The sequence below is a fragment of the Coregonus lavaretus genome (assembly GCF_964263955.1).
Source record: "Coregonus lavaretus genome assembly, contig: HAP1_SCAFFOLD_336, whole genome shotgun sequence".
Classification (NCBI taxonomy): Eukaryota; Metazoa; Chordata; class Actinopteri; order Salmoniformes; family Salmonidae; genus Coregonus; species Coregonus lavaretus.
The window spans coordinates 415,343-487,224 of NW_028162029.1; the positions used below are offsets into that span (position 1 = coordinate 415,343).

General features: G+C 44.4%; 4 protein-coding genes across 4 annotated transcripts in view; 1 reads left to right on the forward strand and 3 right to left on the reverse strand.

Moving 5' to 3' along the window:
- Positions 1-6,386: 6,386 nt before the first annotated feature.
- Positions 6,387-13,224, reverse strand: LOC311119725 (uncharacterized protein). Its single transcript, XM_084194387.1, has 6 exons — positions 12,890-13,224; positions 9,870-9,971; positions 8,863-9,588; positions 8,514-8,650; positions 8,155-8,264; positions 6,387-6,570 (listed from the first exon to the last, which is right to left on the reverse strand). Exons 1-6 carry the CDS (start codon positions 13,035-13,037, stop codon positions 6,438-6,440), a joined length of 1,356 nt encoding a protein of 451 aa, XP_084050513.1. The 5' UTR covers positions 13,038-13,224; the 3' UTR covers positions 6,387-6,437.
- A 17,082-nt stretch (positions 13,225-30,306) lies between these two features.
- Positions 30,307-39,204, reverse strand: LOC311119723 (uncharacterized protein). Its single transcript, XM_084194385.1, has 6 exons — positions 38,963-39,204; positions 34,334-34,435; positions 33,307-34,050; positions 32,947-33,083; positions 32,641-32,750; positions 30,307-31,163 (listed from the first exon to the last, which is right to left on the reverse strand). Exons 1-6 carry the CDS (start codon positions 39,108-39,110, stop codon positions 31,031-31,033), a joined length of 1,374 nt encoding a protein of 457 aa, XP_084050511.1. The 5' UTR covers positions 39,111-39,204; the 3' UTR covers positions 30,307-31,030.
- Positions 39,205-49,468: 10,264 nt separating this feature from the next.
- Positions 49,469-57,862, reverse strand: LOC311119727 (uncharacterized protein). The gene is made up of 6 exons (XM_084194389.1): positions 57,605-57,862; positions 53,368-53,469; positions 52,779-53,084; positions 52,430-52,566; positions 52,145-52,254; positions 49,469-50,268 (listed from the first exon to the last, which is right to left on the reverse strand). Exons 1-6 carry the CDS (start codon positions 57,750-57,752, stop codon positions 50,136-50,138), a joined length of 936 nt encoding a protein of 311 aa, XP_084050515.1. The 5' UTR covers positions 57,753-57,862; the 3' UTR covers positions 49,469-50,135.
- Positions 57,863-66,962: 9,100 nt separating this feature from the next.
- Positions 66,963-71,882, forward strand: part of LOC311119726 (uncharacterized protein) — a gene marked incomplete at its 5' end in the record, with an annotated part of 6,916 nt that continues 1,996 nt past the window's right edge. The window contains 5 exons of the mRNA XM_084194388.1: positions 66,963-67,044; positions 69,602-69,703; positions 69,986-70,645; positions 70,869-71,005; positions 71,217-71,326. Coding sequence (XP_084050514.1) covers positions 66,963-67,044; positions 69,602-69,703; positions 69,986-70,645; positions 70,869-71,005; positions 71,217-71,326 — 1,091 coding nt within the window. The remainder of the gene's footprint in view (positions 67,045-69,601; positions 69,704-69,985; positions 70,646-70,868; positions 71,006-71,216; positions 71,327-71,882) is intronic.

A 71,882-nucleotide genomic window follows, 5' to 3' on the forward strand; every position in this document is an offset into this window, starting at 1 on the left:
GGTATTACGTGATCCTTGGAAATAACTTGGCTGGGGAGCGTGTGTGGCCTATCGTGTCTCCATCTTTAGTGGTTTCCACTAAGCCGTCAATTGTAGGGATTCCTGATGAGAGTGCGCAGAATTTCCCAGAGGTGTTTTCTGCGTGTGCAGTGACGCGTTCTATGATCCATGACGACCTGGTCACGGAGCTGGCTAACGAGAATACCATAAAGAAGTCTGTTACTGTTTTCCCTGTTATCCCGTTATCTGTATCCCGCTCCGATTTAATCGAGGCGCAACGGACTGACCCTACATTAGAAGAGTTGCGGGACCAAATTGTGCCTGTGGAACAGTTGGGAGATGTCGCACAGGGCTATTTTCTCCAAGAGGAGGTCCTGATGAGAAAGTGGATGTCTCATGGTAGTTGTTTTCTGGGGGAGGCGATTAGTCAGGTTGTGGTACCAGTTAAGCTTCGTGAGTTGGTGCTGACAACTTCTCACAACGACGTTGCTGGGCATATGGGTGTGAGAAAAACCTACAATCGCATATTACGACATTTTTTTTGGCCAAGATTAAAGAGAGATGTTTCTGATTTCATCAAAACTTGTCACACCTGTCAATTAACTGGTAAACCTAATCAAGCTATTAAGCCGGTACCACTGTTCCCTATTCCTGTACTCAGTAAACCTTTTGAGTATCTGATTATTGACTGTGTTGGTCCTCTGCCTCGTTCCAGAAAGGGTAGTAATTATTTGTTGACTGTGATGTGTCAGACCACTAGGTTTCCTGCTGCCTATCCTCTCCGGTCTATCACGACTAAGTCTGTGTTAAAAGCTTTGACTCAGTTTTTCTCACTGTTTGGAATCCCTAAGGTCATTCAAAGTGATCAAGGATCTAATTTCACCTCTAATCTCTTTGGACAGGTTCTCCAACAACTCCATATTAAACACAACTTGTCTAGCGCTTATCATGCCCAAAGTCAAGGAGCACTGGAACGTTTCCATCAAACGCTTAAGTCTTTGTTGAGAGCTTATTGTACTGAGATGGATAAGGATTGGGAGGAGGGGTTGCCTTGGTTACTGTTAGCTGCTAGGGAGGTTTCACAGGAGAGCACAGGTTTTAGCCCAAATGACCTAGTGTTTGGACATAAGGTGCGTGGGCTTTTATCTGTTCTCCAGGATGACTGGAAGTCTCCCGAGCCTCCTCAGTCCCTGTTATCATATGTGTGTGATTTTCGGCGACGCTTGTATGCCGCTGGTGAAATGGCTAAAGAGAAGCTATCATCTTCACAGGACAGGATGAAGAGCATATATGATCGGCGAGCTGAGCCTCGTCACTTTAGTCCAGGTGATCAGGTTCTGGCTCTGCTGCCAATTGTTGGTTCTCCTTTTCAAGCCAAGTTTCAAGGTCCATATACAGTGGTGCGCCAGTACACTGAGCAAAATTATCTAGTTGCCACTCCAGAACGGAGGAAAGCACACCAACTGTGCCATATAAATTTGTTAAAACCCTATTATGCACGTTCCTCTGAGACTGAACAGGGGGAGTCTACAGAGGACGGTAAGGCTGTTCTTTTGGCTGATACTGTTTATTCCCTGGATTCTGGTCATGCTAGGTCTGTGCAGGAGCAGGAAGATGTTTCTGGTCCCGACGATTGCATACTGCAGGGTAGATTGAAGAATTCAGAGACACTGGAGATTTTAGATAGTCTTCTTACTCATCTACCTGTTGATGGGCGGAAAGAGATGGTGGGTCTGATTCGGAGATTTCCAGGGTTGTTTTCTGATACACCAACACGTACAAACTTAATAGAACATGATATTGACATTGGAGATGCTGACCCCATTCGTCAACGGTTCTATAGAGTTTCTTCAGAGAAACTGCGTTGTCTGGATGCTGAGGTCAGGTACATGCTGGAGAGTAAAATAGCAGAGCCTTCTTTCTCCAGTTGGGCTTCTCCCTGTATCTTGGTCAGTAAATCGGATGGAACAAACAGATTTTGTACGGACTACCGTAAGGTAAACGATGTCACTAAGCCGGATTCATTTCCTCTTCCTCGGATGGAGGACTGCGTTGATCAAGTCGGCGCAGCTAAGTTTGTGAGCAAATTTGACCTGTTAAAGGGCTATTGGCAGGTGCCACTGACGAGTAGGGCACGTGAAATCTCTGCCTTTATTACACCTTTTGGTCTGTACTCGTATTCGGTTATGAGTTTCGGGCTGCGTAATGCGCCTGCAACTTTTCAGCGACTTATGAACAGGGTTGTCTCTGGTCTGGCCGGGTGCGCTGTTTATCTGGACGATGTAGTGATATATGCAGATACTTGGGAGGAACATCTGTCCCGTATTCAAGCCTTGTTCGAACGTCTGGCTGCGGGTCGTCTCACGATAAATTTGGCTAAATGTGAGTTTGCTCAGGCGACTGTTACATACCTTGGAAAGGTGGTTGGGCAGGGTGAAGTGCGTCCTGTTCGGGCTAAAGTGGTAGCTATTGATGCTTTTCCACTACCAACTACTAAAAAGGAACTGATGCGTTTCTTGGGAATGATTGGGAATTATCGTGGTTTTTGTAGGAACTTCTCTACTGTGGTCGCTCCCTTGACAGATTTGCTGAAAGCTAAGGCTGTGTACGTATGGTCTTCTCATTGTCAACAGGCTTTCGAAGATGCAAAGAGGTTGCTTACTTCAACTCCGGTACTGGCTGCTCCTCGTGTGGATTTGTCATTTACCTTGCAGGTGGATGCTAGTCATGTGGGGGCGGGTGCAGTGTTGCTGCAAGCAGATGTGGCTGGGGTTGAGAGGCCTGTTAGTTTCTTTTCCAAAAAGTTTAACCATTATCAGTTGAACTATTCGGTCATTGAAAAAGAAGCATTAGCACTTATATGGGCGCTACAACACTTTGAAGTGTATGTTGGATCGGGTGTAGTACCTATTGTGGTCTACACCGACCATAACCCTCTCACATTTTTGAGGTCCATGAGGTGTCCTAATCAGAGGATAATGAGATGGTGTTTATTTTTACAATCTTTCCATCTAGATGTGCGGCACATCCGGGGGACTGATAACGTGATTGCTGATGCGCTCTCTCGTGCGCCCTGTTCATGAATATTGATGTGACCGACCAGTGTTTGATTTTGTCATGTTCTATCTTTCCTGTTTGTCCCCTCCTAGTCTTGTGTTTTTCTTTCCTCTTAAAGGTTGCTTCCTGTGTAAAGGTTGCTGAGGTCTGGAGAGGAGGATGATGGGTGGGGCAAGTGGAGGGGTGAACATGTACAAATTGTCGGTTTGGGATGCAGGGGCTGGTACGTTGGTCCGGGGTCCTTGTTGGTCCCCGGTCTTATGGGGGGGGGTGTGACGACCCTCCCACTCTGTCTGCCGTATTCTCTCTTTGCTCTTGTTTCCTTATTAGTATGCCGGTGGGCGGAGTTGGGAGGGTCGTCAGCTACATGGGAAACACCTGGGCCGGGTGTGTCCCAGGATAAATGGACCTCTTCCACATTCATTAAGGAGACTCTCTCCAGGCAGATACTTTGATTTTGGTTGTGATATTTTTGTGGCCTTTTTGGGTTGTTTGCTTTGGCACTTTTCAACACTTTTCTATATTACATTTATGCAAGCAAACACTCACTTACACTACTGATTACTGATTACACACCCCATTGTTATTTCAGTTAGTTTACTTTAATTAATAAATATATACTTTGAGTACTCCTTGTCTCCACGTGTCTCCCTTTTGTTACGAACTTGAGCCGGTTCGTGACAATACACACTCTCAGTCACATCGTTATGCTAGCTGTTACCATGGAGGCAACTAGTGGGGTTGGAGGGAAACACACTCTCAGTCATATCGTTAGGCTAGCTGTTACCATGGAGGCAACTAGTGGGGGTAGAGGGATACACACTCTCAGTCATATCGTTAGGTTAGCTGTTACCATGGATACACACTCTCAGTCATATCGTTAGGCTAGCTGTTACCATGGAGGCAACTAGTGGGGGTAGAGGGATACATACTCTCAGTCATATCGTTAGGCTAGCTGTTACCATGGAGGCAACTAGTGGGGGTAGAGGGAAACACACTCTCAGTCATAAATTTTTTTAAAAGGTTTTAGAAGCAATTCTAATAAATGGCCAATGGCTGAAGATACTCCAAACTTTTAGCATTTGTATAATCCATCAGATATGTTCTGAATTACAGAACATACAATTTTTTCTGGCACGGACAAATAATGAATGGAGTTCAGGGATTTTGGTGTGAATTCAGGTATTACATTTATTGTACAATTTCAAATAAAAATCATGTCAGAATGCACTCATATATATATTTTGTTATTGTATCAGGTATTTTGTTTTTGTTTTTTTAAATAAAGAAAATGATATTTCAGTCACCTCTGTTGTTTCATGAATTACTGTGTTGTCTTGTTCTCTTGCATAATTCAACAAGTGTGTCAGTGAGGGGGGTTGGTTTATCTGGCCCGGGTTACCACGTTGGGAGGAGTTTGAACCGGGTGAAAAGTGATTGCATTCCTTTTGGAGCCGGGCTGCCTCCCAGGCATGAATCAGGTGCCGATGGCAAAGTCGGCTCAAAACAAAAGTGACGTAAATAAGCACATGGAGAAATGAGTAGCATTCTGTGTTTTCACATGCAATTGAAGTGATTGCTTTTGATAAAAAGGCTTTAAATGCCTTCCAAAGTAAATCTAGTGTGAAAATTCAAACGTTTATTTAATGGAAAAAGAGATGTTGTATGTTTCTTGACGATGCATGATGCTGCTTTGTTGACAACATGACCGTGGGGCGCAGATTACTGTTTGATTTGAGAAGGGTACTCCTCCCTCCCCACTTTAGCCCAATGACGTGACGGCCCATTGTCCAGTTCAACCCGGGCCAGCGTAATAGAACTCCCTCAATAGCAGGAAACCCTCGGATTAAAAATCAACAAGCCTGGCTCTAGGTTATATCTCTAAACACACTTTACATTGTTTGTTTGTTTTGATGAGACATAATATCACTATAATCCGAGTGTTCATTGTCAGAAGTTGCTTTCATTTCAGCGCATCTAGTTTGTAAACATTTCAACCGTATTAAACGCTAACTTTTTTCAATTCCACAAGAGATTAACACAATTCAGGGCCTCACCTGTTTAGATAAAATATATATATATATATATATATATATATATAATAATCATTTATTTTATTTTGTCACGAACGTTGAGAGACGGGTCAGACCAAGGTGCAGCGTGGTATGCGAACATGTTTATTAAACTCAATAAACAAAACAAGAAACAACGTAACGTGAAGTCCTCAGGCTATACACATACAAGCCTAGACACAGAACAAGATCCCACAACTAAGGTAGGCAAACAGGCTACTTAAGTATGATCCCCAATCAGAGACAACGAGCGACAGCTGTCTCTGATTGGGAATCACACCCGGCCAAACATAGAAATACAATACCTAGAACATAAACATAGAATTTCTAGCATAGATTTTCAGTTTGCAAACAATGTAAAAAAAAAATATTTACAAAAAATTAAGTTAATAAAGCCGCATACAAACGTGTTCTCTTTCTTGAGTAAGGCAGCGCCTAAATGCAGGTGTTTCAGCCTCGCTCAGTGCTTTCTGGGGTGGTGGGGCAGCCAGCGGAATATACAGAGCGTACGCTTTGGTAATGTTCTCTAGTTGCGCCGTGATTGGCTCAGTGTTCTGTCACTCTATATCACCGCAGAATTTGTTTTTATTGTTAATTTAACTAGGCAAGTCAGTTAAGAACTAATTCTTATTTACAATGACGGCCTACACCGGCCAAACCAGGACGACGCTGGGCCAATTGTGCGCCGCCCTATGGGACTCCCAATCACAGCCGGATTATGATACAGCATGGAATCGAACCAGCGGGTCTGTAGTGACGCCTCTAGCACTGAGATGCAGTGCCTTAAACCGCTGTGCCACTCGGGAGAATGTACAGGGAGAGTTAGGCAGTTCAAGCCCCCTTGGGTTCTGCCATAGAGTTACATTAGAAGTGCCCATCCAAGAAGGCTCAAGGTCATTGGCCACAGATAAAATGATGTCAAATCACGTTATATCTACCGTAGCTTTGATTGGACTGATCATGTTACTTTCAAAATCTTAGCTAACAAGCTAAACAAGCAGTCATCATCATGAATAACTTTGACAATCTACTGGCAAATCCTTTTCAATCCCTGTCAGATGAAGATAAACTATAGTTAAAGGTATTGGTGTTCATCACCATTGGACATACACATTACACAACAAGTCAGAAATCACAAATTCAACATTCAGCGGTTTGGAAGGAATCACTGGCTAACTGCAAGTGATGCAAATCAATCACTATTTTGTTTTGCCTGCCTGCTATTCGGTGGAAAGGGTGTTTGGTACAAGTCTGGGTTTAAGGATTTAAAACATCTGTCTGAAATGGTCTCTAGCAGTACAGAGAATCCTATTTCTCACAGATCCATCTGTATTGATAGGAACAGTCATAGTCCAACCATTCTCCTGAGTCTGATGACTGGGAGTAGAAATACGCACAGTTCTCGTACACACCAACATTAGGATCTCCACTGTACCAGTACCTGTAGAAGAAACAACACATAGAATCAGGCTGTCCACTGTTCCAGTACCTGTAGAAGAAACAACACATAGAATCAGGCTGTCCACTGTTCCAATACCTGTAGAAGAAACAACACATAGAATCAGGCTGTCCACTGTTCCAATACCTGTAGAAGAAACAACACATAGAATCAGGCTGTCCACTGTACCAGTACCTGTAGAAGAAACAACACATAGAATCAGGCTGTCCACTGTTCCAGTACCTGTAGAAGAAACAACACATAGAATCAGGCTGTCCACTGTTCCAATACCTGTAGAAGAAACAACACATAGAATCAGGCTGTCCACTGTTCCAATACCTGTAGAAGAAACAACACATAGAATCAGGCTGTCCACTGTACCAGTACCTGTAGAAGAAACAACACATAGAATCAGGCTGTCCACTGTTCCAGTACCTGTAGAAGAAACAACACATAGAATCAGGCTGTCCACTGTTCCAACACCTGTAGAAGAAACAACACATAGAATCAGGCTGTCCACTGTTCCAGTACCTGTAGAAGAAACAACACATAGAATCAGGCTCTCCACTGTTCCAATACCTGTAGAAGAAACAAGACATAGAATCAGGCTGTCCACTGTTCCTGTACCTGTAGAAGAAACAACACATAGAATCAGGCTGTCCACTGTTCCAATACCTGTAGAGGAAACAACACATAGAATCAGGCTGTCCACTGTTCCAATACCTGTAGAAGAAACAACACATAGAATCAGGATGTCCACTGTTCCAATACCTGTAGAAGAAACAACACATAGAATCAGGCTGTCCACTGTTCCAATACCTTTAGAGGAAACAACACATAGAATCAGGCTGTCCACTGTTCCAATACCTGTAGAAGAAACAACACATAGAAAAGGCTGTCCACTGTTCCAATACCTGTAGAAGAAACAACACATAGAATCAGGCTGTCCACTGTTCCAATACCTGTAGAAGAAACAACACATAGAATCAGGCTGTCCACTGTTCCAATACCTGTAGAAGAAACAACACATAGAATCAGGCTGTCCACTGTTCCAATACCTGTAGAAGAAACAACACATAGAATCAAGCTGTCCACTGTTCCAGTACCTGTAGAAGAAACAACACATAGAATCAGGCTGTCCACTGTTCCAATACCTGTAGAAGAAACATATAGAATCAGGCTGTCCACTGTTCCAATACCTGTAGAAGAAACAACACATAGAATCAGGCTGTCCACTGTTCCTGTACCTGTAGAAGAAACAACACATAGAATCAGGCTCTCCACTGTTCCAATACCTGTAGAAGAAACAACACATATAATCAGGCTGTCCACTGTTCCAGTACCTGTAGAAGAAACAACACATAGAATCAAGCTGTCCACTGTTCCAGTACCTGTAGAAGAAACAACACATAGAATCAGGCTGTCCACTGTTCCAGTACCTGTAGAAGAAACAACACATAGAATCAGGCTGTCCACTGTTCCAGTACCTGTAGTAGAAACAACACATAGAATCAGGCTGTCCATTCTCAGAGCCTACTACTCCAGACAGTGATTTCATGGTAACACAGAACTCATTAAATGTCTTACGTTATGGTCAGTGGTGTGTCGTCCACCCATTTCCAGGTCCCCTCAGTAACAGAGTCAGTCAGACCAATCCAGACATAGTCCTTTACTCCACATAACCAAATGACAAATGTCTGTAGTTGTGGGAGAGAGACAACATTATTAATACTTAGCCATTACCTCTCTCTCTCTCTCTCTCTCTCTCTCTCTCTCTGTATCGCTCTCTTCCACACACACACACACACACACACACACACACACACACACACACACACACACACACACACACACACACACACACACACACACACACACACACACACACACACACACACACACACACACACACACACACACACACACACACACACACACACACACACCTGTTTGTCTTGGCTGTTGATGATCACCAGGTCTGCTCCGTTATCTCTGCAGTACTGTCTGCTCTTCTCCCAGGTGTTCTTCCTAGTAGAGATGTAGTAACAACGGCTACCAAAGTTCTTCCATCCTTGAGGACACTCTTTAAGTTGAAAATGTCTCGCTTTAGTCATCTTAATATCACGTTGAATTAAGTCTCAATCAAACACTTGAGGAAGACAGGGCACTAACTAATGGTCGGTTTGGAAGTCATAGATTTTTCCTTTAATGTAAGTTGAATTGCCTGTTTGTAAGTGGCATGTGAACTGATACAAAGACTGTCAAACAGAACAGTCATTAGACAATTTTACTCACCTTTCTCAACCAAAGATTGTTTCAGACGTTCTGTCTCTTTCTGTAGCTGGTCTCTCTCTTTGGTCAGGGTGTTGTATCTGGTCTGTATCTGGTCTCTCTCTTTAGTCAGAGTATTGTAACTGGTCTGTATCTGGTCTCTCTCTGTAGTCAGGGTGTTGTATCTGGTCTGTAGCTGGTTTCTCTCTTTGGTCAGGGTGTTGTAGCTGGTCTGTAACTGGTCTCTCTCTTTGGTCAGGGTGTTGTAACTGGTCTGTAGCTGGTCTCTCTCTTTGGTCAGGGTGTTGTAGCTGGTCTGTAACTGGTCTCTCTCTTTGGTCAGGGTGTTGTTTCTGGTCTGTAGCTGGTCTCTCTCTGTAGTCAGGGTGTTGTTTCTGGTCTGTAGCTGGTCTCTCTCTTTGGTCAGGGTGTTGTAACTGGTCTGTAGCTGGTCTCTCTCTTTGGTCAGGGTGTTGTAGCTGGTCTGTAACTGGTCTCTCTCTTTGGTCAGGGTGTTGTTTCTGGTCTGTATTTGGTCTCTCTCTGTAGTCAGGGTGTTGTTTCTGGTCTGTAGCTGGTCTCTCTCTTTGGTCAGGGTGTTGTATCTGGTCTGTAGCTGGTCTCTCTCTTTGGTCAGGGTGTTGTTGCTGGTCTGTAGCTGGTCTCTCTCTTCAGTCAGGTTGTTGCCGCTGGTCTGTAACTGGTCTCTCTCTTTGGTCAGGGTGTTGGATCTGGTTAATTGGTTTCGCTCTGTGAAATAATACCATCAACGACCAAGGTAACAGTTGAAAAGTTAATCTATCATTACCAGGGTTGGGTTCAATTGCATTTCAATTCCAGTCTATTCAGGAAGTACACTGGATTTCCAAGTCCAATTCTCTTCAATATTTTTCAATGAGGACAATGTGGAATTGGAATTGGAATTTGGTGTACTTTCTGAATTGAATTGAATGGAGTTGAAATGGAATTGATCCCTGATCATTACACCACTGATGATTAAGAAAGTTTGATTGAGAACATATCAAACTCACGGTAGAGCAACAGGCCTATGATCCCAGCCAATAGGAGAACACACAGCAGACCCAGACTCACTGCAGCAGCTCCAGAGTATCTCTTCCACCACTGATAAAACACTGAAGCACAAATTATTACCATAAGAACTTGCTCTTTATCAGCGTTGTATTTGAGTCTACTTTTGTGTCCATTTGCTCTTTGAAGCACCGAGGAAAAAACACAAACTTGACATGGGACAGAACACCAGAACTGAGTTCCAGCACCTCACACTTTATACTGCTTGAGTTCCAGAACCTCTTATAGAACACTGGCTTAAACATATTGCAGAGTTCAGGCACCCAAAATGAGTACTGGCACAGTACACAGATTCAACCACAAAGACCAGGGTGGTGTTATCAGCGTTGTATTTGAGTCTACTTTTGTGTCCATTTGCTCTTTGAAGCACCGAGGAAAAAACACAAAGACGCAGTGCAAACATGTAAGACATTTTTGCAAATGTATTGAAAATGAAATATCTAATTTACATATGTATTCACACCCCTGAGTCAATACATGTTAGAATCACCTTTGGCAGCGATTACAGCTGTGAGTCTCTGGGTAAGTCTCTAAGAGCTTTTACACACCTGGATTGTACAATATCTGCCCATTTATTCTTTTCATCTGTCAAATGTGGTTAGATTTTGTCCATTTTGAATTCCAGTGTTGTAGTACTCATCCGGTCTCGAGACAACACAGTGTCTCGTGCTTGGCTCGATGTTGGATACATTTGTACTTTTGGTCTTGACTCTGTCTTGGACAGTGAGGACTCGTACGTTTCTTCCTGAGACCAGCATAAAACCGCGTCGCCAGGGCAAATATATACACTCCTTTCTTGATACATTAATATCTTAACAGCCTTATCTATTACAGACATGTTTGCGCAAACCTATAGGCCTTCAGTTTGTGACAGGTTCGTGATTGTTAAAGGACAGCAACCGTAACCACTCATGTAAGAGACTTTTTGTAAAACACAAAGGGCCAGTGGTGTAGTGGAGGGGATACGCCCACTTTTGTTTCAGTGGTATACTCACTTTTAATCCCTACTGATGCGTATCATGGAGGTATGCGACTTATCAATTATGTAGTACAATAGAGAAATCATTCACAAAGTAGACAACACAATCGTAAAGCACGTGAAATATATTCACACAGGGTGGCTTTCCTTCACTGGGGTGGGCCGTTTGGGAACTTTTGGGCACCAAAAAAATATTGCTATCTGGTTGTAAATCACAGCTGGCCTGGTACATTGTTTGCTGACTACATTCAAGATGCACCGTTTCAGTTTCAATGACTCAATATTCTGGACAAAAACGAATAAATATAACTAAGGCTGGGTATGTCAATACAATCAAACTAGCAAGGGCAATGATCAAAAGTCAGTCATAACGTCGCTAATAGGCTAGCGTATCTATTTATGTAGCAAGCACAGACTGGAATGTGTTCCGGGATTCATCCAATGGCATTGAGGAGTATACCACCTCAGTCACCGGCTTCATCAATAAGTGCATTGACGACGTCGTCCCCACAGTGACCGTACATACATATCCCAACCAGAAGCAAAATGATTACAGGCAACATCCGCATCGAGCTAAAGGCTAGAGCTAGGGCAGGCTCATGTGGCAAATGGCTTGTTTGTATAAAGGTCTACTGTAGCTCTGATCGGCTATAGCGCACCGGTCTGTGTAGACTCCGGTCCTGGAACAGACAGATGTTTTTATTCGGTTTTATTTACTGCAGTGTCTATTAATTGTCCAAACGCATGGCCGCTTTCCCACTCTACGTAATTCCCAAACATTCTAATAACTTTTTTTTAAGTGTCATGTTCTTCCTATTTGAACAGATTTTAATAAGAAGTCATGTTGCTAAGATGCTGTCAGTTCCACGTTAAATGCAACAATGTTTAACACACATAAGTTATTTTCAAAGAGATGGCTAACAACAGCAAGCGCGCCGCAATACAAAACACAGTTCTACACACCAGATGGTCATTTGAAACTTAACCTCTTGTTGAAAGTTATTCTTGGGAGAAGCTAACAAATTAGCAACAACATCCTCTTTGATAACACCTGCTGCAGCCGCTGCACACTAGCCGACAAGAAAAGCTAGCTAGCTACAACGTGCGAAAACTACTGCTCGCTATTGTGCCTAACTGTGACGAGTACTGAGGATGCGAAGAGGCAGGACGCAGGAATCAACAATGTAAAGGTTTGCTTTAACACTGAGCAAGAGAACAACAACGAGCGAGTACAAGACACGACACTAACAATCACACACAACACAACACTGAACAGCCCAGGGCTATATAGGGGTGGTGATGAGATGGTGAGGTGCCCAGGGCTATATAGGGGTGGTGATGAGATGGTGAGGTGCCCAGGGCTATATAGGGGTGGTGATGAGATGGTGAGGTGCCCAGGGCTATATAGGGGTGGTGAGGAGATGATGAGGTGCCCAGGGCTATATAGGGGTGGTGATGGGATGATGAGGTGCCCAGGGCTATATAGGGGTGGTGATGAGATGATGAGGTGCTGGTGCGCTGGAGGTGATTAGGGTGCGTTGGGTTTCCATTCCTGTGTTTGCCGAGGTGGTGCGCTCAGACCGGTGGCTCAGTAGACCGGCGAATCAGAGCGCCAGGAGGGGAGCAACGGGAGGAGACGTGACAGATGATACTACTATGTATGCTGTGGCCCCGACTGGTGATCTGGCTGTGTCAAAACTACAGTCAGATTTTATAGCTATGCAGGAATCCCTTGCTGATTTTAAAACGTGTGCTTAATACGAGCAAAATGGAGGAGACGTGACACTAACGTTACTTTCTGAAAGAACTGTACATGGAGGTAGGGGTCAAGTAACTAGGCAACAGGATAGATAATAGACAGTAGCAACAGTGAGTGTGTGTGTGTGTGTGTATGTATGTGTGTGTGTGTGTGTGTATGTGTCTGTGTGTGTTGGGGTATACGTATGTGTCAGTATCAAGCACTATACCAGGATACACTGTTACCTGATGGTTGATCACCAACTCCATCCTTCCTGCAGGGCTTGATGGGTGTTTCGTTGGTGTATATACAATCATCAATATCCATGGTCTTTATTTCATTAGGGGTTTTGCCTTTAAATCCATCTCTGTTTTGATAGTTTGCCTCTGACATCTTTACAGACTTGTGCTCAAATGCAGTAACTTCTACTGTTGTAACTTCTACTGTTGTAACTTCTACTGTTGTAACTTCTACGGTTGTAACTTCTACTGTTGTAACTTCTACAGTTGTAACTTCTACTGTTGTAACTTCTACGGTTGTAACTTCTACGGTTGTAACGTCTGCTGTTATCTCAGTTGTAGGTTTGTGTCTGCTCACTTCACCGCTGGATCCTCTGTGTGACTCAGCATAATGTAAGAGACAGTTTTAACTGTCAACCTCATTAAAGGGGAAACTGTCTAACCAATAGTATGACACTAACTACCACCACGTGACTCCAACCTTATTTTCTTTGTTTTCCACAGTGTAGATTAGTTTACATATTTAGTTTCTATTAGTTTAGTTTACCACAGTGTAGATTAGTTTGCATATTTCATTTCTATTAGTTTAGTTTACCACAGTGTAGATTAGTTTTACCATGAGATTAAAGCATTGAAGTGACAATATGACCCGTTTCAGGAAGCTAAGCGTATGTAGCACATCACCTCTTCACATGAGAGGCATTTGAACGTAATAGTTTTTTATTTTATCAAAGTTTTTTTTTGCAGAAATTGAACTTTAACAAACGTAATAGCAAACTTGTAAAACCTGTAAATACGATTAGGCTCTATGATATAGATATATCTATTATACATGTATGTATAAAAAATGTATGCACTCACTAACTGTAAGCCGCTCTGGATAAGAGCGTCTGTTAAATGACTAAAATGTAAATGTAAATATTATATACGGCTCTATGCCGAAGGTAGAATGTGGTCCCGGTTCCAGGGAGATGACCGGATAGAAAATCCAATATGGCTGCCAACGCAATGCCGTATATGGCAATGTATGTGTGACGTCAGCAGCTCTACTCTCATTGGTCCAAACAATTTGTTTACTTTTTATTTACATTTAGCTTGCAACACAGCCGTCAAGATGTCATGGATTAGATCAATGGATCATCAGAAATGAGTGGATAGATAGATAGATAGATAGATAGATAGATAGATAGATAGATAGATAGATAGATAGATAGATAGATAGATAGATAGATAGATAGATAGATAGATAGATAGATAGATAGATAGATAGATAGATAGATAGATAGATAGATAGATAGATAGATTGGATAGTTAGTTTGAACAAATATTTCACGTTTAAAAAAAATGTGAATGCGATGCAGCTGGCGATTGTTTAGATAACGCTAGACTAGCTAGCTACAAATACCTAACGTTAGCTACAAATAGCTAGCTAGATGGGTGATGCATATTTAAGGTGTTAAACAGAGCAAATAGTGTTAGAAAGTGTTATATTATATTTACCTGCATGTATACCTAACTACCTGCATGTATCTAGATTGCATTCGGAAAGTATTCAGACCCCCTTGACTTTTTCCACATTTTGTTAATTTACAGCCTTATTCTAAAAGTGATTAAATAAATAAAAATCCTCATCAATCTACACACAATACCCCATAATGACAAAGCAAAAATAGGTTTTTGGAAATGTTTGCAAATGTATTAAGAATTAAAAACAGAAATACCTTATTTACATAAGTATTATCTATATTGCAGAGATAAGCAGTGTCTTGCAGAGTCCAGATCAGATCTGCAGCGCGTTGACAGACCCCCCCCCCAAAAAAAAAAAAAATCAAATTTCAAATACAAAAACAACACTCCATAACAGGACATTTCCTTAATCCCAATCAGAGGTCAAGATTGAGCTGCCAGCATATTGCTTACACCTATCCAACACTTTCAGATCTACACAACAAGTTTCTAACAGCTACGGGTTTATTTGGGTTGCAGGGATTAGTGCCAACGGACCAAGACCCTGGGCTCTGAGTCCAGGTCCAGATCAACACTGCATTTATATGGTCTAATGGCCAACACCACAATAACAAGAGACTCTATCTGCGCTATTATGTGTAGTAGGGCTGCCTATACTAGGGTTAGTAGGGATCAGGCTTTCCTGACCTGTCAGGCATGAAGGGCATTGGTCACCAACTCTGTTCCTGGAGAGACACAGTGTGTGCAGGCTTCTGTCCCAGCTAACACTATGAGGACTAATACACTGGAGGGTTTGTAAGTGTTGGGCTTGACCCCACTGCTTACCCCACGACACTATCTGGTTGAATAGTGTCTACTCACCTGTTGCAGGTAGGCATGCTATATAATGACTCTACAACATAGCTCCAGGTATCAGACCAGGTATGGGAGGTAGACTATAGGTCTACTTTGTATAGCCAGGGTTGGATGATGACCACTTAGTATCCACAGGGTAGGTCAGAAGTTACCTTGGAGGGGCGTGGAGAGGAGGGGCGTGGAGAGGAGGGGCGTGGAGAGGAGGGGCGTGGTGAGGAGGAGCGTGGAGAGGAGGGGCGTGGAGAGGAGGAGCGTGGAGAGGAGGGGCGTGGAGAGGAGGGGCGTGGAGAGGAGGGGCGTGGAGAGGAGGGGCGTGGTGAGGAGGAGCGTGGAGAGGAGAGGCGTGGAGAGGAGGTGCATGGAGAGGAGGGGTGTGGAGAGGAGGGGTGTGGAGAGGAGGAGCGTGGAGAGGAGAGGCTTGGAGACGAGGGGCGTGGAGAGGAGGAGCGTGGAGAGGAGGGGCGTGGAGAGGAGGGGCATGGAGAGGAGGGGCGTGGAGAGGAGGGCCTGTGGAGAGAAGGGGCGTGGAGAGAAAGATGTACGTTAAGTACCATGTCACCAATCTGAAATGGTGGCAGCATCTCACACTATGCTGTGAGATATCCACCATTCAAAGCACATTGCACAACATGGCCTGGTAGTAGCCTTCACACTGGGAGATTTCATAAGCCGATTGTTTACACTGTGTTAGCTGTAAAAACATTGGGAGAGGATACAGCCCATTCTCCTAACGTTGTTGACCCTGTCATACTATGATAGGAAAGGAGCCTTGTCCGCTAGATACGGCGTGTGAATGACAATCTAGGAATGTTAGCGGGATGCTCTGGCTTGTTTCATGGCTATATCTATTAGACATGACTAGGGCTTTGTCCACATTTTTTATTAGATATTACAAGTTCAAATTCACATGGCAGAATACAATTGAATTGCATGACAAAAATAAAACTACAAATCTAACATAAATGATCCACTTTTCACATCTCAGAAAACATTTTAGGAAATGTTTTTTTTTGCTCATCTTTATCAAGGGTTCCAATCCTTTTGGACCTGACTTCAAGTGCTTTGTTTCTGGATTGGTCAAAAGCTTTTGATACTGTTGATCATGCTATTATATTGAATAAGTTGTGCTCGATAGGTCTGAGCTCTGACGCCTGTTCATGTTTATCTTAGTGACAGAACTCAGGCCATCGTGATTGATGGGGTTGAAGTCTGACTTTCTTGAAGTACATAAAGGTGTACCACAGGGGTCGATTTTGCAACCTGTTCTCTTCACTAGTTATATAAACACTATTGGTCAATCTGTTTAATTTGTTTTTACCTCATCTATATGTGTTACGAGTACTGAGGATACGAAGAACAAAATTCTAAATACTTTTCATCTTGAAGTTCTTGTGCCGTTTGGGCAATTTAATTTATTGATTAGGGATTTATTTGTGTACGAATGTAACTTTTTCTGGGTGATTTGTGACGTCTTATTTGTCCTTACCATGACTATTTTTGTATTCTAATATATACAGTGCCCTCCACTAATATTGGCACCCTTGGTAAATATGAGCAAAACGGGCTGTGAATATTTGTTCTTTATTGTTCATCCTCTTGGTCTTTCATTCTAAATATTCACAAAAATCTAACCTTTAATTAAAGTAAAATGATTGAAATACACCGCGTGAGTAAACGACACAACGCTAAACAATTACACACAACAATGACTGAACAGCCCAGGGGCTATATAGGGGTGGTGATGAGATGATGAGGTGCCCAGGGCTATATAGGGGTGGTGATGAGATGATGAGGTGCCCAGGGCTATATAGGGGTGGTGATGAGATGATGAGGTGCCCAGGGGCTATATAGGGGTGGTGATGAGATACTGAACAGCCCAGGGCTATATAGGGGTGGTGATGGGATACTGAACAGCCCAGGGCTATATAGGGGTGGTGATGAGATACTGAACAGCCCAGGGCTATATAGGGGTGGTGATGAGATGATGAGGTGCCCAGGGCTTTATAGGGGTGGTGATGAGATACTGAACAGCCCAGGGCTATATAGGGGTGGTGATGAGATGATGAGGTGCCCAGGGCTTTATAGGGGTGGTGATGAGATACTGAACAGCCCAGGGCTATATAGGGGTGGTGATGAGATACTGAACAGGCCAGGGCTATATAGGGGTGGTGATGAGATGATGAGGTGCCCAGGGCTATATAGGGGTGGTGATGAGATGATGAGGTGCCCAGGGCTATATAGGGGTGGTGATGAGATGATGAGGTGCCCAGGGCTATATAGGGGTGGTGATGAGATGATGAGGTGCCCAGGGCTATATAGGGGTGGTGATGAGATGGTGAGGTGCCCAGGGCTATATAGGGGTGGTGATGAGATGATGAGGTGCCCAGGGCTATATAGGGGTGGTGATGAGAAACTGAACAGGCCAGGGCTATATAGGGGTGGTGATGAGATGATGAGGTGCCCAGGGCTATATAGGGGTGGTGATGAGATGATGAGGTGCCCAGGGGCTATATAGGGGTGGTGATGAGATGGTGAGGTGCCCAGGGCTATATAGGGGTGTTGATGAGATGATGAGGTGCCCAGGGCTATATAGGGGTGGTGATGAGATGGTGAGGTGCCCAGGTCTATATAGGGGTGGTGATGAGATGATGAGGTGCCCAGGGGCTATATAGGGGTGGTGATGAGATGATGAGCTGCAGGTGCGCTGGAGGTGGTTAGGGTGCGTTGGGTTTCCATTCCTGTGTTTGCCGAGGTGGTGCGGCTCAGACCGGTGGCTCAGTATGACCTGCGAATCAGAGCGCCAGGAGGGGAGCAACGGGAGGAGACGTGACAGAGGATACTACTATATATGCTGTGGCCCCGACTGGTGATCTGGCTGTGTCAAAACTACAGTCAGATTTTATAGCTATGCAGGAATCCCTTGCTGATTTTAAAACGTGTGCTTTAATACGAGCAAAATGGAATACATGTTGTTTTTAGACTGTCCTAAGAATGTTTCAGATGAACTACATGTTGACTCATTAGACGGTTCTCCAATTGAACTTGTTCCCGCATCTAAATACTTAGGCATTTGGATTGATATGGACCATGACTTCCTGTTTCACTGTGGTATAAATATGAGGTGACACACAGGCCAAGTTCCCATCGTCATCCATCACTATGGGAAAGACCCGAGAATACAGTACTGATGTGCGACAAAAGGTTGTTGAGTGCACAAATCAGGAAATGGCTATAAAAAAAATAGCTCAACGGTTGAACATTTTCATTTCCACTATCAGGGCAATAATTAAGACGTTTAAAGCAGCTGGAGATGTTAACAATCAGCCTGGAAGAGGACGTGTGTCTATATTGACCCCACGCACAGTGAGGAGGATGGGTTGAGTCGCCAAAAAAATCTCCAAGGATCACAGCTGGAGAATTGCAGTCGTTAGTTGGGTCTTGGGGTCAGAAAATTTCCAAAACTATGATCAGACGCCACCTACATAACCACAAGTTGTTTGGGAGGGTTGCCATAAAAAAGCCTTTGCTCTCATCAAACAACAAACTCAAGCGCCTACAGTTTGTCAAAACATTACTGGAACTTTCAATGGGACCGGGTTCTATGGTCAGACGAGACCAAAATAGAGCTTTTTGGAAACAAACACCAGAGGTGGGTTTGGCATAGACAGAAAGACAGACATGCAGAAAAGTACCTCATCCCCACTGTGAAGTATGGGGGTGGATATTTGTTGTTGTGGGGCTGTTTTTCTTCCAAAGGCCCTGGACAACTTGTTAGGATACATGGTATTATGGACTCCATCAAGTACCAGCAGATATTAGATCAAAACCTGACTGCTTCTGCTAGGAACCTTAAACTGGGCCGTGGTTGGATCTTCCACCAGGACAATGATCCAAAGCACACCTCAAAATCAACACAAAAACGGTTCACTGACCACAGAATCAAGGGTTTTGCCATGGCCCTCCCAGTCCCTTTGACCTAAACCCCATAGAAAACCTGTGGGATGAGCTGAAGAGGAGAGTCCACAAGCGTGGACCTCTGAATCTGAAGGATCTGGAGAGATTCTGTACGGAGGAACGGTCTCAGATCCCTTGCCATGTGTTCCCCAACCTCACTACGCATTAATAGGAGAAGACTCAGAGCTGTTATCTTGGCAAAGGGAGGTTGCACAAAGTATTGAATGAAGGGGTGCCGATAATTGTGGCTTCACATTTATTTGAGAAAAAAATTATTTGTTTTATGATAAGAATAAACATTTTCTTTTTCAATTTTATTTGAATATTTAGAAGGAAAGACCAAGAGGATACACAATAAATACATTTTTTGTTCACACCCCGTTTTGCTCATATTTACCAAAGGGTGCCAATATTAGTGGAGGGAGCTGTATACATGTTTAATGTGTGTTTTATATTGTATTATACAGGGCACATTTGGAAAAGAGACCTAGGTTTCAATATGTCTTCCCTGTCAAAATAAAGGTTCATAAATAAACTCCAGCTCCAGTTATTTTTTTGTGTCCCCGGGGGGGTTTTGATAAACCTTATAGAGATGAGGAAATCATACCCCTGTCTTTTCTGGAACACCGTTATCAGGTCGCTCTTCCTCTCGCATGTAGTCCAGAAAAGATTGCAGGCATTCTGCACCCGGATAGATGGTTTATGGGGAAAATCATTTAGCAGAAGAGGGTTTGTGGAACGAGGAGGCAGTCGTCTAACATACATGACACTGCTTAGTGAACCACAAGATATCCTGTCCTTTTTATCAATGTGATCTAATATATTCTATTTGACAACATTCTTAGTTAGATTAAGTCAAATTAGATTTTACCCTATATTGTCACTATATCTCTCAAATAGCACATTAAATTGTACTTGCCAGGCTACTGTGGAATTGTAATGGTCATAATGACATTGACCAATAGACTGCCAGCGTGACAAATGGAACCTCCGTTGTTTCTGGCTCTCATTTTATCTGTCCGGAACTCGGGTTTCTTGTAGACAGAAGTAAATATAATTAAGAAACATCCAGTAGAATAAGAATCATCATGAACACAGTCTGATTGGTTCTACAGGGCATTACAGCTGTAGAACTCTGGAACAATTCTGGAATACTGGAGATAAGGTGGCTGACAGTTTCGCTGTAACGGTTTTGACTTCAAAGTTATTGTTTGTTATGGATGCCAGGTAGGTTGTGCCTACCAGAGAAAATATTGATTTCTCCTTTTTTGTTTGTGAGGGAGTGAGTCCCGTCTGGTCCGTCAAGTCTACACCAATACAAAGGACTCACGTAAAAGTCAGTATGGAAATAAAACTTTTCATTAACCCTTAAAACATTGCAAATAACATCAAATAACTTCGGTTGTAAAAGAAATGATCACACACATAATAACGTCACAACACAGTGATCTCTGGTTCCTCGAGAAAAGTCCCGTCCAGCCCGGTAAACGAGTTCAAATCAACTCAAGTGACATCAGTCGGGCAAAGTTTGTCCGTTCATAAAGTGTAGCTTAAACTCAGTCTCAATCACACAATCAAAATCTCAAAGTCTTTTACCACTCAACAATAAAGGTTACCAGAACTCCCAGTAGTCTTCACCCCCAACTGAACACCATCCATCACCTATATGACTCCATTATTGAACTGCAACTCATAACAACATCCACAACAATAGTTCCCTAAATGTATATTGCATTTATGTTAGATTTGTAGTTTTATCATGCAATTCAATTGTATTCTGCCATGTGAATGAATTAAATTATTTGAACTTGTAATATCTAATAAAAAATGTGGACAAAGCCCTAGTCATGTCTAATAGATATAGCCATGAAACAAGCCAGAGCATCCCGCTAACATTCCTAGATTGTCATTCACACGCCGTATCCAGCGGACAAGGCTCCTTTGCTATCATAGTATGACAGGGTCAACAACGTTAGGAGAATGGGCTGTATCCTCTCCCAATGTTTTTACAGCTAACACAGTGTAAACAATCGGCTTATGAAATCTCCCAGCGTGAAGGCTACTACCAGGCCATGTTGTGCAATGTGCTTTGAATGGTGGATATCTCACAGCATAGTGTGAGATGCTGCCACCATTTCAGATTGGTGACATGGTACTTAACGTACATCTTTCTCTCCACGCCCCTCCTCTCCACGCCCCTCCTCTCCACGCCCCTCCTCTCCACGCCCCTCCTCTCCACGCCCCTCCTCTCCACACCCCTCCTCTCCACCGGCCCTCCTCTCCACGCCCCTCCACTCCACGCTCCTCCTCTCCACGCCCCTTCTCTCCACACCCCTCCTCTCCACGCCCCTCCTCTCCACGCCCCTCCTCTCCACGCCCCTCCTCTCCACGCCCCTTCTCTCCACGCTCCTCCTCACCACGCCCCTCCTCTCCACGCCCCTCCAAGGTAACTTCTGACCTTATCTGTGGATACTAGGTGGTCATCATCCAACCCTGGCTATAATATGTAGACCTATAGTCTACCTACCATACCTGGTCTGATACCTGGAGCTATGTTGTAGAGTCATTATATGGCATGCCTACCTGCAACAGGATAGTAGACACTATTCAACCAGATAGAGTCGTGGGGTAAGCAGTGGGGTCAAGCCCAACACTTACAAACCCTCCAGTGTATTAGTCCTCATAGTGTTAGCTGGGACAGAAGCCTGCACACCCTGTGTCTCTCCAGGAACAGAGTTGGTGACCAACGCCCTACATGCCTGACAGGTCAGGAAAGCCTGATCCCTACTAACCCTAGTATAGGCAGCCCTACTATACTTAATAGCACAGATAGAGTCTCTTGTTATTGTGGTGTTGGCCATTAGACCATATAAATGCAGTGTTGATCTGGACCTGGACTCAGAGCCCAGGGTCTTGGTCCGTTGGCACTAATCCCTGCAACCCAAATAAACCCGTAGCTGTTAGAAACTTGTTGTGTAGATCTGAAAGTGTTGGATAGGTGTAAGCAATATGCTGGTAGCTCAATCATGACCTCTGATTGGGATTAAGAAAATGTCCTGTTATGGAGTGTTGTTTTTGTATTTGAAATTGGATTTGGTACACACATATTTTTTTATTTTTTTTGGGGGGACATATTCAACCAGATAGAGTCGTGGGGTCTCAAAACGCGCTGCAGATCTGATCTGGACTCTGCAAGACACTGCTTATCTCTGCAATATAGATAATACGTATGTAAATAAGGTATTTCTGTTTTTAATTCTTAATACATTTGCAAAGATTTCCAAAAACCTATTTTTGCTTTGTCATTATGGGGTATTGTGTGTAGATTGATGAGGATTTTTATTTATTTAATCAATTTTAGAATAAGGCTGTAACTTAACAAAATGTGGAAAAAGTCAAGGGGTCTGAATACTTTCCGAAATGCACTATAGATACATGCAGGTAGTTAGGTATACATGCAGGTAAATATAATATAACACTTTCTAACACTATTTGCTCTGTTTAACACCTTAAATATGCATCACCCATCTAGCTAGCTATTTGTAGCTAACGTTAGCTATTTGTAGCTAGCTAGTCTAGCGTTATCTAAACAATCGCCAGCTGCATCGCATTCACATTTTTTTTTAAACGTGAAATATTTGTTCAAACTAACTATCCTATCTATCTATCTATCTATCTATCTATCTATCTATCTATCTATCTATCTATCTATCTATCTATCTATCTATCTATCTATCTATCTATCTATCTATCTATCTATCTATCTATCTATCTATCTATCTATCTATCCATCTACTCATTTCTGATGATCCATTGATCTAATCCATGACGTCTTGACGGTTGTGTTGCAAGCTAAATGCTAAAAAAAAAGTAAACAAATTGTTTGGACCAATGAGAGTAGAGCTACTGACGTCACACACACATGGCCATATACGGCATTGCGTTGGCAGCCATATTGGATTTTCTATCCGGTGAACTCCCTGGAACCGGGACCACGTTTTACCTTCGGCATAGAGCCGTATATAATATTTACATTTACATTTTAGTCATTTAGCAGACGCTCTTATCCAGAGCGGCTTACAGTTAGTGAGTGCATACATTTTTTATACATACATATATAATATATATATCTATATCATAGAGCCTAATCGTATTTACAGTTTTTACAAGTTTGTTATTACGTTTGTTAAAGTTCAATTTCTGCAAAAAAAAACGTTGATAAAATAAAAAAACTATTACGTTCAAATGCCTCTCATGTGAAGAGGTGAAGTGCGACATACGCTTAGCTTCCTGAAACGGGTCACATTGTCACTTCAATGCTTTAATCTCATGGTAAAACTAATCTACACTGTGGAAAACAAAGAAAATAAGGTTGGAGTCACGTGGTGCTGGTTAGTGTCATACTATTGGTTAGACAGTTTCCCCTTTAATGAGGTTGACAGTTAAAACTGTCTCTTACATCAGGCTGAGTCACACAGAGGCTCCAGCGGTGAAGTGAGGAGACACAAACCTACAACTGAGATAACAGCAGACGTTACAACAGTAGAAGTTACAACAGTAGAAGTTACAACCGTAGAAGTTACAACTGTAGAAGTTACAACTGTAGAAGTTACAACAGTAGAAGTTACAAGAGTAGAAGTTACGACAGTAGAAGTTACAACAGTAGAAGTTGCTCCTCCTCTCCACGCCCCTCCTCTCCACAGCCCCTCCTCTTCAAGCCCCTCCTTTCCAAGCTCCTCCTCTACACAGCCCCTCCTCTCCACAGCCCCTCCTCTCCACAGCCCTTCCTCTCCACAGCCCCTCCTCTCCACGCCCCTCCTCTCCACGCCCCTCCTCTCCAAGCCCCTCCTCTCCCAGCCCCTCCTCTCCAAGCCCCTCCTCTCCACGCCCCTTCTCTCCACCAGCCCCTCCTCTCCACGCCCCTCCTCTCCACGCCCCTCCTCTCCACGTTCCTCCTCTCCCAGCCCTTCCTCTCCACGCCCCTCCTCTCCACTGGCCCTCCTCTCCACGCCCCTCCTCTCCCAGCGCCTCCTCTCCAAGCCCCTCCTCTCCACGGCCCTCCTCTCCACCAGCCCCTCCTCTCCACGCCCCTCCTCTCCAAGCCCCTCCTCTCCACGGCCCTCCTCTCCACCAGCCCCTCCTCTCCAGCGGCCCTCCTCTCCACACGCCCCCTCTCCACCAGCCCCTCCTCTCCACGGCCCTCCTCTCCACCAGCCCCTCCTCTCCACGCCCCTCCTCTCCACTGGCCCTCCTCTCCACGCCCCTCCTCTCCACAGCCCCTCCTCTCCACGCCCCTCCTCTCCACGCCCCTCCTCTCCACGCCCCTCCTCTCCAAGCCCCTCCTCTCCACGCCCCTCCTCTCCACGCCCCTCCTCTCCACGCCCCTCCTCTCCACGCCCCTCCTCTCCACGCCCCTCCTCTCCAAGCCCCTCCTCTCCACGCCCCTCCTCTCCACGCCCCTCCTCTCCACGCCCCTCCTCTCCACGCCCTTCCTCTCCACCAGCCCTCCTATCCACGCCCCTCCTCTCCACGGCACTCCTCACAACACGCATCAACTCTCCTTGGCTCCTGAACTATTTCATATAGAAATATTATTAGATACTGTCGTAACTTGACAAGGAATGCCCACACGCATTTCAATATTACTTTCCTTTACTTTCAACCTAAGAAATAAAATGTGTACAGCCATGTACAAACGGTACAAATACAGCAAAGCGATACAGCCCACTCAACATGTGGTAGTGTCGCATTGTACAGATCCGACTCCGGGTGATGACATCATAAATAGGGAAAGGTCACGGTCAATGCCAATAATGACCATAGACACATGAATAGTAATCATACTATACTGCAGGTAAGTACAACACATATTAAATGTCATTATTTAAATACTGTCCACACTATAACAGATACATACGTAATTGATCAGATACATCATGCAACATGTTTACAATAAAACATTTCAGGTTTTAATGAAGTTATTAACCTCTTAAGGATCAGACACTTTCTTTCAATTTTCGCCTAAAATGACATACCCAAATCTAACTGCCTGTAGCTCAGGACCTGAAGCAAGGATATGCATAGACTTTGTGGAAATGTGAAATTAATTTAGGAGAATATAACACATTAGATCTGGTAAAAGATAATACAAACAAAAAAACATGCGTTTTCTATATATGTTTTATTCCATCATTTTTGAAATGCAAGAGAAAGGCCACAATATAATATTGCAGTTTAGACGCAATTTAGATTGTGGCCACTAGATGGCAGCAGTGTGTGTGCAAAGTTTCAGATTGATCCAGTGAAGCATTGCAATACTGGACTATTTTGTATGAAGTCTGCCCAAATGTGCCGAATTGGTCAATTAATACATTTTCAAGTACATAACTATAGACAACATACAAAAATGATATGGTAATACACAATGTAAGTTTACACACTCCAAGGAATGTCATACATGATGGATCATTAGCTTATACACTAACTTTCATACATCTAGATGGCCTGGCAGGGTGGGTGTGGAGCCAGAGACAACAGGGGTTCAAACTGTAGAACCCAGTTCCTACATTTGAATATAAAAATTGATTTGATCAAACAAAACTATGCTACATTTTATCTCTGGGACCCTTAGGATGACAAATCAGAGCAAGATTACTGAATGTAAGTACCTTATTTACCTTCAGTGGTGAATGTATCAAACCAGTTGCCGTGATAAGTTTTTTGTTGTTGTGCACTCTCCTCAAACAACAGCATGGTCTTTTTTCACTGTAATAGCTACTGTAAATTGGACAGTGCAGTTAGGTTAACAATAATTTAAGCTTTCTGCCCATATAAGACATGTCTATGTCCTGGAAAGTTTGCTGTTACTTACAACAATCATGCTAATCACTTTAGTGCACGTTAGCTCAACCGTCCCGTATACGGGACACCGATCCCATAGAGGTGAACGCTAACACACTCTGAAGAATCAGTCTTAATTTACGATGACGTTGCAAGTGAAGATATTGCCCTCCCCTTAAATCCAAGGTAACTTCTGACCTGCTCTGTGGATACTAAGTGGTCATCATCCAACCCTGGCTATAATATGTAGACCTATAGTCTACCTCCCATACCTGGTCTGATACCTGGAGCTATGTTGTAGAGTCATTATATAGCATGCCTACCTGCAACAGGTGAGTAGACACTATTCAACCAGATAGAGTCGTGGGGTAAGCAGTGGGGTCAAGCCCAACACTTACAAACCCTCCAGTGTATTAGTCCTCATAGTGTTAGCTGGGACAGAAGCCTGCACACCCTGTGTCTCTCCAGGAACAGAGTTGGTGACCAATGCCCTTCATGCCTGACAGGTCAGGAAAGCCTGATCCCTACTAACCCTAGTATAGGCAGCCCTACTATACTTAATAGCACAGATAGAGTCTCTTGTTATTGTGGTGTTGGTCATTAGACCATATAAATGCAGTGTTGATCTGGGCCTGAGCTCCAGAGTTCCTGTTTAACACCTTAAATATGCATCACCAATCTAGCTAGCTATTTGTAGCTAATGCTAGCTATTTGTAGCTAATGCTAGATATTTGTAGCTAATGCTAGCTATTTGTAGCTAATGCTAGCTATGTGTAGCTAATGCTAGCTATTTGTAGCTAGCTAATTAGCATTAGCTAAACAGTCGCCAGCTGAGCGTTTTGTGAATAGAACTCTTGTGCATCGCATTCAGATTAGTTTTTTTATTTGAAAAAAACTTTACATGTATTTTCAAACTAACTAGCCAATCTAACTGTATCCATTTCTGATGATCAATTGATCTCATCTATGACGCCTTGATGGCTGTGTTGCAAGCTAAAAAAAAAAAAGCTAACAAATCGTTTGGACCAATGAGAGGAGAGCTACTGAGTTCGAACGTTACAAACACATGTCCATATATGGCATTGCGTTGGCAGCCATATTGGCTTTTCTATCCAGTGATGTCCCTGGAACCGGGACCACATTATACCTCGAAGTTTAGCATAGAGCCCACGGAAAAAGACAGGAACCTTCCCGCTAGCCATGATTGGCTAAGATAATGGATGGGCCGGACATGCCGAGAGATGAGTTCGGATTGGTCTGCCATGTAGCATGCTTCTGTCAATAACATGAGCTGCTCAGTACACTTAGATAATCCTTGCTACCGCTGCTTTTTTGAAAGATATAACGTTAGCCATTGGAGAACTGCTAAAGTGTTGCTACTGCTCTCACCAACATGGCTGCCCTGAATTTAGCAGGTGCTATCGACAAAGATCAGTGGGGAAAAAGTTATGACGGACTACTTTCTGTACACGGTCAGTGTGAACCGGAGTGACTTGACACAACTCGGGTCAAACAAGCTATACAAACAAAACGAAGGTTTACGTGTGTAACCACGGTTACGTTAGCTATTGGATTACTCCAATATAGTATCCTTCCGCTTGGCAGGATACATTCCGAGGAAGGATTTCAGATTAGTCCCATGTTCCCGGGTAATGATGAGCAATGTTCCCTCAAAAAAAAATTATGTCACTGAGCAAATTTCAGGTCTGCTGACCGCAAACTTCAACGTTGTGAAAATTCTGTGCAACTTCGGGCGCTCATTTCATGTAAGAATGCACTCATACAGTGGGGCAAAAAAGTATTTAGTCAGCCACCAATTGTGCAAGTTCTCCCACTTAAAAAGATGAGAGAGGCCTGTAATTTTCATCATAGGTACACGTCAACTATGACAGACAAAAATGAGAAAAAAAATCCAGAAAATCACATTGTAGGATTTTTAATGAATTTATTTGCAAATTATGGTGGAAAATAAGTATTTGGTCAATAACAAAAGTTTCTCAATACTTTGTTATACACCCTTTGTTGGCAATGACACAGGTCAAACGTTTTCTGTAAGTCTTCACAAGGTTTTCACACACTGTTGCTGGTATTTTGGCCCATTCCTCCATGCAGATCTCCTCTAGAGCAGTGATGTTTTGGGGCTGTCGCTGGGCAACACAGACTTTCAACTCCCTCCAAAGATTTTCTATGGGGTTGAGATCTGGAGACTGGCTAGGCCACTCCAGGACCTTGAAATGCTTCTTACGAAGCCACTCCTTCGTTGCCCGGGCGGTGTGTTTGGGATCTTTGTCATGCTGAAAGACCCAGCCACGTTTCATCTTCAATGCCCTTGCTGATGGAAGGAGGTTTTCACCCAAAATCTCACGATACATGGCCCCATTCATTCTTTCCTTTACACGGATCAGTCGTCCTGGTCCCTTTGCAGAAAAACAGCCCCAAAGCATGATGTTTCCACCCCCATGCTTCACAGTAGGTATGGTGTTCTTTGGATGCAACTCAGCATTCTTTGTCCTCCAAACACAACGAGTTGAGCTTTTACCAAAAAGTTATATTTTGGTTTCATCTGACCATATGACATTCTCCCAATCCTCTTCTGGATCATCCAAATGCACTCTAGCAAACTTCAGACGGGCCTGGACATGTACTGGGGGACACGTCTGGCACTGAAGGATTTCAGTCCCTGGTGGTGTAGTGTGTTACTGATGGTAGCCTTTGTTACTTTGATCCCAGCTCTCTGCAGGTCATTCACTAGGTCCCCCCGTGTGGTTCTGGGATTTTTGCTCACCGTTCTTGTGATAATTTTGACCCCACAGGGTGAGATCTTGCGTGGAGCCCCAGATCGAGGGAGATTATCAGTGGTCTTGTATGTCTTCCATTTTCTAATAATTGCTCCCACAGTTGATTTCTTCAAACCAAGCTGCTTACCTATTGCAGATTCAGTCTTCCCAGCCTGGTGCAGGTCTACAATTTTGTTTCTGGTGTCCTTTGACAGCTCTTTGGTCTTGGACATAGTGGAGTTTGGAGTGTGACTGTTTGAGGTTGTGGACAGGTGTCTTTTATACTGATAACAAGTTCAAACAGGTGCCATTAATACAGGTAACGAGTGGAGGACAGAGGAGCCTCTTAAAGAAGAAGTTACAGGTCTGTGAGAGCCAGAAATCTTGCTTGTTTGTAGGTGACCAAATACTTATTTTCCACCATAATTTGCAAATAAATTCATAAAAAATCCTACAATATGACTTTCTGGATTTTTTTTCCTAAATTTGTCTGTCATAGTTGACGTGTACCTATGATGAAAATTACAGGCCTCTCTCATCTTTTTAAGTGGGAGAACATGCACAATTGGTGGCTGACTAAATACTTTTTTTCCCCACTGTATATACATTTTGTTATTGTATCAGGTATTTTGTATTTTTTTTTTATAAAGAAAATGAAATTTCAGTCACCTCTGAATTACTGTGTTGTCTTGTTCTCTTGCATAATTCAACAAGTGTGTCAGTGAGGGGGTTTGGTTTATCTGGCCCTGGTTACCACGTTGGGAGGAGTTTGAACCGGGTGAAAAGTGATTGCATTCCTTTTGGAGCCGGGCTGCCTCCCAGGCATGAATCAGGTGCTCCGCTCTGGCCGACGGCAAAGTCGGCTCAAAACAAAAGTGACGTAAATAAGCACATGGAGAAATGAGTAGCATTCTGTGTTTTCACATGCAAAGGAAGTGATTGCTTTTGATAAAAAGGCTTTAAATGCCTTCCACAGTAAATCTAGTTTGAAAATTCAAACATTTATTTTATGGAAAAAGAGATGTTGTATGTTTCTTGATGATGCATGATGCTGCTTTGTTGACAACATGACCGTGGGGTGCAGATTACTGTTTGATTTGAGAAGGGTGCTCCTCCCTCCCCGCTTTAGCCCAATGACGTGACGGCCCATTGTCCAGTTCAACCCGGGCCAGCGTAATAGAACTCACCTCAATAGCAGGAAACCCTCTGATTAAAAATCAACAAGCCTGGCTCTAGGTTATATCTCTAAACACACTTTACATTGTTTGCGAGATGAGACATAATATCACTATAATCCGAGTGTTCATTGTCAGAAGTTGCTTTCATTTCAGCGCATCTAGTTTGTAAACATTTCAACCGTATTAAACGCTAACTTTTTTCAATTCCACAAGAAATGAACACAATTCAGGGCCTCACCTGTTTAGAATTTTTTTTTTAATATACACACATATATATATATATATAATAATCATTTATAAAATGTTTTTTGCCTGTTTTGCATGTTATTTTGGCATTAATTCATGTGACATATCAGTTTGCAAACAATGTAAAAAAATATATATTTGAGTTAATGAAGCCGCATACATTTTTACATTTTAGTCATTTAGCAGACGCTCTTTTCCAGAGCGACTTACAGTTAGTGAGTCCATACATTATTTTTTTATTTTTCATACTGGCCCCCCATGGGAATCGAACCCACAACCCTGGCGTTGCAAACGCCATGCTCTACCAACTGAGCTACATCCCTGCCAGCCATTCTTTCCCTGGACGACACTGGGCCAATTGTGCGCCGCCCCATGGGTCTCCCGGTCGCGGCCGGCTACGACATGTTCTCTTTCTTGAGTAAGGCAGCGCCTAAATGCAGGTGTTTCAGCCTCGCTCAGTGCTTTCTGGGGTGGTGGGGCAGCCAGCGGGAATATACAGAGTGTACGCTTTGGTAATGTTCTCTAGTTGCGCCGTGATTGGTTCAGTGTTCTGTCACTCACTATATCACAGCAGAATTTGTTTTTATTGTTAATTTAACTAGGCAAGTCAGTTAAGAACAAATTATAGATACAAGGTATCAGTGCTCATCGTCATTGGACATAAACATTACACATCAAGTAGGAAATCAGAAATTCAACATTGAGCGGTTTGGAAGGAATCAATGGTTAACTACAAGCGTTGCAAATCAATCGCTATTTTGTTTGGTCCAAGTCTAGGTTTAAGGATTTAAAACATATGTCTGAAATGGTCTCTAGCAGTACAGAGAATCCTATTTCTCACAGATCCATCTGTATTGATAGGAACAGTCATAGTCCCACCATGCTCCTATGTCTGATGACCAGGAGTAGAAATACGCACAGTTCTCAGCTACACCACCATTAGGCTCTCCACTCTTCCAGTACCTGTAGAAGAAACAACACATAGAATCAGGCTGTCCACTGTTCCAATACCTGTAGAAGAAACAACACATATAATCAGGCTGTCCACTGTTCCAATACCTGTAGAAGAAACAACACATATAATCAGGCTGTCCACTGTTCCAATACCTGTAGAAGAAACAACACATAGAATCAGGCTGTCCACTGTTCCAATACCTGTAGAAGAAACAACACATAGAATCAGGCTGTCCACTGTTCCAATACCTGTAGAAGAAACATATAGAATAAGGCTGTCCACTGTTCCAATACCTGTAGAAGAAACAACACATAGAATCAGGCTGTCCACTGTTCCAATACCTGTAGAAGAAACAACACATAGAATCAGGCTGTCCACTGTTCCAGTACCTGTAGATGAAACAACACATAGAATCAGACTGTCCACTGTTCCAATACCTGTAGAAGAAACATATAGAATAAGGCTGTCCACTGTTCCAATACCTGTAGAAGAAACAACACATATAATCAGGCTGTCTACTGTTCCTGTACCTGTAGAATAAACAACACATATAATCAGGCTGTCCACTGTTCCAATACCTGTAGAAGAAACAACACATAGAATCAGGCTGTCCACTGTTCCAATACCTGTAGAAGAAACATATAGAATAAGGCTGTCCACTGTTCCAATACCTGTAGAAGAAACAACACATAGAATCAGGCTGTCCACTGTTCCAATACCTGTAGAAGAAACAACACATAGAATCAGGCTGTCCACTGTTCCAGTACCTGTAGATGAAACAACACATAGAATCAGACTGTCCACTGTTCCAATACCTGTAGAAGAAACATATAGAATAAGGCTGTCCACTGTTCCAATACCTGTAGAAGAAACAACACATATAATCAGGCTGTCCACTGTTCCAATACCTGTAGAAGAAACAACACATAGAATCAGGCTGTCCACTGTTCCAATACCTGTAGAAGAAACATATAGAATAAGGCTGTCCACTGTTCCAATACCTGTAGAAGAAACAACACATAGAATCAGGCTGTCCACTGTTCCAATACCTGTAGAAGAAACAACACATAGAATCAGGCTGTCCACTGTTCCAGTACCTGTAGATGAAACAACACATAGAATCAGACTGTCCACTGTTCCAATACCTGTAGAAGAAACAACACATAGAATAAGGCTGTCCACTGTTCCAATACCTGTAGAAGAAACAACACATAGAATCAAGCTGTCCACTGTTCCAGTACCTGTAGAAGAAACAACACATAGAATCAGGCTGTCCACTGTTCCAATACCTGTAGTAGAAACAACACATAGAATCAGGCTGTCCACTGTTCCAATACCTGTAGTAGAAACAACACATAGAATCAGGCTGTCCACTGTTCCAATACCTGTAGTAGAAACAACACATAGAATCAGGCTGTCCATTCTCACAGCCTACTACTCCAGACAGTGATTTCATAATGACACAGAACTCATTAAATGTCTTACGTTGTGGTCAGTGGTGTGTCGTCCACCCATTTCCAGGTCCCCTCAGTAACAGAGTCAGTCAGACCAATCCAGACATAGTTCTTCACTCCACATAACCAATTGACAAATGTCTGTCGTTGTGGGATAGACAAAATTGTTAATTCTCTCTCTCTCTCTCTCTCTCTCTCTCTCTCTCTCTCTCTCTCTCTCTCTCTCTCTCTCTCTCTCTCTCTCTCTCTCTCTCTCTCTCTCTCTCTCTCTCTCTCTCTCTCTCTCTCTCTCTCTCTCTCTCTCTCTCTCTCTCTCTCTCTCTCTCTCCACACACACCTGTTTGTCTTGGCTGTTGATGATCACCAGGTCTGCTCCTCTATCTCTGCAGTCCTGTTTGCTCTCCTCCCAGGATTTGTACTCAGTAGAGATGTAGTAACAACTGCTACCAAGCTTCTTCCATCCTTGCGGACACACTATAATTTAAATGTTCTTCTTTAGTCACATACAACTCACATTGAATTAAGTCTCAATCAAACACTCAAGGAAGACAGGGCACTAACTAATGGACGGTTTGGAAGTCGTAGATTTTTTTCTAAAATGTGTCCTTTAATGTAAATTGAATTGCCTGTTTGTAAGTGGCATGTGAACTGATGCAGAGACTGTCAAACAGAACAGTCATTAGACAATTTTACTCACCTTTCTCAACACCTTTCTGTAGCTGGTCTCTCTCTGCTGTCAAGGTGTTGCATCTGGTCTGTAGATGGTCTCTCTCTTTGGTCAGGGTGTTGTATCTGGTCTGTAACTGGTCTCTCTCTTTGGTCAGGGTGTTGTATCTGGTCTGTATCTGGTCTCTCTCTGTAGTCAGGGTGATGTATCTGGTCTGTATCTGGTCTCTCTCTTTGGTCAGGGTGTTGTATCTGGTCTGTAACTGGTCTCTCTCTTTGGTCAGGGTGTTGGAACTGGTCTGTAACTGGTCTCTCTCTTTGGTCAAGGTGTTGCATCTGGTCTGTAGATGGTCTCTCTCTTTGGTCAGGGTGTTGTATCTGGTCTGTAACTGGTCTCTCTCTTTGGTCAGGGTGTTGTAACTGGTCTGTAGCTGGTCTCTCTCTTTGGTCAGGGTGTTGTATCTGGTCTGTAGCTGGTCTCTCTCTTCGGTCAGGGTGTTGTAGCTGGTCTGTAGCTGGTCTCTCTCTTTGGTCAGGATGTTGTAGCTTGTCTGTAACTGGTCTCTCTCTTTGGTCAGGGTGTTGTAACTGGTCTGTAGCTGGTCTCTCTCATTGGTCAGGGTGTTGTAACTGGTCTGTAACTGGTCTCTCTCTGTAGTCAGGGTGTTGTTGCTGGTCTGTAGCTGGTCTCTCTCTTCAGTCAGGTTGTTGCCGCTGGTCTGTAACTGGTCTCTCTCTTTGGTCAGGGTGTTGGATCTGGTTAATTGGTTTCGCTCTGTGAAATAATACCATCAACGACCAAGGTAACAGTGGAAAAGTTAATCTATCATTACCAGGGTTGGGTTCAATTGCATTTCAATTCCAGTCTATTCAGGAAGTACACTGGATTTCCAAGTCCAATTCTCTTCAATATTTTTCAATGAGGACAATGTGGAATTGGAATTGGAATTTGGTGTACTTTCTGAATTGAATTGAATGGAGTTGAAATGGAATTGATCCCTGGTCATAACACCACTGATGATTAAGAGAAAGTTTGATTGAGAACATATCAAACTCACGGTAGAGCAACAGGCCTATGATCCCAGCCAATAGGAGAACACACAGCAGCCCCAGACTCACTGCAGCAGCTCCAGAGTATCTCTTCCACCACTGATAAAACACTGAAGCACAAATTATTACCATAAGAACTTGCTCTTTATCAGCGTAGTATTTGCATCGACTTTTGTGTCCATTTGCTCTTTGAAGCACCGAGGAAAAAACACAAACTTGACAAGGGACAGAACACCAGAACTGAGTTCCAGCACCTCACACTTTATACTGCTTGACTTCCAGAACCTCTTATAGAACACTGGCTTAAACATATTGCAGAGTTCAGGCACCCAAAATGAGTACTGGCACCTATTTCAGTCCAAATCAAATCAAATTTTCATTTTTCACATGCTTCATAAACAACAGGTGCAGACTAAAAGTGAAATGCTGACTTATGGGTCCTTTTCCAACAATGCAGAGTAAAAAATAATAACAAATACACAGTGAATAACGAATAACATGAACAAGTAAATATAACATGGCTATATACAGTGAGGACCAGTACCGAGTCGATGTGCACGGATACGGGGTCATCAGAAAGTGACTTTTTTCACATTTTGTTGTGTTACAGTCTAAATAAATAAAAATGCGTCACTGGCCTGGTCTGGAGTTATGTTTTTAGACATTTTTACAAATTAATAAAAAATGAAAAGCTGAAATGTCTCGAGTCAATAACTATTCAACCCCTTTGTTATGGCGAGCCTTAATACGTTCAGGAGTAAAAAGTTGTTTAACAAGTCACATAATACGTTGCATGGACTCAATCTGTGTGCAATAGTAGTGATTTTTGAATGACTACCTCATCTCTGTACCCCACACATACAATTATCTGTAAGGTCCCTCAGTTGAGCAGTGAATTTCAAACACAGATTCAACCACAAAGACCAGGGTGGTGTTCCAATGCCTCGCAAAGAAGGGCACCTATTGGTAGATGGGTAAACAAAAAAAAACAGAGCTGTACAGAATAAAACTATTCCTAAACATGCATCCTGTTTGCAACAAGGCACTAAAGTAATACTGCAAAACATGTGGCAAAGCAATTAACATTTTGTCCTCAATACAAAGTGTTATGTTTGGGGCAAATCCAATACAACACATTACTGAGTACCACTCTCCATAGTTTTTCAGGATGAAAAAAAAGAAACTGACTGGATATAAACACAGGCAAAATCCTAGACGAAAACCTGGTTCAGTCTGCTTTCCACCAGACACTTGGAGATGAATTCACCATTCAACAAGACAATAACCTAAAACACAAGGCCACAAGAAGTTTGCAGAGTTACAGTTTACTTAAATCTGCTTGAAAATCTATGGCAAGACTTGAAAATGGTTGTCTAGCAATGATCAACAACGAATTTGACAGATGAAAAGAATAAATGGGCAGATATTATACAATCCAGGTGTGTAAAAGCTCTTAGAGACTTACCCAGAGACTCACAGCTGTAATCGCTGCCAAAGGTGATTCTAACATGTATTGACTCAGGGGTGTGAATACATGTGTAAATTAGATATTTCATTTTCAATAAATTTGCAAAAATGTCTTACATGTTTGCACTGCGTCATTATGGGGTATTGTGGGTAGATTTTGTCCATTTTGAATTCCAGTGTTGTAGTACTCATCCGGTCTCGAGACCACACAGTGTCTCGTGCTTGGCTCTGTCTTGGACAGTGAGGACTCGTACTTTTCTTCCTGAGACCAGCATAAAACCGCTTCGCCAGGCCAAATATATACACTCCTTTCTTGATACATTAATATCTTAACAGCCTTATCTATTACAGACATGTTTGCGCAAACCTATAGGCCTTCAGTTTGTGACAGGTTCGTGATTCTTAAAGGACAGCAACCGTAACCACTCATGTAAGAGACTTTTTGTAAAACACAAAGGGCCAGTGGTGCTGTGGAGGGGATACGCCCACTTTTGTTTCAGTGGTATACTCACTTTTAATCCCTACTGATGCGTATAATGGAGGTCTGCGACTTATCAATTATGTAGTACAATAGAGAAATCATTCACAAAGTAGACAACACAATCGTAAAGCACATGAAATATATTCACACAGGGTGGCTTTCCTTCACTGGGGTGGGCCGTTTGGGAACTTTTGGGCACCAAAAAAATATTGCTATCTGGTTGTAAATCACAGCTGGCCTGGTACGTTGTTTGCTGACTACATTCAAGATGCACCGTTTCAGTTTCAATGACTCAATATTCTGGACAAAAACGAATAAATATATCTAAGGCTGGGTATGTCAATACAATCAAACTAGCAAGGGCAATGATCACAAGTCAGTCATAACGTCACTAATAGGCTAGCGTATCTATATATGTAGCAAGCACAGACTGGAATGTGTTCCGGGATTCATCCAATGGCATTGAGGAGTATACCACCTCAGTCACCGGCTTCATCAATAAGTGCATTGACGACGTCGTCCCCACAGTGACCGTACATACATATCCCAACCAGAAGCAAAATGATTACAGGCAACATCCGCATCGAGCTAAAGGCTAGAGCTGCCGCTTTCAAGGAGCGGAACACTAATCCGGATGCTTATAAGAAATCCCGCTACGCCCTCCGACGGACCATCAAACAGGCAAAGCGTCAATACAGGACTAAGATTGAATCCTACTACACCGGCTCTGACGCTCGTCGGATGTGGCAGGGCTTGAAAACTGTTACGGACTACAAAGGGAAGCACAACCGAGAGCTGCCCAGTGACACAAGCCTACCAGACGAGCTAAACCACTTCTATGCTGTCTTCACTGACATTTTCAACCTCTCCCTGACCGAGTCTGTAATACCTACATGGTTCAAGCAGTCCACCATAGTCCCTGTGCCCAAGGAAGCGATGGTAACCTGCCTAAATGATTACCGCCCCGTAGCACTCACGTCGGTAGCCATGAAGTGCTTTGAAAGGCTGGTTATGGCTCACATCAACACCATCATCCCGGAAACCCTAGACCCACTACAATTCGCATACCATAATGTTCCTTCCATTAGATTTTAGCTCATCTTGTTCTGGCTAGCATTAGTTGTTGATCTTGTTGATGTGCATAACTGACGGAGAGAGGGCCTACCTTTTCATGGTTGTTTGATCAATAGGACTGAAAAGTTCCCAAATGTGGTGTTTACGTATTTGCAGGAATCCATTCAGGTGTATTTTCTGGCTTTTGGCGAATGCGTTCTAATGATCTAAAGTCGCGCTGTTGCAACAGCCTGTAAACACACAGTCCAGTTCAAAGTGAATGATGGCAGGCTCATGTGGCAAATGGCTTGTTTGTATAAAGGTCTACTGTAGCTCTGATCGGCTATAGCACACCGGTCTGTGTAGACTCCGGTCCTGGAACAGACAGATGTTTTTATTCGGTTTTATTTACTGCAGTGTCTATTAATTGTCCAAACGCACGGCCGCTTTCCCACTCTACGTAATTCCCAAACATTCTAAGAACTTTTGTTTTTTTAAAGTGTCATATTCTTCCTATTTGAACAGATTTTAATAAGAAGTCATGTTGCTAAGATGCTGTCAGTTCCACGTTAAATGCAACAATGTTTCACAGACATAAGTTATTTTCAAAGAGATGGCAAACAACAGCAAGTGCTGATGATGATCATTTGAAACTTAACCTCTCGTTGAAAGTTATTCTTGGGAGAAGCTAACAAATTAGCAACAACATCCTCTTTGATAACACCTGCTGCAGCCGCTGCACACTAGCCGACAAGAAAAGCTAGCTAGCTGCAACGTGCGAAAACTACTGCTCGCTATTGTGCCTAACTGTGACGACTACTGAGGATACGAAGAGGCAGGACGCAGGAATCAACAACGTAAAGGTTTGCTTTAACACTGAGCAAGAGAACAACAACGAGCGAGTACAAGACATGACACTAACAATCACACACAACACGACACTGAACAGCCCAGGGCTATATAGGGGTGGTGATGAGATGATGAGGTGCCCAGGGCTATATAGGGGTGGTGATGAGATGAACAGCCCAGGGCTATATAGGGGTGGTGAGGAGATGATGAGGTGCTGGGGCGCTGGAGGTGATTAGGGTGCGTTGGGTTTCCATTCCTGTGTTTGCCGAGGTGGTGCGCTCAGACCGGTGGCTCAGTAGACCGGCGAATCAGAGCGCCAGGAGGGGAGCAACGGGAGGAGACGTGACAGATGATACTACTATGTATGCTGTGGCCCCGACTGGTGATCTGGTTGTGTCAAAACTACAGTCAGATTTTATAGCTATGCAGGAATCCCTTGCTGATTTTAAAACGTGTGCTTAATACGAGCAAAATGGAGGAGACGTGACACTAACGTTACTTTCTGAAAGAACTGTACATGGAGGTAGGGGTCAAGTAACTAGGCAACAGGATAGATAATAGACAGTAGCAACAGTGTGTGTGTGTGTGTGTGTGTGTGTGTGTGTGTGTGTGTGTGTGTGTGTGTGTGTGTGTGTGTGTGTGTGTGTGTGTGTGTGTGTGTGTGTGTGTGTGTGTGTGTGTGTGTGTGTGTGTGTGTGTGTGTGTGTGTGTGTGTGTGTGTGTGTGTGTGTGTGTTGGGGTATACGTATGTGTCAGTATCAAGCACTATACCAGGATAAACTGTTACCTGATGGTTGATCACCAACTCCATCCTTCCTGCAGGGCTTGATGGGTGTTTCGTTGCTGTATATACAATCATCAATATCCATGGTCTTCATTTCATTAGGTGCTTTGCCTTTAAATCCATCTCTGTTTCCATAGTTTGCCTCTGACATCTTTACACACTTGTGCTCAAATGCAGTAACTTCTACTGTTGTAACTTCTACTCTTGTATCTTCTACTCTTGTAACTTCTAATCTTGTAACTTCTACTGTTGTAACTTCTACGGTTGTAACGTCTGCTGTTATCTCAGTTGTAGGTTTGTGTCTGTTCACTTCACCGCTGGATCCTCTGTGTGACTCAGCCTGATGTAAGAGACAGTTTTAACTGTCAACCTCATTAAAGGGGAAACTGTCTAACCAATAGTATGACACTAACCACCACCACGTGACTCCAACCTTATTGTCTGAAAAACATGTTTGTTTTCCACAGTGTAGATTAGTTTGTATATTTAGTTTCTATTAGTTTAGTTTTCCACAGTGTAGATTAGTTTTACCATGAGATTAAAGCGTTGAAGTGACAATGTGACCCGTTTCAGGAAGCTAAGTGTATGTAGCACATCACCTCTTCACATGAGAGGCATTTGAACGTAATAGTTTTTATATTTTATCAAAGTTTTTTTTGCAGAAATTGAACTTTAACAAACGTAATAACAAACTTGTAAAAACTGTAAATACGATTAGGCTCTATGATATAGATATATCTATTATATATGTATGTATGAAAATGTATGCACTCACTAACTGTAAGCCGCTCTGGATAAGAGCATCTGCTAAATGACTAAAATGTAAATGTAAATATTATATACTGCTCTATGCCGAAGGCAGAATGTGGTCCCGGTTCCAGGGAGATCACCGGATAGAAAATCCAATATGGCTGCCAACGCAATGCCGTATATGGCCATGTGTGTGTGACGTCAGTAGCTCTACTCTCATTGGTCCAAACAATTTGTTTACTTTCTTTTAGCATTTAGCTTGCAACACAGCCGTCAAGACGTCATGGATTAGATCAATGGATCATCAGAAATGAGTGGATGGATGGATGGATGGATGGATGGATGGATGGATGGATGGATGGATGGATGGATGGATGGATGGATGGATGGATGGATGGATGGATGGATGGATGGATGGATGGATGGATGGATGGATGGATGGATGGATGGATGGATGGATGGATGGATGGATGGATGGATGGATGGATGGATGGATGGATGGATGGATGGATGGATAGATAGATAGATAGATAGATAGATAGATAGATAGATAGATAGATAGATAGATAGATAGATAGATAGATAGATAGATAGATAGATAGATAGATAGATAGATAGATAGATAGATAGATAGATAGATAGATAGATAGATAGATAGATAGATAGATAGATAGATAGATAGATAGATAGATGGATAGTTCACGTTTAAAAAAAATTTGAATGCGATGCAGCTGGCGATTGTTTAGATAACGCTAGACTAGCTAGCTACAAATAGCTAACGTTAGCTACAAATAGCTAACTAGATGGGTGATGCATATTTAAGGTGTTAAACAGAGCAAATAGTGTTAGAAAGTGTTAGATTATATTTACCTGCATGTATACCTAACTACCTGCATGTATCTATAGTCCATTTCGGAAAGTATTCAGACCACCTTGACTTTTTCCACATTTTGTTAAGTTACAGCCTTATTCTAAAATTGATTAAATAAATAAAAATCCTCATCAATCTACACAGAATACCCCATAATGACAAAGCAAAAATAGTTTGCGCGACTGATGTCACTTGAGTAGATTTGAACTCATTTACCGGGCTGGACGGGACTTTTCTCGAGGAACCAGTGATCATTGTGTTGTGACGTTATTATGTGTGTGATCATTTATTTTACAACCCCGACGCAAAAGAACACAGTGGTTTTGAAGTTGTTTGCAATGTTTTAAGGGTTAATGAAAAGTTTTATTTCCATACTGACTTTTACGTGAGTCCTTTGTATTGGTGTAGACTTGACGGACCAGACGGGACTCACTCCCTCACAAACAAAAAAGGAGAAATCAATGTTTTCTCTGGTAGGCACAACCTACCTGGCATCCATAACAAACAATAACTTTGAAGTCAAAACCGTTACAGCGAAACTGTCAGCCACCTTATCTCCAGAATTCCAGAATTGTTCCAGAGTTCTACAGCTGTAATGCCCTGAAGAACCATTCAGACTGTGTTCATGATGATTCTTATTCTACTGGATGTTTCTTAATTATATTTACTTCTTTCTACAAGAAACCCGAGTTCCGGACAGATAAAATGAGATCCAGAAACAACGGAGGTCCCATTTGTCACGCTGGCAGTCTATTGGTCAATGTCATCATGACCATTACAATTCCACAGTAGCCTGGCAAATACAATATAATGTGTTATTTGACAGATATAGTGACAATATAGGCTAAAATATAATTTTACTTAATCTAACTAAGAACGTTGTCAAATAGAACATATTAGATCACATTGATAAAAAGGACAGGATGTCTTGTGGTTCACTAAGCAGTGTCATGTATGTTAGACGACTGCCTCCTCGTTCCACAAACCCTCTTCTGCTAAATGATTTTCCCCATAAACCATCTATCCGGGTGCAGAATGCCTGCAATCTTCTCTGGACTACATGCGAGAGGAAGAGCGACCTGATAACGGTGTTCCAGAAAAGACAGGGGTATGATTTCCTCATCTCTATAAGGTTTATCAAAACCCCCCCGGGGCCACAAAAAAATAACTGGAGCTGGAGTTTATTTATGAACCTTTATTTTGACAGGGAAGACATATTGAAACCTAGGTCTCTTTTCCAAATGTGCCCTGTATAATACAATATAAAACACACATTAAACATATATACAGCTCCATCCACTAATATTGGCACCCTTTGGTAAATATGAGCAAAACGGGGTGTGAACAAAAAACGTCTTTATTGTTTATCCTCTTGGTCTTTCGTTCTAAATATTCACAAAAAACTAACCTTTAATTCAAGTAAAATTGAAAAAGAAAATGTTTATTCTTATCATAAAACAAATAATTTTTTTCTCAAATAAATGTGATGCCACAATTATCGGCACCCCTTCATTCAATACTTTGTGCAACCTCCCTTTGCCAAGATAACAGCTCTGAGTCTTCTCCTATTAATGCGTAGTGAGGTTAGAGAACACATGGCAAGGGATCTGAGACCGTTCCTCCGTACAGAATCTCTCCAGATCCTTCAGATTCCGAGGTCCACGCTTGTGGACTCTCCTCTTCAGCTCATCCCACAGGTTTTCTATGGGGTTTAGGTCAGGGGACTGGGAGGGCCATGGCGAAACCTTGATTCTGTGGTCAGTGAACCATGTTTTTGTGTTGATTTTGAGGTGTGCTTTTGGATCATTGTCCTGGTGGAAGATCCAACCACGGCCCAGTTTAAGGTTCCTAGCAGAAGCAGTTAGGTTTTGATCTAATATCTGCTGGTACTTGATGGAGTCCATAATACCATGTATCCTAACAAGTTGTCCAGGGCCTTTGGAAGAAAAACAGCCCCACAACATCAAATATCCACCACCATACTTCACAGTGGGGATGAGGTACTTTTCTGCATGGCTATCTTTCTGTCTACGCCAAACCCACCTCTGGTGTTAGTTTCCAAAAAGCTCTATTTTGGTCTCGTCTGACCATAGAACCCGGTCCCATTGAAAGTTCCAGTAACGTTTTGACAAACGCTTGAGTTTATTGTTTGATGACAGCAAAGGCTTTTTTATGGCAACCATCCCAAACAACTTGTGGTTATGTAGGTGGCGTCTGATCGTAGTTTTGGAAACTTTCTGACCCCAAGACCCAACTAACGACTGCAAATCTCCAGCTGTGATCCTTGGAGATTTTTTTGGCGACTCAACCCATCCTCCTCACTGTGTCACGCCCTGGCTCGGGGGACTCTCGTATGTTGAGCCAGGGTGTTAGTTTCTATGTTTTGTTGTGGGTCTAGGTTATTGTATTTCTTTGTGTGAGTGACTCCCAATCAGAGGTAACGAGTGTCAGCTGTTGGCTCGTTGTCTCTGATTGGGAGCCATATTTAAACTGTCGGTTTTCACTTTGTGTTTTGTGGTTTCTTGTTCTCGTTGGGTTGTGTTCAACTGTAGACGTCACGTTTCGTTTGTTATTTTGATCGTGTGATCATTTATCTAATAAAAGATGTTCACCTTCAACGCTGCGCATTGGTCCTCATTAGACGATCGTGACAGAAGAAACCACCAAGATGGGACCAAGCAGCGTGTCCAGGAGCCATCGCCAGGGAGATCCCTCACAGATCTCCTTCGCCTCCTGGACTGGGTCAAGCCGAGTGAGGAAGAGAGGGGCTTGACCTTATGGCAGAAGGGCGAGAAGCTGGCGAGGGATATGGAGACCTGGTCCACGGGTAGGAGAGACGCCCCGAAAATTTTTAGGGGGGGGCTCACGACGTCGGACCAGCAGGAGGCCGCGATAGAGCGGCCCAGTGGGTTGCCGGAGAAGGCCGCCGGGTTACGGGGGCCACTGGTCGAAGAGGGGATGGAGGAAGTAGAGGCACGGCGAGAGGTACTGGCGTGTGTTGCCAGTCCGGTCCGGCCCGTTCCAGATCCCGGTGTAGGGCCAGTGGTGTGTGTCCCCAGTACAGTCCGGCCCATCCAAGCTTCCCGCACCAAGCCAGTGGTGTGCGTCGTCAGTCCGGCACGGCCCGTGCCTGCGCTCCGCATCAAGTCTACGGTGCGTCTCGTCAGCCCGGCTCTGCCCGTTCCTGCTCCCCGCACCAGGTCTGTGATGCGCGTCGCCAGCCCAGTCCGGCCCATTCCTGCTCCCCGCATCAAGCCTGTGGTGCGTCTCGTCAGCCCGGCTCTGCCCGTTCCTGCTCTCCGCACCAGGTCTGTGGTGCGCGTCGCCAGCCCAGTCCGGCCCATTCCTGCTCCCCGCATCAAGTCTGTGGTGCGTCTCGTCAGCCCGGCTCTGCCCGTTCCTGCTCTCCGCACCAGGTCTGTGGTGCGCGTCGCCAGCCCAGTCCGGCCCATTCCTGCTCCCCGCATCAAGTCTGTGGTGCGTCTCGTCAGCCCGGCTCTGCCCGTTCCTGCTCTCCGCACCAGGTCTGTGGTGCGCGTCGCCAGCCCAGTCCGGCCCACTCCTGCTCCCAGCACCAAGTCTGTGGGGCGTTTCGTCAGCCCTGTCCGGCCCGTGCCTGTTCCCCACACCAAGCCAGTGGTGTGCATTGTCGGTTCGGCACGGCACGTGCCTGTTCCACTGGAGCCGGATCCGCCGCCTAGGCGGAGTGCCCACCCGGTCCCTCCCCTGTTGTGTTTCGTTGGCGCGGTCGGAGTCCGCGCCTTTAGGGGGGGGTACTGTCACGCCCTGGCTCGGGGGACTCTCGTATGTTGAGCCAGGGTGTTAGTTTCTATGTTTTGTTGTGGGTCTAGGTTATTGTATTTCTTTGTGTGAGTGACTCCCAATCAGAGGTAACGAGTGTCAGCTGTTGGCTCGTTGTCTCTGATTGGGAGCCATATTTAAACTGTCGGTTTTCACTTTGTGTTTTGTGGTTTCTTGTTCTCGTTGGGTTGTGTTCAACTGTAGACGTCACGTTTCGTTTGTTATTTTGATCGTGTGATCATTTATCTAATAAAAGATGTTCACCTTCAACGCTGCGCATTGGTCCTCATTAGACGATCGTGACACACTATGCGTGGGGTCAATATAGACACACGTCCTCTTCCAGGCTGATTGTTAACATCTCAAGCTGCTTTAAACTTCTTAATTATTTTTTTCTTGGGGGGATGGATCAGCTTAATATTGCAGATAGATTGTATCTTCTATCAATGTAATTGTCTGCATCACTTCCAAATCCCCCATGTTTTTTATATATATACTCCCCTTTATTACTTTTCAACCCCGCCATCCTTTCCCTACTTGGAGTAAATTAGTGAACAACAATGCCCAGGCCTCTACTTCCGGTCTATACTTACTATCTACACCTTATGGACAAAGTTAATTTTACAATAATTCTATTATATATATATATATATATATATATATACATTTTTTTTTTGCTCCTGAACTTCTTCTACTCTCAACCTCTCCGATCATTTTCATGATGTCCATCTAGTTTGCTTCTATATGCCATATCTTTCTAACTGTGCTGATTGTTAACATCTCCAGCTGCTTTAAACTTCTTAATTATTGCCCTGATAGTGGAAATGGGCATTTTCAACCGTTGAGCTATTTTTTTCATAGCCATTTCCAGATTTGTGCAGCTCAACAACCTTTTGTCGCACATCAGTACTGTATTCTCGGGTCTTTCCCATAGTGATGGATGACTATGGGAACTTGGCCTGTGTGTCACCTCATATTTATACCCCAGTGAAACAGGAAGTCATGGCTGGGGGGCCAATATTAGTGGAGGGCACTGTATATATTAGAATACAAAAATAGTCATGGTAAGCACAAATAAGACGTCACAAATCACCCAGAAAAAGTTACATTCCTACACAAATAAATCCCTAATCAATACATTAAATTGCCCAAACGGCACAAGAACTTCAAGATGAAAAGTATTTAGAATTTTGTTCTTCGTATCCTCAGTACTCGTAACACATATAGATGAGGTAAAAACAAATTAAACAGATTGACCAATGGTGTAATATAACTAGTGAAGAGAACAGGTTGCAAAATCGACCCCTGTGGTACACCTTTTATGTACTTCAAGAAAGTCAGACTTCAACCCCATCAATCACGATGGCCTGAGTTCTGTTACTAAGATAATCATGAACAGGCGTCAGAGCTCAGGCCTATCAAGCACAACTTATTCAATATAATAGCATGACCAACAGTATCAAAAGCTTTTGACCAATCCAGAAACAAAGCACTTGAAGTCAGGTCCAAAAGGATTGGAACCCTTGATAAAGATGAGCAAAAAAAACATTTCCTAAAATGTTTTCTGAGATGTGAAAAGTGGATCATTTATGTTAGATTTGTAGTTTTATTTTTGTCATGCAATTCAATTGTATTCTGCCATGTGAATTTGAACTTGTAATATCTAATAAAAAATGTGGACAAAGCCCTAGTCATGTCTAATAGATATAGCCATGAAACAAGCCAGAGCATCCCGCTAAAATTCCTAGATTGTCATTCACACGCCGTATCCAGCGGACAAGGCTCCTTTCCTATCATAGTATATGACAGGGTCAACAACGTTAGGAGAATGGGCTGTATCCTCTCCCAATGTTTTTACAGCTAACACAGTGTAAACAATCGGCTTATGAAATCTCCCAGTGTGAAGGCTACTACCAGGCCATGTTGTGCAATATGCTTTGAATGGTGGATATCTCACAGCATAGTGTGAGATGCTGCCACCATTTCAGATTGGTGACATGGTACTTAACGTACATCTTTCTCTCCACGCCCCTTCTCTCATCCGGCCCTCCTCTCCACAGCCCCTCCTCTCCACGCCCATCCTCTCCACGCCCCTCCTCTCCACAGCCCCTCCTCTCCACGCCCCTCCTCTCCACCGGCCCTCCTCTCCACCGGCCCTCCTCTCCACGCCCCTCCTCTCCACGCCCCTCCTCTCCACGCCCCTCCTCTCCACCGGCCCTCCTCTCCACCGGCCCTCCTCTCCACAGGCCCTCCTCTCCACGCCCCTAAAATGACATACCCAAATCTAACTGCCTGTAGCTCAGGACCTGAAGCAAGGATATGCATAGACTTTGCGGAAATGTGAAATTAATGTAGGAGAATATAACACATTAGATCTGGTAAAAGATAATACAAACAAAAAAATATGCGTTTTCTATATATGTTTTATTCCATCACTTTTTAAATGCAAGAGAAAGGCCACAATATAATATTGCAGTTTAGACGCAATTTAGATTGTGGCCACTAGATGGCAGCAGTGTGTGTGCAAAGTTTCAGATTGATCCAGTGAAGCATTGCAATACTGGACTATTTTGTATGAAGTCTGCCCAAATGTGCCGAATTGGTCAATTGATACATTTTCAAGTACATAACTATAGACAACATACAAAAATGATATGGTAAAACAAAATGTAAGTTTACAAACTCCCAGGAATGTCATACATGATGGATCATTAGCTTATACACTAACTTTCACACATCTAGATGGCCTGGCGGGGTGGGTGTGGAGCCAGACACAACAGGGGTTCAAACTGTAGAACCCAGTTCCTAGATTTGAATATAAAAATTGATTTGATCAAACAAAACTATGCTACATTTTATCTCTGGGACCCTTAGGATGACAAATCAGAGCAAGATTACTGACAGGTCAGGAAAGCCTGATCCCTACTAACCCTAGTATAGGCAGCCCTACTATACTTAATAGCACAGATAGAGTCTTTTGTTATTGTGGTGTTGGCCATTAGACCATATAAATGCAGTGTTGATCTGGGCCTGAGCTCCAGAGTTCCTGTTTAACACCTTAAATATGCATCACCCATCTAGCTAGCTATTTGTAGCTAATGCTAGCTATTTGTAGCTAGCTAATTAGCATTAGCTAAACAGTCGCCAGCTGAGCGTTTTGTGAATAGAACTCTTGTGCATCGCATTCAGATTAGTTTTTTTTATTTGAAAAAAACTTTACATGTATTTTCAAACTAACTAGCCAATCTAACTGTAACCATTTCTGATGATCAATTCATCTCATCTATGACGCCTTGATGGCTGTGTTGCAAGCTAAAAAAAAAAAGCTAACAAATCGTTTGGACCAATGAGAGGAGAGCTACTGAGTTCGGACATCAGAAACACATGTCCATATATGGCATTGCGTTGGCAGCCATATTGGCTTTTCTATCCAGTGATGTTCCTGGAACCGGGACCACGTTATACCTCGAAGTTCGGCATAGAGCCCACGGAAAAAGACAGGAACCTTCCCGCTAGCCATGATTGGATGAGATAATGGATGGGCCGGACGTGCCGAGAGATGAGTTCGGGTTTTGGTCTGCCATGTAGCATGCTTCTGTCTATAACATGAGCTGCTCAGTATACTTAGATAATCCTTGCTACCGCTGCTTTTTTGAAAGATATAACGTTAGCCATTGGAGAACTGCAAAAGTGTTGCTACTGCTCTCAACAACATGGCTGCCCTGAATTTAGCAGGCGCTATCGACAAAGATCAGTGGGGAAAAAGTTATGACGGACTACTTTCTGCACACGGTTAGTGTGATCCGGAGTGACTTGACACAACTCGGGTCAAACAAGCTATACAAACAAAACGAAGGTTTACATGTGTAACCACGGTTACGTTAGCTATTGGATTACTCCAATATAGTATCCTTCCGCTTGGCAGGATACATTCCGAGGAAGGATTTCAGATTAGTCCCATGTTCCCATGGTAATGATGAGCAATGTTCCCTCAAAAAAAATATGGCACTGAGCAAATTTCAGGTCTGCTGACCGCAAACTTCAACGTTGTGAAAATTCTGTGCAACTTCCGGCGCTCATTTCATGTAAGAATGCACTCATATATACATTTTGTTATTTTATCAGGTATTTTATTTTTATTTTTTAAATAAAGAAAATGAAATTTCAGTCACCTCTGAATTACTGTGTTGTCTTGTTCTCTTGCATAATTCAACAAGTGTGTCAGTGAGGGGGTTGGTTTATCTGGCCCGGGTTACCACGTTGGGAGGAGTTTGAACCGGGTGAAAAGTGATTGCATTCCTTTTGGAGCCGGGCTGCCTCCCAGGCATGAATCAGGTGCTCCGCTCTGGCCGACGGCAAAGTCGGCTCAAAACAAAAGTGACGTAAATAAGCACATGGAGAAATGAGTAGCATTCTGTGTTTTCACATGCAAATTAAGTGATTGCTTTTGATAAAAAGGCTTTAAATGCCTTCCAAAGTAAATCTAGTTTGAAAATTCAAACGTTTATTTAATGGAAAAGAGATGTTGTATGTTTCTTGACGATGCATGAAGCTGCTTTGTTGACAACATGACCGTGGGGTGCAGATAACTGTTTGATTTGAGAAGGGTGCTCCTCCCTCCCCGCTTTAGCCCAATGACGTGACGGCCCATTGTCCAGTTCAACCCGGGCCAGCGTAATAGAACTCCCTCAATAGCAGGATACCCTCGGATTAAAAATCAACAAGCCTGGCTCTAGGTTATATCTCTAAACATACATTACATTGTTTGTTTGTTTTGATGAGACATAAAATCACTATAATCCGAGTGTTCATTGTCAGAAGTTGCTTTCATTTCAGCGCATCTAGTTTGTAAACATTTCAACCATATTAAACGCTAACTTTTTTCAATTCCACAAGAAATGAACACAATTCAGGGCCTCACCTGTTTAGATTTTTTTTTTAAATACACACATATATATATATAATAATAATCATTTATTTAATATTTTTGCCTGTTTTGCATGTTATTTTGGCATTAATTCATGTCACATATCAGTTTGCAAACAATGTAAAAAAATATATATTTGAGTTAATGAAGCCGCATACATTTTTACATTTTAGTCATTTAGCAGACGCTCTTATCCAGAGCGACTTACAGTTAGTGAGTCCATACATAATTTTTTTATTTTTCATATTGGCCCCCCATGGGAATCGAACCCACAACCCTGGCGTTGCAAACGCCATGCTCTACCAACTGAGCTACATCCCTGCCAGCCATTCTTTCCCTGGACGACACTGGGCCAATTGTGCGCCGCCCCATGGGTCTCCCGGTCGCGGCCGGCTACGACATGTTCTCTTTCTTGAGTAAGGCAGCTCCTAAATGCAGGTGTTTCAGCCTCGCTCAGTGCTTTCTGGGGTGGTGGGGCAGCCAGTGGAATATACAGAGCGTATGCTTTGGTAATGTTCTCTAGTTGCGCCTTGATTGGTTCAGTGTTCTGTCACTCACTATATCACCGCAGAATTTGTATTTATTTTTAATTTAACTAGGCAAGTCAGTTAAGAACAAATTATAGATACAAGGTATCGGTGCTCATCGTCATTGGACATAAACATTACACATCAAGTAGGAAATCAGAAATTCAACAATGAGTGGTTTGGAAGGATTCAATGGTTAACTACAAGCGTTGCAAATCAATCGCTATTTTGTTTCGTCCAAGTCTGGGTTTAAAGATTTAAAACATCTGTCTGAAATGGTCTCTAGCAGTACAGAGAATCCTATTTCTCACAGATCCATCTGTATTGATAGGAACAGTCATAGTCCCACCATGCTCCTGTGTCTGATGACCAGGAGTAGAAATACGCACAGTTCTCAGCTACACCACCATTAGGCTCTCCACTCTTCCAGTACCTGTAGAAGAAATAACACATAGAATCAGGCTGTCCACTGTTCCAATACCTGTAGAAGAAACAACACATAGAATCAGGCTGTCCACTGTTCCAATACCTGTAGAAGAAACATCACATAGAATCAGGCTGTCCACTGTTCCAATACCTGTAGAAGAAACAACACATAGAATCAGGCTGTCCACTGTTCCAATACCTGTAGAAGAAACAACACATAGAATCAGGCTGTCCACTGTTCCAATACCTGTAGAAGAAACAAAACATAGAATCAGGCTGTCCACTGTTCCAATACCTGTAGAAGAAACAACACATAGAATCAGGCTGTCCACTGTTCCAATACCTGTAGAAGAAACAACACATAGAATCACGCTGTCCACTGTTCCTGTACCTGTAGGAGAACCAACACATATAATAAGTCTGTCCACTTTTCCAATACCTGTAGAAGAAACAACACATAGAATCAGGCTGTCCACTGTTCCAATACCTGTAGAGGAAACAACACATAGAATCAGGCTGTCCACTGTTCCAATACCTGTAGGAGAACCAACACATATAATCAGTCTGTCCACTTTTCCAATACCTGTAGAAGAAACAACACATAGAATCAGGCTGTCCACTGTTCCAGTACCTGTAGAAGAAATAACACATAGAATCAGGCTGTCCACTGTTCCAATACCTATAGAAGAAACAACACATAGAATCAGGCTGTCCACTGTTCCAATACCTGTAGAAGAAACATCACATAGAATCAGGCTGTCCACTGTTCCAATACCTGTAGAAGAAACAACACATAGAATCAGGCTGTCCACTGTTCCAATACCTGTAGAAGAAACAACACATAGAATCAGGCTGTCCACTGTTCCAATACCTGTAGAAGAAACAAAACATAGAAACAGTCTGTCCACTGTTCCAATACCTGTAGAAGAAACAATACATAGAATCAGGCTGTCCACTTTTCCAGTACCTGTAGAAAAAACAACACATAGAATCAGGCTGTCCACTGTTCCTGTACCTGTAGAAGAAACAACACATAGAATCAGGCTGTCCACTGTTCCAATACCTGTAGAAGAAACAACACATAGAATCAGGCTGTCCACTTTTCCAGTACCTGTAGAAGAAACAACACATAGAATCAGGCTGTCCACTGTTCCAGTACCTGTTGAAGAAACAACACATAGAATCAGCCTGTCCACTGTTCCAATACCTGTAGTAGAAACAACACATAGAATCAGGCTCTCCACTGTTCCAATACCTGTAGAAGAAACAACACATAGAATCAGGCTGTCCACTGTTCCAATACCTGTAGAAGAAACCACACATAGAATCAGGCTGTCCACTGTTCCAATACCTGTAGAAGAAACAACACATAGAATCAGGCTGTCCACTGTTCCAGTACCTGTAGAAGAAACAACACATAGAATCAGGCTGTCCACTGTTCCAATACCTGTAGAAGAAACCACACATAGAATCAGGCTGTCCACTGTTCCTGTACCTGTAGAAGAAACAACACATAGAATCAGGCTGTCCACTGTTCCAATACCTGTAGAAGAAACAACACATAGAATCAGGCTGTCCACCTTTCCAGTACCTGTAGAAGAAACAACACATAGAATCAGGCTGTCCACTGTTCCTGTAACTGTAGAAGAAACAACACATAGAAGCAGGCTGTCCACTGTTCCAATACCTGTAGAAGAAACAACACATAGAATCAGGCTGTCCACTTTTCCAGTACCTTTAGAAGAAACAACACATAGAATCAGGCTGTCCACTGTTCCAATACCTGTAGTAGAAACAACATATATAATCAGGCTGTCCACTCTCAGAGCCTACTACTCCAGACAGTGATTTCATGGTAACACAGAACTCATTAAATGTCTTACGTTGTGGTCAGTGGTGTGTCGTCCACCCATTTCCAGGTCCCCTCAGTAACAGAGTCAGTCAGACCAATCCAGACATAGTCCTTTACTCCACATAACCAATTGACAAATGTCTGTAGTTGTGGGAGAGAGACAACATTATTAATACTTAGCCATTACCTCTCTCTCTCTCTCTCTCTCTGTATCGCTCTCTTCCACACACACACACACACACACACACACACACACACACACACACACACACACACACACACACACACACACACACACACACACACACACACACACCTGTTTGTCTTGGCTGTTGATGATCACCAGGTCTGCTCCTCTACCTATGCAGTCCTGTCTGCTCTTCTCCCAGTTGTTCTTCTCAGTAGAGATGTAGTAACAACTGCTACCAAGCTTCTTCCATCCTTGAGGACACTCTATAAGTTGAAAATGTCTCGCTTTAGTCACCTTAATATCACATTGAATTAAGTCTCAATCAAACACTCAAGGAAGACAGGGCACTAACTAATGGTCGGTTTGGAAGTCATAGATTTTTCCTTTAATGGAAGTTGAATTGCCTGTTTGTAAGTGGCATGTGAACTGATACAGAGACTGTCAAACAGAACAGTCATTAGACAATTTCCCTCACCTTTCTCAACCAAAGATTGTTTCAGACGTTCTGTCTCTTTCTGTAGCTGGTCTCTCTCTTTGGTCAGGGTGTTGTAGCTGGTCTGTAACTGGTTTCTCTCTTTGGTCAGGGTGTTGTAGCTGGTCTGTAACTGGTTTCTCTCTTTGGTCAGGGTGTTATAGCTGGTCTGTAACTGGTCTCTCTCTGTAGTCAGGGTGTTGTTGCTGGTCTGTAGCTGGTCTCTCTCTTCAGTCAGGTTGTTGCCGCTGGTCTGTAACTGGTCTCTCTCTTTGGTCAGGGTGTTGGATCTGGTTAATTGGTTTCGCTCTGTGAAATAATACCATCAACGACCAAGGTAACAGTGGAAAAGTTAATCTATCATTACCAGGGTTGGGTTCAATTGCATTTCAATTCCAGTCTATTCAGGAAGTACACTGGAATTCCAAGTCCAATACTCTTCAATATTTTTCAATGAGGACAATGTGGAATTGGAATTGGAATTTGGTGTACTTTCTGAATTGAATTGAATGGAGTTGAAATGGAATTGATCCCTGATCATTACACCACTGATGATTAAGAGAAAGTTTGATTGAGAACATATCAAACTCACGGTAGAGCAACAGGCCTATGATCCCAGCCAATAGGAGAACACACAGCAGACCCAGACTCACTGCAGCAGCTCCAGAGTATCTCTTCCACCACTGATAAAACACTGAAGCACAAATTATTACCATAAGAACTTGCTCTTTATCAGCGTTGTATTTGCATCGACTTTTGTGTCCATTTGCTCTTTGAAGCACCGAGGAAAAAACACAAACTTGACAAGGGACAGAACACCAGAACTGAGTTCCAGCACCTCACACTTTCTACTGCTTGAGTTCCAGAACCTCTTATAGAACACTGGCTTAAACATATTGCAGAGTTCAGGCACCCAAAATGAGTACTGGCACAGTACACAGATTCAACCACAAAGACCAGGGTGGTGTTCCAATGCCTCGCAAAGAAGGGCATCTATTGGTAGATGGGTAAACTAAAAAAACAGAGCTGTACAGAATAAAGATACTCCTAAACATGCATCCTGTTGGCAACAAGGCACTAAAGTAATGCTGCAGAACATGTGGCAAAGCAATTAACATTTTGTCCTCAATACAAAGTGTTATGTTTGGGGCAAATCCAATACAACACATTACTGAGTACCACTCTCCATAGTTTTTCAGGATAAAAAAAAGAAACTGACTGGATTTAAACACAGGCAAAATCCTAGACGAAAACCTGGTTCAGTCTGCTTTCCACCAGACACTTGGAGATGAATTCACCATTCAACAAGACAATAACCTAAAACACAAGGCCACAAGAAGTTTGCAGAGTTACAGTTTACTTAAATCTGCTTGAAAATCTAGGCAAGACTTGAAAATGGTTGTCTAGCAATGATCAACAACGAATTTGACAGATGAAAAGAATAAATGGGCAGATATTGTGCAATCCAGGTGTGTAAAAGCTCTTAGAGACTTACCCAGAGACTCACAGCTGTAATCGCTGCCAAAGGTGATTCTAACATGTATTGACTCAGGGGTGTGAATACATATGTAAATTAGATATTTCATTTTCAATAGATTAGCAAAAATATCTTACATTTTTGCACTGCGTCATTATGGGGTATTGTGGGTAGATTTTGTCCATTTTGAATTCCATTGTTGTAGTACTCATCCGGTCTCGAGACCACACAGTGTCTCGTGCTTGGCTCGATGTTGGATACATTTGTACTTTTGGTCTTGACTCTGTCTTGGACAGTGAGGACTCGTACTTTTCTTCCTGAGACCAGCATAAAACCGCTTCGCCAGGCCAAATATATACACTCCTTTCTTGATACATTAATATCTTAACAGCCTTATCTTCTCCCGAGTGGCGCAGTGGTCTAAGGCATCACAGTGCTAGCTGTGCCACTAGAGATCCTGGTTCGAATCCAGGCTCTGCTGTAGCCGGCCGCAACCGGGAGACCAATGGGGCGGCGCACAATTGGTCCAGGGTAGGGGAGGGAATGGCCGTCAGGGAGGTAGCTCAGTTGGTAGAGCATGGTGTTTGCAACGCCAGGGTTGTGGGTTTGATTCCCACGGGGGGCCAGTATGAAAATAAAAATGAATAATGTATGCACTAACTGTAAGTCGCTCTGGATAAGAGCGTCTGCTAAATGACGTAAATGTAAATGTTATCTATTACACACATGTTTGCGCAAACCTATAGGCCTTCAGTTTGTGACAGGTTCGTGATTCTTAAAGGACAGCAACCGTAACCACTCATGTAAGAGACTTTTTGTAAAACACAAAGGGCCAGCGGTGTAGTGGAGGGTACACTCACTTTTAATCCCTACTGATGCGTACCATGGAGGTATGCGACTTATCAATTATGTAGTACAATAGAGAAATCATTCACAAAGTAGACAACACAATCGTAAAGCACGTGAAATATATTCACACAAGGTGGCTTTCCTTCACTGGGGTGGGCCGTTTGGGAACTTTTGAGCACCAAAAAAAATATTGCTATCTGGTTGTAAATCACAGCTGGCCTGGTACATTGTTTGCTGACTACATTCAAGATGCACCGTTTCAGTTTCAATGACTCAATATTCTGGACAAAAAATGAATAAATATAACTAAGGCTGGGTATGTCAATACAATCAAACTAGCAAGGGCAATGATCACAAGTCAGTCATAACGTCGCTAATAGGCTAGCGTATCTATTTATGTAGCATGCACAGACTGGAATGTGTTCCGGGATTCATCCAATGGCATTGACGAGTATAACACCTCAGTCACCGGCTTCATCAATAAGTGCATTGACGACGTCGTCCCCACAGTGACCGTACATACATATCCCAACCAGAAGCAAAATGATTACAGGCAACATCTGCATCGAGCTAAAGGCTAGAGCTGCCACTTTCAAGGAGCGGGACACTAATCTGGACACTTATAAGAAATCCCGCTACACCCTCAGACGGACCATCAAACAGGCAAAGCGTCAATACAGGACTAAGATTGAATCCTACTACACCGGCTCTGACGCTCGTCGGATGTGGCAGGGCTTGAAAACTGTTTCGGACTACAAAGGGAAACCCAGTCTTCACTGACATTTTCAACCTCTCCCTGACCGAGTCTGTAATACCTACATGGTTCAAGCAGTCCACCATAGTCCCTGTGCCCAAGGAAGCGATGGTAACCTGCCTAAATGATTACCGCCCTGTAGCACTCACGTCGGTAGCCATGAAGTGCTTTGAAAGGCTGGTTATGGCTCACATCAACACCATCATCCCGGAAACCCTAGACCCACTCCAATTCGCATACCATAATGTTCCTTCCATTAGATTTTAGCTCATCTTGTTCTGGCTAGCATTAGTTGTTGATCTTGTTGATGTGCATAACTGACGGAGAGAGGGCCTACCTTTTCATGGTTGTTTGATCAATAGGACTGAAAAGTTCCCAAATGTGGTGTTTACATATTTGCAGGAATCCATTCAGGTTTATTTTCTGGCTTTTGGCGAATGCGTTCTAATGATCTAAAGTAGCGCTGTTGCAACAGCCTGTAAACACACAGTCCAGGTCAAAGTGAATGATGGCAGGCTCATGTGGCAAATGGCTTGTTTGTATAAAGGCCTACTGTAGCTCTGATCGGCTATAGCGCACCGGTCTGTGTAGACTCCGGTCCTGGACCAGACAGATGTTTTTATTCGGTTTTATTTACTGCAGTGTCTATTAATTGTCCAAACGCATGGCCGCTTTCCCACTCTACGTAATTCCCAAACATTCGAATAACTTTTTTTTAAGTGTCATGTTCTTCCTATTTAAACAGATTTTAATAAGAAGTCATGTTGCTAAGATGCTGTCAGTTCCACGTTAAATGCAACAATGTTTAACACACATAAGTTATTTTCAAAGAGATGGCTAACAACAGCAAGCGCGCTGCAATACAAAACACAGTTCTACACACCAGATGATCATTTGAAACTTAACCTCTTGTTGAAAGTTATTCTTGGGAGAAGCTAACAAATTAGCAACAACATCCTCTTTGATAACACCTGCTGCAGCCGCTGCACACTAGCCGACAAGAAAAGCTAGCTAGCTACAACGTGCGAAAACTACTGCTCGCTATTGTGCCTAACTGTGACGAGTACTGAGGATACGAAGAGGCAGGACGCAGGAATCAACAATGTAAAGGTTTGCTTTAACACTGAGCAAGAGAACAACAACGAGCGAGTACAAGACACGACACTAACAATCACACACAACACAACACTGAACAGCCCAGGGCTATATAGGGGTGGTGATGAGATGGTGAGGTGCTGGTGCGCTGGAGGTGATTAGGGTGCGTTGGGTTTCCATTCCTGTGTTTGCCGAGGTGGTGCGCTCAGACCGGTGGCTCAGTAGACCGGCGAATCAGAGCGCCAGAGGGGAGCAACGGGAGGAGACGTGACAGATGATACTACTATGTATGCTATGGCCCAGACTGTTGATCTGGCTGTGTCAAAACTACAGTCAGATTTTATAGCTATGCAGGAATCCCTTGCTGATTTTAAAACGTGTGCTTAATACGAGCAAAATGGAGGAGACGTGACACTAACGTTACTTTCTGAAAGAACTGTACATGGAGGTAGGGGTCAAGTAACTAGGCAACAGGATAGATAATAGACAGTAGCAACAGTGTGTGTGTGTGTGTGTGTGTGTATGTATGTATGTGTGTGTGTGTGTGTGTATGTGTCTGTGTGTGTGTGTGTATGTGTGTGTGTGTGTGTGTGTGTGTGTGTTGGGGTATACGTATGTGTCAGTATCAGGCACCATACCAGGATAAACTGTTACCTGATTGTTGATCACCAACTCCATCCTTCCTGCAGGGCTTGATGGGTGTTTCGTTGGTGTATATACAATCATCAATATCCAGGGTCTTTATTTCATTAGGAGTTTTGCCTTTAAATCCATCTCTGTTTTGATAGTTTGCCTCTGACATCTTTACAGACGTGCTCAAATCCGTTGTAACTTCAACTGTTGTAACTTCTACTGTCGTAACTTCTACTGTTGTAACTTCTACTCTTGTAACTTCTACTGTTGTAACTTCTACTCTTGTAACTTCTACTGTTGTAACTTCTACGGTTGTAACTTCTACGGTTGTAACGTCTGCTGTTATCTCAGTTGTAGGTTTGTGTCTGTTCACTTCACCGCTGGATCCTCTGTGTGACTCAGCCTAATGTAAGAGACAGTTTTAACTGTCAACCTCATTAAAGGGGAAACTGTCTAACCAATAGTATGACACTAACTACCACCACGTGACTCCAACCTTATTTTCTTTGTTTTCCACAGTGTAGATTAGTTTGCATATTTCGTTTCTATTAGTTTAGTTTACCACAGTGTAGATTAGTTTGCATATTTCGTTTCTATTAGTTTAGTTTACCACAGTGTAGATTAGTTTTACCATGAGATTAAAGCATTGAAGTGACAATATGACCCGTTTCAGGAAGCTAAGTGTATGTAGCACATCACCTCTTCACATGAGAGGCATTTGAACGTAATAGTTTTTTATTTTATCAAAGTTTTTTTTTGCAGAAATTGAACTTTAACAAACGTAATAACAAACTTGTAAAACCTGTAAATACGATTAGGCTCTATGATATAGATATATCTATTATATATGTATGTATAAAAAATGTATGCACTCACTAACTGTAAGCCGCTCTGGATAAGAGCGTCTGTTAAATGACTAAAATGTAAATGTAAATATTATATACTGCTCTATGCCGAAGGTAGAATGTGGTCCCGGTTCCAGGGAGATGACCGGATAGAAAATCCAATATGGCTGCCAACGCAATGCCGTATATGGCCATGTGTGTGTGACGTCAGTAGCTCTACTCTCATTGGTCCAAACAATTTGTTTACTTTTTTTTTTGCATTTAGCTTGGAAAACACAGCCGTCAAGACGTCATGGATTAGATCAATGGATCATCAGAAATGAGTGGATGGATGGATGGATGGATGGATGGATGGATGGATGGATGGATGGATGGATGGATGGATGGATGGATGGATGGATGGATGGATGGATGGATGGATGGATGGATGGATGGATGGATGGATAGATAGATAGATAGATAGATAGATAGATAGATAGATAGATAGATAGATAGATAGATAGATAGATAGATAGATAGATAGATAGATAGATAGATAGATAGATAGATAGATAGATAGATAGATAGATAGATAGATTGGATAGTTAGTTTGAACACTGCATTTATATGGTCTAATGACCAACAACACAATAACAAGAGACTCTATCTGTGCTATTAAGTATAGTAGGGCTTCCTATACTAGGGTTAGTAGGGATCAGGCTTTCCTGACCTGTCAGGCATGAAGGGCGTTGGTCACCAACTCTGTTCCTGGAGAGACACAGGGTGTGCAGGCTTCTGTCCCAGCTAACACTATGAGGACTAATACACTGGAGGGTTTGTAAGTGTTGGGCTTGACCCCACTGCTTACCCCACGACTCTATCTGGTTGAATAGTGTCTACTATCCTGTTGCAGGTAGGCATGCTATATAATGACTCTACAACATAGCTCCAGGTATCAGACCAGGTATGGGAGGTAGACTATAGGTCTACATATTATAGCCAGGGTTGGATGATGACCACTTAGTATCCACAGAGCAGGTCAGAAGTTACCTTGGATTTAAGGGGAGGGCAATACCTTCACTTGCAACGTCATCGTAAATTAAGACTGATTCTTCAGTGTGTGTTAGCGTTCACCTCTATAGGATCGGTGTCCCGTATACGGGACGGTTGAGCTAACGTGCACTAAAGTGATTAGCATGACTGTTGTAAGTAACAGCAAACTTTCCAGGACATAGACATGTCTTATATGGGCAGAAAGCTTAAATTATTGTTAACCTAACTGCACTGTCCAATTTACAGTAGCTATTACAGTGAAAAAAGACCATGCTGTTGTTTGAGGAGAGTGCACAACAACAAAAAACGTATCACGGCAACTGGTTTGATACATTCACCTCTGAAGGTAAATAAGGTACTTACATTCAGTAATCTTGCTCTGATTTGTCATCCTAAGGGTCCCAGAGATAAAATGTAGCATAGTTTTATTTGATCAAATCAATTTTTATATTCAAATGTAGGAACTGGGTTCTACAGTTTGAACCCCTGTTGTCTCTGGCTCCACACCCACCTCGCCAGACATTTTGTTTTACCATATCATTTTTGTATGTTGTCTATAGTTATGTACTTGAAAATGTATCATTTGACCAATTCGGCACATTTGGGCAGACTTCATACAAAATAGTCCAGTATTGCAATGCTTCACTGGATCAATCTGAATCTTTGCACACACACTGCTGCCATCTAGTGGCCACAATCTAAATTGCGTCTAAACTGCAATATTATATTGTGGCCTTTCTCTTGCATTTCAAAGATGATGGAATAAAACATATATAGAAAATGCATGTTTTTTTGTTTGTATTATCTTTTACCAGATCTAATGTGTTATATTCTCCTACATTAATTTCACATTTCCACAAAGTCTATGCATATCCTTGCTTCAGGTCCTGAGCTACAGGCAGTTAGATTTGGGTCATTTTATGTCATTTTAGGCGAAAATTGAAAAAAAGGGTCTGATCCTTAAGAGGTTAATAACTGCATTAAATCCTGAAATGTTTAATTGTAAATATGTTGCATGATGTATCTGATCAATTACGTATGTATCTGTTATAGTGTGGACAGTATTTAAATAATTACATTTAATATGTGTTGTACTTACCTGCAGTATAGTATGATTACTATTCATGTGTGCATGGTCATTATTGGCATTGACAGTGACCTTTCCCTATTTATGATGTCATCACCCGGAGTCGGATCTGTACAATGCGACACTACCACATGTTGAGTGGGCTGTATCGCTTTGCTGTATTTGTACCGTTTGTACATGGCTGTACACATTTTATTTCTTAGGTTGAAAGTAAAGGAAAGTAATATTGAATATAGAGGAGGGCCGGTGGAGAGGAGGGGCGTGGAGAGGAGGGGCAGTGGAGAGGAGGGGCGTGGAGAGGAGGGGTGGTGGAGAGGAGGGGCGTGGAGAGGAGGGGCGTGGAGAGGAGGGCCGGTGGAGAGGAGGGGCGTGGAGAGGAGGGCCGGTGGAGAGGAGGGCCGGTGGAGAGGAGGGGCGTGGAGAGGAGGGGCGTGGAGAGGAGGGGCGTGGAGAGGAGGGCCGGTGGAGAGGAGGGCCTTGGAGAGGAGGGCCTTGGAGAGGAGGGGCTTGGAGAGGAGGGGCGTGGAGAGGAGGGGCGTGGAGAGGAGGGGCGTGGAGAGGAGGGCCGGTGGAGAGGAGGGGCGGTGGAGAGGAGGGGCGGTGGAGAGGAGGGCCGGTGGAGAGGAGGGGCGGTGGAGAGGAGGGGCGGTGGAGAGGAGGGGCGTGGAGAGGAGGGCCGGTGGAGAGGAGGGGCGTGGAGAGGAGGGGCGTGGAGAGGAGGGGCGGTGGAGAGGAGGGGCGGTGGAGAGGAGGGGCGGTGGAGTGGAGGCGCGGTGGAGAGGAGGGGCGTGGAGAGGAGGGGCGTGGAGAGGAGGGCCGGTGGAGAGGAGGGGCGTGGAGAGGAGGGGCGTGGAGAGGAGGGGCGGTGGAGAGGAGGGGCGTGGAGAGGAGGGGCGGTGGAGAGGAGGGGCGTGGAGAGGAGGGCCGGTGGAGAGGAGGGTCGTGGAGAGGAGGGGCTTGGAGAGGAGGGGCGTGGAGAGGTGGGGCGTGGAGAGGAGGGCCGGTGGAGAGGAGGGGCGTGGAGAGGAGGGGCGTGGAGAGGAGGGGCGGTGGAGAGGAGGGGCGTGGAGAGGAGGGGCGGTGGAGAGGAGGAACGTGGAGAGGAGGGCCGGTGGAGAGGAGGGGCGTGGAGAGGAGGGGCGTGGAGAGGAGGGGCGGTGGAGAGGAGGGGCGTGGAGAGGAGGGGCGGTGGAGAGGAGGGGCGTGGAGAGGAGGGCCGGTGGAGAGGAGGGTCGTGGAGAGGAGGGGCTTGGAGAGGAGGGGCGTGGAGAGGTGGGGCGTGGAGAGGAGGGCCGGTGGAGAGGAGGGGCGTGGAGAGGAGGGGCGTGGAGAGGAGGGGCGGTGGAGAGGAGGGGCGTGGAGAGGAGGGGCGGTGGAGAGGAGGAACGTGGAGAGGAGGGCCGGTGGAGAGGAGGGTCGTGGAGAGGAGCGGCTTGGAGAGGAGGGGCGTGGAGAGGTGGGGCGTGGAGAGGAGGGCCGTGGAGAGGAGAGCCGGTGGAGAGGAGGGGCTTGGAGAGGAGGGCCTTGGAGAGGAGGGGCGTGGAGAGGAGGGGCGGTGGAGAGGAGGGGCGTGGATAGGAGGGCTGGTGGAGAGGAGCGGCGTGGAGAGGAGGGGCGTGGAGAGGAGGGGCGGTGGAGAGGAGGGCCGGTGGAGAGGAGGGGCGTGGAGAGGAGGGGCGTGGAGAGGAGGGGTGTGGAGAGGAGGGGCGGTGGAGAGGAGGGCCGTGGAGAGGAGGGCCGGTGGAGAGGAGGGGCTTGGAGAGGAGGGCCTTGGAGAGGAGGGGCGTGGAGAGGAGGAGCTGTGGAGGGGAGGGGCTGTGGAGAGGAGGGGCTGTGGAGAGGAGGTCCGGTGGAGAGGAGGGGCGTGGACAGGAGGGGCTGTGGAGGGGAGGGGCTGTGGAGAGGAGGGGCTGTGGAGAGGAGGGGCTGTGGAGAGAAGGACCGGTGGAGAGGAGGACCGGTGGAGAGGAGGGCCGGTGGAGAGGAGGGGCGTGGAGAGGAGGGGCTTGGAGAGGAGTGGCGTGGAGAAGAGGGCCTTGGAGAGGAGCCCCTCCTCTCCACGCTCCTCCTCTCCACGCCCCTGCTCTCCACGCCCCTCCTCTCCATGCTCCTCATCACCACGCCCCTCCTCTCCACACCCCTTCACTCCACGCCCCTCCTCCCCAGACCCTCCACACTCCTCCTCTCCACGCTCCTCCTCTCCACGCCCCTCCTCTCCACGCCCCTTCTCTCACGCTCCTCCTCTCCACGCCCCTCCTCTCCACGCCCCTCCTCTCCACGCTCCTCCTCTCCACACTCCTCCTCACCACGCCCCTCCTCTCCACGCTCCTCCTCTCCACGCCCCTCCTCTCCATGCCCCTCCTCTCCACACTCCTCCTCTCCACGCTCCTCCTCTCCACACTCCTCCTCTCCACGCCCCTTCTCTCCACGCCCCTCCTCTCCACGCTCCTCCTCTCCACGCTCTCCTCTCCATGCTCCTCCTCTCCACGCTCCTCCTCTCCACGCCCCTCCTCTCCATGCTCCTCCTCACCACGCTCCTCCTCTCCACGCTCCTCCTCTCCACGCCCCTCCTCTCCATGCTCCTCCTCTCCACGCTCCTCCTCTCCACGCCCCTCCTCTCCACGCTCCTCCTCTCCACGCCCCTCCTCTCCATGCTCCTCCTCACCACGCCCCTCCTCACCACGCTCCTCCTCACCACGCCCCTCCTCTCCATGCCCCTCCTCTCCACGCCCCTCCTCTCCACGCTCCTCCTCTCCACGCCCCTGCTCTCCACGCCCCTCCTCTCCATGCTCCTCATCACCACGCCCCTCCTCTCCACGCCCCTTCACTCCACGTCCCTCCTCTCCAGACCCTCCACGCCCCTCCTCTCCACGCCCCTTCACTCCACGCCCCTCCTCTCCAGACCCTCCACGCTCCTCCTCTCCACGCATCTCCTCTCCACGCCCCTCCTCTACACGCCCCTCCTCTCCACACCCCTCCTCTCCACGCTCCTCCTCTCCACGGCCCTCCTCTCCTCGCCCCTCCTCTTCACGCTCCTCCTCTCCACGCCCCTCCTCTCCACGCCCCTCCTCTCCACGCCCCTTCACTCCACGCCCCTCCTCTCCACGCCCCTCCTCTCCAGACCCTCCACGCCCCTCCTCTCCACGCCCCTCCTCTCCACCGGCCGTCCTCTCCACGCCCCTCCTCTCCACGCTCCTCCTCTCCACGCCCCTCCTCTCCACGCCCCTCCTCTCCACGCCCCTCCTCTCCACGCCCCTCCTCTCCAGACCCTCCACGCCCCTCCTCTCCACGCCCCTCCTCTCCACGCCCCTCCTCTCCACGCCCCTCCTCTCCACGCCCCTCCTCTCCACGCTCCTCCTCTCCATGCTCCTCCTCACCACGCTCCTCCTCACCACGCCCCTCCTCTCCACGCCCCTCATCACCACGCCCCTCCTCTCCACGCCCCTTCACTCCACGCCCCTCCTCTCCAGACCCTCCACGCCCCTTCACTCCACGCCCCTCCACGCTCCTCCTCTCCACGCATCTCCTCTCCACGCCCCTCCTCTACACGCCCCTCCTCTCCACACCCCTCCTCTCCACGCTCCTCCTCTCCACGGCCCTCCTCTCCTCGCCCCTCCTCTTCACGCTCCTCCTCTCCACGCCCCTCCTCTCCACGCCCCTCCTCTCCACGCCCCTCCTCTCCACGCCCCTCCTCTCCACGCCCCTTCACTCCACGCCCCTCCTCTCCACGCCCCTCCTCTCCAGACCCTCCACGCCCCTCCTCTCCACGCCCCTCCTCTCCACCGGCCGTCCTCTCCACGCCCCTCCTCTCCACGCTCCTCCTCTCCACGCCCCTCCTCTCCACGCCCCTCCTCTCTACGCCCCTCCTCTCCACGCCCTCCTCTCCAGACCCTCCACGCCCCTCCTCTCCACGCCCCTCCTCTCCACGCCCCTCCTCTCCACGCCCCTCCTCTCCACGCTCCTCCTCTCCACGCCCCTCCTCTCCACGCTCCTCCTCTCCATGCTCCTCCTCACCACGCTCCTCCTCACCACGCCCCTCCTCTCCACGCCCCTCCTCTCCACGCCCCTCCTCTCCACGCTCCTCCTCTCCACGCCCCTGCTCTCCACGCCCCTCCTCTCCTTGCTCCTCATCACCACGCCCCTCCTCTCCACGCCCCTTCACTCCACGCCCCTCCTCTCCAGACCCTCCACGCCCCTCCTCTCCACGCCCCTTCACTCCACGCCCCTCCTCTCCAGACCCTCCACGCTCCTCCTCTCCACGCACCTCCTCTCCACGCCCCTCCTCTCCACGCCCCTCCTCTCCACACCCCTCCTCTCCACGCTCCTCCTCTCCACGCCCCTCCTCTCCTCGCCCCTCCTCTTCACGCTCCTCCTCTCCACGCTCCTCCTCTCCACGCCCCTCCTCTCCACGCCCCTCCTCTCCACGCCCCTCCTCTCCATGCTCCTCCTCACCACGCCCCTCCTCTCCACCGGCCCTCCTCTCCACGCCCCTCCTCTCCACCGGCCCTCCCCTCCACACCCCTCCTCTCCACGCCCCTCCTCTCCACGCCCCTCCTCTCCACGCCTTTCCTCTCCACGCTCCTCCTCTCCACACCCCTCCTCTCCACGCCCCTCCTCTCCACGCCCCTCCTCTCCACGCCCCTCCAAGGTAACTTCTGACCTGCTCTGTGGACACTAAGTGGTCATCATCCAACCCTGGCTATAATATGTAGACCTATAGTCTACCTCCCATACCTGGTCTGATACCTGGAGCTATGTTGTAGTCATTATATAGCATGCCTACCTGCAACAGGTGAGTAGACACTCTTCAACCAGATAGAGTCGTGGGGTAAGCAGTGGGGTCAAGCCCAACACTTACAAACCCTCCAGTGTATTAGTCCTCATAGTGTTAGCTGGGACAGAAGCCTGCACACCCTGTGTCTCTCCAGGAACAGAGTTGGTGACCAATGCCCTTCATGCCTGACAGGTCAGGAAAGCCTGATCCCTACTAACCCTAGTATAGGCAGCCCTACTATACTTAATAGCACAGATAGAGTCTCTTGTTATTGTGGTGTAGGCCATTAGACCATATAAATGCAGTGTTGATCTGGGCCTGGACTCAGAGCCCAGGGTCTTGGTCCGTTGGCACTAATCCCTGCAACCCAAATAAACCCGTAGCTGTTAGAAACTTGTTGTGTAGATCTGAAAGTGTTGGATAGGTGTAAGCAATATGCTGGCAGCTCAATCTTGACCTCTGTCTCTCAATCTATCTATCTATCTATCCATTTCTGATGATCCATCTATCTACTCATTTCTGATGATCCATCTATCTACTCATTTCTGATGATCCATTGATCTAATCCATGACGTCTTGACGGCTGTGTTGCAAGCTAAATGCTAAAAAAAAAAGTAAACAAATTGTTTGGACCAATGAGAGTAGAGCTACTGACGTCACACACACATGGCCATATACGGCATTGCGTTGGCAGCCATATTGGATTTTCTATCCAGTGATCTCCCTGGAAACGGGACCACATTCTACCTTCGGCATAGAGCCGTATATAATATTTACATTTACATTTTAGTCATTTAGCAGACGCTCTTATCCAGAGCGGCTTACAGTTAGTGAGTGCATACATTTTCATACATACATATATAATATATATATCTATATCATAGAGCCTAATCGTATTTACAGTTTTTTATTACGTTTGTTAAAGTTCAATTTCTGCAAAAAAACTTTGATAAAATAAAAAACTATTACGTTCAAATGCCTCTCATGTGAAGAGGTGATGTGCGACATACGATTAGCTTCCTGAAACGGGTCACATTGTCACTTCAATGCTTTAATCTCATGGTAAAACTAATCTACACTGTGGTAAACTAAACTAATAGAAACTTAATATGCAAACTAATCTACACTGTGGTAAACTAAACTAATAGAAACTAAATATGCAAACTAATCTACACTGTGGTAAACTAAACTAATAGAAACTAAATATACAAACTAATCTACACTGTGGTAAACTAAACTAATAGAAACTAAATATACAAACTAATCTACACTGTGGAAAACAAAGAAAATAAGGTTGGAGTCACGTGGTGGTGGTTAGTGTCATACTATTGGTTAGACAGTTTCCCCTTTAATGAGGTTGACAGTTAAAACTGTCTCTTACATCAGGCTGAGTCACACAGAGGATCCAGCGGTGAAGTGAACAGACACAAACCTACAACTGAGATAACAGCAGACGTTACAACCGTAGAAGTTACAACCGTAGAAGTTACAACCGTAGAAGTTACAACAGTAGAAGTTACGACAGTAGAAGTTACAAGAATAGAAGTTACTGCATTTGAGCACAAGTGTGTAAAGATATCAGAGGCAAACTATGACAACAGAGATGGATTTAAAGGCAAAACCCCTAATGAAATAAAGACCATGGATATTGCTGATTGTATATACAGCAACGAAACACCCATCAAGCCCTGCAGGAAGGATGGAGTTGGTGATCAACCATCAGGTAACAGTTTATCCTGGTATAGTGCTTGATACTGACACATACTTATACCCCAACACACACACACACACACACACACACACACACACACACACACACACACACACACACACACACACACACACACACACACACACACACACACACACACACACACACCGTTGCTACTGTCTATTATCTATCCTGTTGTGCTCGCTGTTGTTCTCATGCTCAGTGTTAAAGCAAACCTTTACATTGTTGATTCCTGCGTCCTGCCTCTTCGTATCCTCAGTACTGCTTGCTACATATATAGATCCGCTAGCCTATTAGCGACGTTATGACTGACTTGTGATCATTGCCCTTGCTAGTTTGATTGTATTGACATACCCAGCCTTAGTTATATTTATGCGTTTTTGTCCAGAATATTGAAACGGTGCATCTTGAATGTAGTCAGCAAACAATGTACCAGGCCAGCTGTGATTTACAACCAGATAGCAATATTTTTTTGGTGCCCAAAAGTTCCCAAACGGCCCACCCCAGTGAAGGAAAGCCACCCTGTGTGAATATATTTCACGTGCTTTACGATTGTGTTGTCTACTTTGGGAATGATTTCTCTATTGTACTACATAATTGATAAGTCGCATACCTCCATGGTACGCATCAGTAGGGATTAAAAGTGAGTATACCACTGAAACAAAAGTGGGCGTATCCCCTCCACTACACCACTGGCCCTTTGTGTTTTACAAAAAGTATCTTACATGAGTGGTTACGGTTGCTGTCCTTTAAGAATCACGAACCTGTCACAAACTGAAGGCCTATAGGTTTGCGCAAACATGTCTGTAATAGATAAGGCTGTTAAGATATTAATGCATCAAGAAAGGAGTGTATATATTTGGCCTGGCGACGCGGTTTTATGCTGGTCTCAGGAAGAAACGTACGAGTCCTCACTGTCCAAGACAGAGCCAAGACCAAAAGTACAAATGTATCCAACATCGAGCCAAGCACGAGACACTGTGTGGTCTCGAGACCGGATGAGTACTACAACACTGGTATTCAAAATGGACAAAATCTACCCACAATACCCCATAACGACGCAGTGCAAACATGTAAGACATTTTTGCAAATTTATTGAAAATGAAATATCTAATTTACATATGTATTCACACCCCTGAGTCAATACATGTTAGAATCACCTTTGGCAGCGATTACAGCTGTGAGTCTCTGGGTAAGTCTCTAAGAGCTTTTACACACCTGGATTGTACAATATCTGCCCATTTATTCTTTTCATCTGTCAAATTCGTTGTTGATCATTGCTAGACAACCATTTTCAAGTCTTGCCATAGATTTTCAAGCAGATTTAAGTAAACTGTAACTCTGCAAACTTCTTGTGGCCTTGTGTTTTAGGTTATTGTCTTGTTGAATGGTGAATTCATCTCCAAGTGTCTGGTGGAAAGCAGACTGAACCAGGTTTTCGTCTAGGATTTTGCCTGTGTTTAAATCCAGTCAGTTTCTTTTTTTTTTATCCTGAAAACCTATGGAGAGTGGTACTCAGTAATGTGTTGTATTGGATTTGCCCCAAACATAACACTTTGTATTGAGGACCTAATGTTAATTGCTTTGCCACATGTTTTGCAGTATTACTTTAGTGCCTTGTTGCCAACAGGATGCATGTTTAGGAATAGTTTTATTCTGTACAGCTCTGTTTTTTTTAGTTTACCCATCTACCAATAGGTGCCCTTCTTTGCGAGGCATTGGAACACCACCCTGGTCTCTGTGGTTGAATCTGTGTTTGAAATTCACTACTCGACTGAGGGACCTTACAAATCATTGTAGGTGTGGGGTACAGAGATGAGGTAGTCATTCAAAAATCACTACTGTTGCACACAGATTGAGTCCATGCAACGTATTATGTGACTTGTTAAACAACTTTTTACTCCTGAACGTATTAAGGCTCGCCATAACAAAGGGGTTGAATACTTATTGACTCAAGACATTTCAGCTTTTCATTTTTTATTAATTTGTAAACATTTCTAAAAACATAACTCCAGACCAGGCCAGTGACACATTTTTATTTATTTAGACTGTAACACAACAAAATGTGAAAAAAGTCACTTTCTGATGACCTCGTATCCGTGCACATGGACTCGGTACTGGTACTGACTGTATAGAGTCATGTCATTTTTACTTGTTCATGTTATTCGTTATTCACTGTGTATTTGTTATTATTTTTTACTCTGCATTGTTGGAAAAGGACCCATAAGTCAGCATTTCACTTTTAGTCTGCACCTGTTGTTTATGAAGCATGTGAAAAATGAAAATTTGATTTGATTTGGACTAAAATAGGTGCCAGTACTCATTTTGGGTGCCTGAACTCTACAATATGTTTAAGCCAGTGTTCTATAAGAGGTTCTGGAAGTCAAGCAGTATAAAATGTGAGGTGCTGGAACTCAGTTCTGGTGTTCTGTCCCATGTCAAGTTTGTGTTTTTTCCTCAGTGCTTCAAAGAGCAAATGGACACAAAAGTAGACTCAAATACAACGCTGATAAAGAGCAAGTTCTTATGGTAATAATTTGTGCTTCAGTGTTTTATCAGTGGTGGAAGAGATCCTCTGGAGCTGCTGCAGTGAGTCTGGGTCTGCTGTGTGTTCTCCTATTGGCTGGGATCATAGGCCTGTTGCTCTACCGTGAGTTTGATATGTTCTCAATCAAACTTTCTCTTAATCATCAGTGGTGTTATGACCAGGGATCAATTCCATTTAAACTCCATTCAATTCAATTCAGAAAGTACACCAAATTCCAATTCCAATTCCACATTGTCCTCATTGAAAAATATTGAAGAGAATTGGACTTGGAATTCCAGTGTACTTCCTGAATAGACTGGAATTGAAATGCAATTGAACCCAACCCTGGTAATGATAGATTAACTTTTCCACTGTTACCTTGTTGTTGATGGTATTATTTCACAGAGCGAAACCAATTAACCAGATCCAACACCCTGACCAAAGAGAGAGACCAGTTACAGACCAGCGGCAACAACCTGACTGAAGAGAGAGACCAGCTACAGACCAGCAACAACACCCTGACTACAGAGAGAGACCAGTTACAGACCAGTTACAACACCCTGACTACAGAGAGAGACCAGTTACAGACCAGTTACAACACCCTGACTGCAGAGAGAGACCAGTTGCAGATCAGTTACAACACCCTGACTGCAGAGAGAGACCAGTTACAGACCAGTTACAACACCCTGACCAAAGAGAGAGACCAGCTACAGACCAGATACAACACCCTGACCAAAGAGAGAGACCATCTACAGACCAGATACAACACCCTGACCAAAGAGAGAGACCAGCTACAGACCAGTTACAAGACCCTGACTGCAGAGAGAGACCAGTTGCAGATCAGTTCCAGCACGCTGACCGAAGAAAGAGACCAGCAACAGACCAGATACAACACCCTGACCAAAGAGAGAGACCAGCTACAGACCAGATACAACACCCTGACCAATGAGAGAGACCAGCAACAGACCAGATACAACACCCTGACCAAAGAGAGAGACCATCTACAGACCAGATGCAACACCTTGACAGCAGAGAGAGACCAGCTACAGAAAGGTGTTGAGAAAGGTGAGTAAAATTGTCTAATGACTGTTCTGTTTGACAGTCTCTGCATCAGTTCACATGCCACTTACAAACAGGCAATTCAACTTACATTAAAGGACACATTTTAGAAAAAAATCTACGACTTCCAAACCGTCCATTAGTTAGTGCCCTGTCTTCCTTGAGTGTTTGATTGAGACTTAATTCAATGTGAGTTGTATGTGACTAAAGAAGAACATTTAAATTATAGTGTGTCCGCAAGGATGGAAGAAGCTTGGTAGCAGTTGTTACTACATCTCTACTGAGTACAAATCCTGGGAGGAGAGCAAACAGGACTGCAGAGATAGAGGAGCAGACCTGGTGATCATCAACAGCCAAGACAAACAGGTGTGTGTGTGTGTGTGTGTGTGTGTGTGTGTGTGTGTGTGTGTGTGTGTGGAAGAGAGCGATACAGAGAGAGAGAGAGAGAGAGAGAGAGAGAGAGAGAGAGAGAGAGAGAGAGAGAGAGAGAGAGAGAGAGAGAGAGAGAGAGAGAGAGAGAGAGAGAGAGAGAGAGAGAGAGAGAGAATTAACAATTTTGTCTATCCCACAACTACAGACATTTGTCAATTGGTTATGTGGAGTGAAGAACTATGTCTGGATTGGTCTGACTGACTCTGTTACTGAGGGGACCTGGAAATGGGTGGACGACACACCACTGACCACAAGGTAAGACATTTAATGAGTTCTGTGTTACCATGAAATCACTGTCTGGAGTAGTAGGCTCTGAGAGTGGACAGCCTGATTCTATGTGTTGTTTCTACTACAGGTACTGGAACAGTGGACAGCTTGATTCTATGTGTTGTTTCTTCTACAGGTATTGGGACAGTGGACAGCCTGATTCTATGTGTTGTTTCTTCTACAGGTATTGGAACAGTGGACAGTCTGATTCTATGTGTTGTTTCATCTACAGGTACTGGAACAGTGGACAGCCTGATTCTATGTGTTGTTTCTTCTACAGGTATTGGAACAGTGGAGAGCCTGATTCTATGTGTTGTTTCTTCTACAGGTACAGGAACAGTAGACAGCCTAATTCTATGTGTTGTTTCTTCTACAGGTATTGGAACAGTGGACAGCCTTATTCTATATGTTTCTTCTACAGGTATTGGAACAGTGGACAGCCTGATTCTATGTGTTGTTTCTTCTACAGGTATTGGAACAGTGGACAGCCTGATTCTATGTGTTGTTTCTTCTACAGGTATTGGAACAGTGGACAGTCTGATTC

Excerpts from the sequence above, each read along its gene's own strand:
- LOC311119725 (XM_084194387.1), bottom strand. The coding sequence starts at position 13,037 with ATGTCAGAGGCAAACTATCAAAACAGAGATGGATTTAAAGGCAAAACC. Across the intron at positions 8,651-8,862 it reads ACAATCTTTGGTTGAGAAAG|AGTGTCCTCAAGGATGGAAG; the intron begins GTGAGTAAAATT and ends TTCAACTTAAAG. Across the intron at positions 8,265-8,513 it reads TCAACAGCCAAGACAAACAG|ACATTTGTCATTTGGTTATG; the intron begins GTGTGTGTGTGT and ends CCACAACTACAG.
- LOC311119723 (XM_084194385.1), bottom strand. The coding sequence starts at position 39,110 with ATGTCAGAGGCAAACTATGGAAACAGAGATGGATTTAAAGGCAAAGCA. Across the intron at positions 33,084-33,306 it reads ACAGAAAGGTGTTGAGAAAG|TGTGTCCGCAAGGATGGAAG; the intron begins GTGAGTAAAATT and ends TTTAAATTATAG. Across the intron at positions 31,164-32,640 it reads GACACACCACTGACCACAAC|GTACTGGAAGAGTGGAGAGC; the intron begins GTAAGACATTTA and ends TTTCTTCTACAG.
- LOC311119727 (XM_084194389.1), bottom strand. The coding sequence starts at position 57,752 with ATGTCAGAGGCAAACTATCAAAACAGAGATGGATTTAAAGGCAAAACT. Across the intron at positions 53,085-53,367 it reads CATAGGCCTGTTGCTCTACC|AGCGAAACCAATTAACCAGA; the intron begins GTGAGTTTGATA and ends ATTATTTCACAG. Across the intron at positions 52,567-52,778 it reads ACAATCTTTGGTTGAGAAAG|AGTGTCCTCAAGGATGGAAG; the intron begins GTGAGGGAAATT and ends TTCAACTTATAG.